Raw genomic sequence first — 72089 nt, 5'->3', positions numbered from 1 at the left:
TCACCTGTATTTGTATTTGAGCTGATAATGATTATAATGAACCACAAAATATTAATTTTATTATGAATATTATTATTTAAATTTACGAGTTTATTTAACGTGAATTAATGAAATTACGTGTTAAATCAAAACTACTTAATTATTTAATTAATTTTATCTGTTCCTAATTTTTATATTTTTTTATATTATTATTTTCTTAATTTTTATTTCCATTATTTTCATTTGTTGAATTATTTCTACAATCACAGCCAATTACTGCGAAAAAGCTGATCTAAGTTGGCCGCGCTAAAGTCCTTTTAAAATATCTGGTAGCCCAGTTTGTAGTTTCTTTTGTACGACGCCATTACTCGATAGTTTGGAATCGGTCACCATAAAGTCCATCATGCGTTCGACACAAACGTTAAAGATTATAACATAGTAATCTCTAGTATCGCTGATGATATATCATAAGAGTAAGTATTTTATTAAAAAACTGTTTGATTTTTTTAATGATTTTAATTCGATTTTTTTAATGTGTAGGAAGATAATATGTTTGATCAAAGTCTATTTTGACTCGTTGACTTTATGGAGTATTCATCTTCATTCTCTATGAATCAGAGATGGGCGAAACTCTGAGGGAGAGTGTAAAGAGTAAACGAATGCGTCCCTCTTTCCCTCTCCCTCTCGCAATACCAGAGGGGATTTTCCCCCTCTTTCGACGCTCTCCCCACTCTCCCTCTTTCGAAAGAGTGGCATTCTCGGAACTCTGAGTATTCCACTCTTATTGTTCTTCAGAAGAACAATAAGAACTTCTTCTGGCGCGCTAAAAAAGGCGCGAAATTTGAATTTCAATATTTTTCCAATCTTTAAAGGGCGGGAATTTTGAATTTCAATATTTTAATATATCTTTAATGAGCCGGGAAATTCCAATCTTCGCTTTATTCTTATTTTTAGAGTGCTTGAAATAGTTTAGTGATTTTAAATTCAATAATGAAATAGGTATAAAATGATAATGCCAAAGACCTAGCGCACTCATTACACTGACCACAGAAAATTAAATACGCTAAGCATTTCTGGAAATACGTTTTATCATAAGTAACCTATAACCATAAGTATGACACTGTTTCACATTTTTCAGCAAATTTTCTTACCGAACCTTCCAATTCAAATGAATTGTAAATAATAGGCCATTCTATAAAACATCGTAAAGGAAATCGCCAAGAAGTAATATTTCCGAAAGCCAGGAACTGCTAGAATAATGGAAACTTCTCACCTGTAAACAGAACGTCGTGTTTTTGATGTCAAAAAAGCTACCCTATTAAAAGGAAACCGTTGTTGCATACCGTACAGGTTTTCATTATTGCAAGCTAAATGGTACGTTAACGTCGAAATTTCGAATTCGCAAGGGTATAAGGCTGGTATCCCTTGTACTCCTACTTCTTCAATTAGTCAGCAGAACCTCTTTTGTGTCATGGAAGGATTGTAGAAGCTGATGGGTACAAGAACGTCCCTGACGGAATCCTAATTGCGAGGCAGGTATAACGGAATTAACAACTAGGATCGTATTAAAAGCTTCTTGGAAACTATGGATTCCGGTAACTTGCCAATGATAGACGTCGAAAGATCAATACGCTTTCCAGACCCTTTAGAGACTGGAATGATATTAGTAAGCTTCCAACTCGAGAAAACGAAGACGACGAGAGCGACAAGTTAAAAAGCTTCACAGGGGGTCAATAATAGCTGAAGCCATCATCTTGAGAAGTCGAGGAGTTATACCATCTAGTCCGCCGGCTGAACCGTTCTTTAATCGCTGTTAGGCCAAAGGTAGATCTGTTGCGTCAACTGAGGAAAACGAGAAACCATCCCCTGTAGCAATTTAAGGTCGGGCCGACGTCGACAAAGAAGGTCGATCAGTAAGGTCGGCCGACCTTCCTTTTTTCAGTCGAAATGTCCTAGCCGCATAAGGGGCGGCCGACTATCGACCGACAAATATTGTCCTAGTAGAAAAATGGTCGGCCGACCGTCGATCGCCAAGAAATTTTTTTTTAATATGGATATATAACAGACTCTTAAATGACTATTGGCCGAATCTGAAATGACTCTGAGCCGACTTCAAGTAGACAGATTAGCGACTCCCGAACGACGTTGGGCCGACGACCAATTTAACAGTATTTCCGACTCGGACTAAAAAAAATACCAATTTGATTTCCCTAAAGATATTTAGCTGTGTTTGTATTGGTAACATTTTTTTTATAAATTTGTAAACATGAATTAACGATTTATCGTAATTTCACCGAGTTAATCCAAACAGTTAAAGAGGCAGAAAATGACCTACTTGAGTTAAGAGATTTTTGAAAAAGCAAACATTTTCAGGCTGAATATATGATATTTTTCGAAAAAAATAGAGTATAGAAGATAAATTATTTAAAAAACTGTTTTAATTTGTTTTATTAAATCGCAAATTTTCACAGTTCTGCGCGATTAATTTAAAAATAAACTGTTGGATATAAGTCGACCATTAGTCGTGTTATAAATGTGCAATGGCTTTTTCAAGTCACGACAGCTATTACAATTTAAGGTCCGCGTTCGGACTCTAATTAATATATAGTTGCATTGATAACACTTATTGGGTCGGTAAGTGGTCCAATCTATTAGGTCACCATACCGACTTTAAAAGAAATAAAAACGTACTTACCTGCAATTATCGCAAAAACGTTTACGACTTTTAGCGTCGGCATTTGGACCAGGGAGGCTATTCTGTAACTTTTTTAGTTGTCGAACTCGATGTCGAAACGAACGCGATCTCGAACGACCCCGTATCGATCGAGAGAGATGTCGATTGACAACTCGGTTTCGAAGCTTACAGAATAGCCTCCCAGGACCGAAAAGCGACTTTACGACCAAAGCCCGAGCCTAAATCAACTCTCTGTAATTAAGGTGCGGCGTTACAGGGTTAGCAGACTTACCAAAGATTTTCAAAACACGTGGAATAAAAGCGAGTACTCATATTTTATTATACGTGTTGGTTGGGTTCGAGTAACAATCTTTTAAACATGGGCGGCTACTTTCCAAGATGGCGGACAATCCTACTAGAATTGATTCCGGTGTCTTGGTGTTTCGTATAAACCCTTTAGCCTCAGAATCGATACGAAATAGAAATACGCAATTTTAGGCAGTCGGCCCGACGAAGTTTTGGAGTCGGTTAACCATCACATTAATAGTCGTTATAGAGTCACGGTTTGAAATTGGGCCGACTGTGGCCCAACGACGTTTTGGAGTAAGAAACGGGTACATTTTTAGTCGGCACAGAGTCGACCTTTAAAGGCCGGCCGACCCTAACTCCCTATGGCATTTCGACTGAAAGACCAAAGGTCGGCCGACCGTCGGCCATCCTAGCCTGTTTCAAATTGATAACACTGAGTTATCAGCCATAGGGAGACTGAAAATATCTAATAAAGGATTAACAAACCATTTTCATTGAAATTTTGGAGATAATATAAATTATATTTATTCCTTATTGCACTTGTTGGCACTGGGTATGAAATATCAGCTGGCTTTTACAGGTCCAGTGCCTTCTCACTCTCTTTCAATTTAACTACCTTCACCTGTTGAATGATAGTTATTAGAATGATAGTTATTAATGTTAGTGATAAAATTTTATTATTTATATACTAATAAACTCACGTTTAAAACACTCACACCGCTATTGGAAAATAATTCGGGGTCTGGGAATTTCTCTGTAGGTCCATTTCCTCCACGAAAATGTGTAGAACACACATAGTTTGCATTTCTCATACTTCGTTTTGGGTTTAGGAAATGTTAAAAAGGAAACGTTCTTCATATAAGGTTCTTTGTAAAACTTACTGCTATTTTTACAACCCGTGTAACAACATTTTTTATTGTTTACCATTGTAGATAATTATTGTAAAAAAATTAAATAAATTAGGCCTTTGCGCCTCGTGAAGCTCAACACAAACACAAGGAAGAAATGTTTACAGCTGACTAGACTCCGCCTCGTGACGTATTGCGCGTCGAATAATGCGCATTAAGGACGGAGTGCCCTACCAAAAGGGGGTGAAATGGGGGAAGACACCAACATTTTAGGTACAGGCTTTCCTATTCTGGCCGCCGTTCCTTCTATACTTCTTCCATGGTCTTTCCAACCGTACGATCACGATGATATCGTGGGCGTTTTTCGCAATAGGGGCAATAGTGGTCGGGTGTTAGCGCTGTTGGACGGATTTTTCGCATAGAGTCATGTCCTGGATTAATCATCTTTTGGCCCATGATGATATTAAAGAACTTTTGAGTTAAAAACAGATGATATTGAATCGATGGTTCCGTTTACGCTCTTAATCCTGATAAAAATACATTTAATGCGAAAGGAAGGCGTTTAACATAAAGATTATCTTCGTACGAAATCATTACCTTTTATGGAACAAATTCTTAAGGACTCAAATTCAGGGGCGCCCGCAGAAAGTTTACAAAGGGGGGGAATCTGCATACCTAATCAATAGCTCATAAAATGGGGGGAAATTGCCCGTTGTCCCCCCCCCGCGGGCGCTCACGCTCAAATTAAATAATCCTGATAAACTGAAGTATAATTCCATCTCCAAAGAAAGAAATGAAAAGTATTTTTGACGATAAGAGAGCCCATCCACCATCCTTCAAATATTGAAGTTCCACTTGTGACGCAGACTTTTCTAAAACCGTGGCAAAATTCTCACTATGACTATTTTAATATTTTATCGTAATCTTATTCACCTATTATATCGTAATCTTATTCGCCTATTTTGACGTAATCTTATTCACCTATTATATCATAATCTTATTCCCCTATTTTGACGTAATTTTATTCACCTATTATATCATAATCTTATTAACCTATTTGGACGTTATCTTATTCACCTATTATATCATAATCTTATTCCCCTATTTTGACGTAATTTTATTCACCTATTATATCATAATCTTATTAACCTATTTGGACGTTATCTTATTCACCTATTATATCATAATCTTATTCACCTATTTGCAGTGGCGGACTGGCCATATAGTGAACCTGCCCGATGGCAGTTGGGCCCTACGGACCGTTCATGAAGTGGGCCCCTCAAACATGATAGCGTTATAGTTGTTAAAGCTGGGGCCCTTTGTCTTCTGGCAGCCCAAAATATTAGACCCAGTCCGCCACTGCCTATTTGGACGTTATCTTATTCACCTATTATATCATAATCTTATTCACCTATTTGGACGTTATCTTATTTACCTATTATATCGTTATCTTATTCAACTATTTTGCCGTAAATTTCAGACCTTGTTTAATATTTTATGGTCAGCGTAATGAGTGAGCGAAGAATAAATTTAACAGCTATTTAAATATTGAATCACTGTCTATTTCAAGCACTCTAAAAGTAAAACTAAATAGAAGATTACAATTTCCCGCCCCGTTAAAGGCCAACAAAAGAATTGAAATTTACAATCCCGCCCTTTAAGAAGAACATCGCGCCCTTACTTAGCGCGCCAGAATAATAGCCCAGGACAGATAGGCCAAAAAAGGGCTTGACCCAGAACATTTTCCCATAAAGATGAAAATTGGTACATAGGTAGTTTTGGACCCCAAAAAAATATACTAAAAGTCCCCACCTCTAGAACGTGAGCTTCCGACGCCATCTTGGAAAATGGCCGCCAAGCACGCCTGACGTCATAAATTAAATGAAAGTGTCCAAAAATGTTAAAAATTGGTACATTATACATTTAAGGCTTTCTGAATAGTATTGTAATTTTTTTTTAGTGTACAACCGTTATTTTGGCCGCCATCTTGGAAAATGGCAGCCAAAACGGTTTTCCACGTAACTTTCCACTATATGCTTCAATATGTTTGAAAATTGGTATATAGTTTTATTAAGGCCTTTGGAACATGGTTACAAAATCTTATGTATCTGCGACCGTTATTACGTCCGCCATCTTAGAAAATGGCGGACTGCAATGCCGAATTTCGCATTCAAAATTAAATGATATAGTCCGATTGTTTTCAAATTTGGTAAATTTTTTGATTGTGACGCTGAGAACACTATTACAAAATCTTAAAGGTATCTGACGGTTACTTCGTTCGCCATCTTGAAAAATGGCCGTCTGGAAAATATTCACCTTGTCGATAGAATTCTTATAACTATTTCGAATCACTTTAGGGTTAGATTATTAGCTTTTAAAATCTGGAAAATGAAAACCAGTGATACAAATGTATATGTATATATAAATAATATAACACATTTAATAATAATAATATAACACATTTAATTAGGAAATGCCCAAAACTATTTATACAGGGTCTTTTTTTTTGCTCGGAAAAGTGTTTTTTTTTCAAAAACTATTTATAGTACCGATTTCAAATTTGGAAGGTCAATTCTCTATACCGGGGGACATCAGTTTGAGAAATTTGAGCGTTTTCGGTAATGTTTTTCACCAATTTTGAAAAATAAATTTTTCGACCACTAGGTGCGAGATAAAAAATTTCTATTATAAAGTTGTAGGCCGTCATCGAAAACCCTTAAAAATTGTTCACTCGACGAAAAACAATTTATTTATCAGTGAAAATTCGAGCTTGAAAAATTTACAAGTTGGTGAAGCCAAATTACGATAATTGAAACCGAATTACCTAATCCAGTTGAAACTTTGGTTAAAAAAACGACCGGATTTAAAAAACACGAGGCTATAGATCAATCCTAAACATGCATTGGGTATTTAAAGGAAAACTTTGGGAGATTATTATCAGTGTTTGATAATATTTCGAACAATGCCTCGTTATTCAGTAGCTGAGCGTACCGAGATAGTTGCCATTTACTATGGAGAAGCAGCGCAAAACCTTAGAAGAGTGACTGAAATCTTCGCAGAAAGACATCCAAACGGAGCACCATCTGTAAATACAGTAAGACGAGCAATTCACCATTTCAATCAATTTGGTAACTTGCAACCTAGGTTTCGCGGATTGGGTCAACCGGATTTAGACTTCGAGAACAATGTACTCGCGTACTTTGTGGCATATCCTCGTCACAGTTGCGCTAACGCCGCTGCTGATTTGGGTTGTTCTGCAAATCGTGTGTGGAAAATTCTTCGTAAGAATCGCTATCACCCATACAGAGCTACGCTCCACCAAGGACTAATTGACGGAGACCATCAAAGACGTTATGAATTTAGCAACTGGTTACTAAATGCTGTCCAAGAAGATAGACAATTTTTGCGCCATGTTTTGTTCTCCGACGAAGCGTCATTTTCTAGAGATGGGCCCTTTAATCATCAAAACAGCCATCTTTGGTCTGACATCAACCCACATTGGGGTTTTGAATATCATCACCAGGTTCAATTTGAACGGGTCAATGTTTGGGTTGGACTTGTTGGAAACCGTTTGATTGGTCCCTTTTTCCTGCCGACGAACCTCAACGGCCAAAGGTATTTACATTTTCTACAGAACGAACTGAGTGACGCAATCGACGACCTTCCATTGGCTGAAAGACGTCAGTTGTGGTTTCAGCAAGATGGCGCCCCTCCGCATTTTTCCCGGCAAGTAACTGAGCACCTCAACAACGAGTTTCCTGAAAGGTGGATAGGGAGAAATGGTCCAGTGCATTGGCCAGCAAGGTCACCTGACCTAACACCGCTGGATTATTTTCTCTGGGGATTCGTTAAAGCAAAGGTATACGCCACGCCCATTGAAACTAGGGAGGAACTCATTAGACGAATAATCAGTGCTTGCCGAGACGTCACACCAGAAATGGTAGAGAAAGCGTTTGAGAACTTAATTGTCCGCGCACAAACCTGTGTTGCAGATAATGGTGATATTATTGAAAATGTTTTGTAAAAATTTATGTGAATAAAATATCTGCATTTAAAAACCAAACGTGTACATATTTTCAAGTGTGAAAACTCTACTACGTTTGTATTAGACTTGTTCCCTTTTCAATTATCGTTTCAAACAATCGTAATTTGGCTTCACCAACTTGTAAATTTTTCAAGCTCGAATTTTCACTGATAAATAAGTTGTTTTTCGTCGAGTGAACAATTTTTAAGGGTTTTCGATGACGGCCTACAACTTTATAATAGAAATTTTTTATCTCGCACCTAGTGGTCGAAAAATAATTTTTCAAAATTGGTGAAAAACATTACCGAAAACGCTCAAATTTCTCAAACTGATGTCCCCCGGTATAGAAAATTGACCTTCCAAATTTGAAATCGGTACTATAAATAGTTTTTGAAAAAAAACACTTTTCCGAGCAAAAAAAAAGACCCTGTATATTCTTAAAATATTCAATGAAATATTTATCAGTTGCTGCAGCTCGTACCAAGAAACATCCATCTTTCTTTGTCCAAATAATAATAAATGTCGTTGCCCATCTCTCTAGCAAGACATTTCGAAATTAAAACACACCGGTTTATATATGTAGATATTAAAATTTAAAATCTATTAGTCGTTACATGAATAATACTTTTCTAACTAACCATTCTGGAGCAAGTAACCGTTTTCTGATTTCACTAGTTCATAGAGAGTAAGGAAAGAGTTGCGAGTTCCTTCTTTACGGTTACAGAATGGAAACAAATGATATGGTTTCAAATATATCTCTAACGATTAATATCAATTTTTGTGAGCTTAAATTACTTTTAAATTACCCCTTTACGAATGAGCGTTTGCCTGTAAAACACGTACACACATATTCACACTCATTTCGTGTAACTGTAGAACGACTTGCCCTAAAAACTGCGATTGCAAAAGATCTGGTCTCGTTTGCTATGCAATGTTTGGTATGATCTGAAGTAACCTTTGGAAATATTGGATTGAAGAAGACGACGAGATTATAATTTGCGATTTGTAAATATTAGGAAGTAGCTGGGGAGCCCGTCCTTCGACCGGGTCCCACATAGTTGCATTGATCGTATAATTCATAAAGCCATAAATTTAATCACTGATATATTTAAGATTTTGTATCTCCATATATTTTCTCATGTATAAAACGACGATACTTATCGTACACCGAGGTAAAGGATTGCACCAAAATTGCTACACAATATCGCGCAGTTTCCTAACAACGATCCAGTGGCGCACCCAGGTTTCTTTTCTGGAGGGGGCCCGTGAAGATCAAAACTCTTTCGACTGCTTTAGTTGTAATAATTAGAAAAAAACCGAGTTTTCTTTTTGTTCTTGGAGGGGGCCCGGCCCTTCTGCCCCCACCCACGTGCGCCACTGCAACGATTTGAAAGATCAAAATGGCAGGATTGAATAAATATGATTTTTTTCTGGTTTAAATTTAATCACTGATATATTAAAGATTTTGTACCTCCAAAAATAACCGTGTACCACTATAAGAAACACATTTGATCGTTTAGAACTGGTTTATTAGATTGTATAACGCCTTTACTCTAAAATTTCGAAGTATACTCCTATAGACTCCTCTAAGAAACCTTTTAGACTGCTTTAGAACTCGTACTCATATCAGTAACCTAGCTGACCCCTTTAACGTCGTGTACGGTGTTCCTCTATAAATATCAGTGTACTCCTATAAGGAGCCCCATGAACCTCTTTAAACTACCGCCAGAGCCGTGCTATTTTTCTTTTGGGCCCGGGGCAAATGTTTTAGACCCCGGGCTCCACTAACGTTTTCAAAATGTTATTGACTTTCTCCCCCTCATTGACCTAGGGGCCCCAATCAGTACCTCATGGGCCATATACTGCCAGGACCCGGGGATATAGACCGTTTGAAAACAATCGGACTATATCATTCAATTTTGAATGCGAAATTCGGCATTGCAGTCCGCCATTTTCTAAGATGGCGGACGAAATAACGGTCGCAGATACATAAGATTTTGTAACCATGTTCCAAAGGCCGTAATAAAACTATATACCAATTTTCAAACATATTGAAACATATAGTGGAAAGTTACGTGGAAAACCTTTTTGGCTGCCATTTTCCAAGATGGCGGCCAAAATAACGGTTGTACACCAAAACAAAATTACAATACTATTCAGAAAGCCTTAAATGTATAATGTACCAATTTTTAACATTTTTGGACACTTTCATTTAATTTATGACGTCAGGCGTGCTTGGCGGCCATTTTCCAAGATGGCGTCGGAAGCTCACGTTCTAGAGGTGGGGACTTTTAGTATATTTTTTTTGGGGTCCAAAACTACCTATGTACCAATTTTCATCTTTATGGGAAAATGTTCTGGGTCAAACCGTATCTGTCCTGGGCTATAACCAAAAGAGAGAATTATCAGCGTCCCGAGAGTGACACGCTTCCGAAAGGGGGAGGACATCGAAAAAGGGGGAACCAGTTTTACCAAGAGTGAATTAATGTTAACTGAGAACATGCAGGCGCAACGGTAGTCCCCGCTTTTATGTTGTAACAGCGATATTCTTAGTGTCAAGTTTTCTTATATTTTTTTTTCAAAATTAGCTGAGGGGTATGGTTTTTTTTTAAATGCGGCTATGCATCAAATTCCAGTTCCACCCTCCTACGCATTGTAACCCGGCCACCTGATTAAAAATTATTAAAAGTCGCTGCTGACTTGGGTATTAGAATAGCTGATTATTATTATGATCATAAATTTCATTGTCATTTTATACCTATTTTGTAGGGCTGTGCGATTAGTGGTTTTAGGCAATCGAGTCGATTATCGAGTATTCTACTCGAGTAATATTGAAGTCGAGTCGACTAATCGCGTACTTGATTAAGGGGAAACTTTCTCTTGTTCGAGTCGAGTCACTAAAAAAATCCTCTAGTAATATTTTTAACACGTCGGTTTATCGATAACTTGATTAGTAGCTGGTTTTATTCAAGTAATTATGAAATTAAATTTCAAAGGAGTATAAAGTAATTTTCAATGCTGAAAAATATTCCTTTAATTTAAACGAACCCCAGTTTCCACAACTTTGTAGGTACCATTTATTGCTTCGGCTAAAGCTCCGGCTCCAATACGGCTCCGGCCCAGACTTAAACCCTATCGGCCCCAGTCAGCTCCGGTGAAGACCGGACTCGGATCTGGAGCCGCGGACAAGGCTTAAAGACTTGGAGACCGGATTCAATCTAATCTCTGGGGACTATCGCCCACACCGTTTATGAAGGGCAAGATATACTACCTACTTCTTAAGGATGAATACTCTGACTTGAGGGTCACATATTTTCTGGCGAAGAAATTTGATGTGGTCGACCGTTTTAGAGACTTTATTGCTCTTTTTAAAACCCACGGGTACACTGTTCTAGAGTTGGTAACCGACAACGGTACTGAGAACGTACACGACGAGTTTCACCAGATGAGTCAATACCATACACCCCAGATCGGAACGGGGTAGCCAAGCTAGCTAACCAAACGATTATGGAGTCCGTCCGAGCGATGTTAGTGTACATGTTAATTCAGATCTCCCACCCAAGCTGTGGGCCCTAGGCGGTTAATACCACTACGTATGTATTAAACTGAACGGCTCCGACGCGTATTGCCGTGAAGACACCGTATGAGCTATCGACGAACAATCGCACTCTAGAGGGAGATTGCTACGATTGAGAGTGTTTACAATTTCGCCCATCTCTGCACTGAATGGTGGACTTATAGCTCAAATGTGTTCCGTGAATAGTTTAGTGAATTTATATTTCCAAAAGTAAAATTTGCATTGAATTCTCTGAAAGTTAGGGAAGGTTCGCTGTTTTTAAAGTTCATTTTGGACCTGTACATGTTTCAATTTAACTTTTTAAGTTTATTATTCATTACTCTCACTGAACGGCTCGCCTAAAGCTTTATTTCATACTGTTATATTTTATATATTGAATTTGGAATTCCAAAAGTAAGATTTGCGTTGAATTCTCCGAAAGTTAGGGAAGGTTCGTTGTTTTTAAAGTTCATTTTGGACCTGTACATGTTTCAATTTAACGTTTTAAGTTTATTATTCATTACTCTCACTGAACGGTTCGCCTAAAGCTTTATTTCATACTGTTATATTTTATATATTTAATTTGGAATTCCAAAAGTAAGATTTGCAGTGTATTCTCCGAAAGTTAAGGAAGGTTCGCTGTTTTTAAAGCTCATTTTGGACCTGTACATGTTTCAATTTAACGTTTTAAGTTTATTATTCATTACTCTCACTGAACGGTTCGCCTAAAGCTTTATTTCATACTGTTATATTTTATATATTGAATTTGGAATTCCAAAAGTAAGATTTGCGTTGAATTCTCCGAAAGTTAGGGAAGGTTCGTTGTTTTTAAAGTTCATTTTGGACCTGTACATGTTTCAATTTAACGTTTTAAGTTTATTATTCATTACTCTCACTGAACGGTTCGCCTAAAGCTTTATTTCATACTGTTATATTTTATATATTTAATTTGGAATTCCAAAAGTAAGATTTGCAGTGTATTCTCCGAAAGTTAAGGAAGGTTCGCTGTTTTTAAAGCTCATGTTGGACCTGTACATGTTTCAATTTAACGTTTTAAGTTTATTATTCATTACTCTCACTGAACGGTTCGCCTAAAGCTTTATTTCATACTGTTATATTTTATATATTGAATTTGGAATTCCAAAAGTAAGATTTGCGTTGAATTCTCCGAAAGTTAGGGAAGGTTCGTTGTTTTTAAAGTTCATTTTGGACCTGTACATGTTTCAATTTAACGTTTTAAGTTTATTATTCATTACTCTCACTGAACGGTTCGCCTAAAGCTTTATTTCATACTGTTATATTTTATATATTTAATTTGGAATTCCAAAAGTAAGATTTGCAGTGTATTCTCCGAAAGTTAAGGAAGGTTCGCTGTTTTTAAAGCTCATTTTGGACCTGTACATGTTTCAATTTAACGTTTTAAGTTTATTATTCATTACTCTCACTGAACGGTTCGCCTAAAGCTTTATTTCATACTGTGATATTTTATATAGTTAAATTGTAATTCCAAAAGTAAGATTTGTATAGATATTGAAATTAAGCTTCGAGAAACAGCAATTTCTAGAGTACATTTTTCATCCCATAGTCTTAATTTTTTTTAAAGAATAGTATTTAATGGCTTAGTTTTATTTTGCTTCTGATTTGGGTGGAGTCTGCCTCATAATACCAATTTTGTAGCTTGGGTTTAATAGCTTCTGGTTTTTTTCCTCAAGTTCACTAGTCATTCGTACTTAGTAAGCGCGCAACGGAAATACACCCATTCGCTTAGTTTCAATTTTTGGCGGGTCCACGTAATGTGAGAGCTGTACCCTCATTTCTTGCATATCAAGATTAGAATGCTAATTTATATTTAAAGATGTTCATTGTAATAAAAAACTTGAAATCGCTGCAGCAAGACCAGAAATAGCTTGTCACTTTCTTAATCAAAACATCTATTCATATTAATTTTTACTTTGAACAAACTTCAACTTTTATTAACCACACTTGATTATAACTGCAAATGACCATTATCATTCTACAGATGAAGGAATGAACTGTCTATTTTCAGCCGAAAATTCTCAGTCTCAATTTGCTTTTACATATTATAATCGATAGACATATGAAACAGGATAGACCGACGGTGGTGGCTTGGGTGAAGGTGACAGCTAGCAGACTACAGTATTTTGCCCAAGTGTGGTGACCAAAGTGACCGCTATAAGTGGCCCTAAATTTGGTATTTCCCAAAAATCACGCGGTCAATAAGATTGAAAAAGGTGAGAAGTTGCACAATTACTAATTGCAATTACTAGTTGCAAAAATAAATCATGTCAAAAGTAGGACAAAACCAAATCCGCATAGTTAGATATAAACGTATGCTGGTTTTAAAACAGTAAATTTCCCCAGATTTCCGCTTTCTAATCCTGAGATACTAAATAAATGGCTACTTTCTATAAATCGTGTTAACGGGGTCCCTCTAAAAGTATCTTTATTGGTAGTGACCCCTTTGGAGAAAGTCAAAAACAAGTTACAAAGTGCAAACCGTGTCTTATGAACACAGCAATTCCTACCGAGGTTTTTTAGAATATAAAAAAAATGGAATTAATGTTGTTCTTAAGTAACTTAGCTTTATTTTACCTCGCTAAAGAAATTCCCACAATTTTAAACCCCAGTAAAAACCAATTTCATATTGCAGCCAAATTTTGATCACATATACTTGTTAGTAAGTTTCAGCCATAGACATATGTCTATGGTTTCAGCATGGTGTTGTTAATTAATACTAAGGAATGGAATCTCCTTTTTTTGTATCTACAGGTCTATGATTGTATCATAGCTATTTTCCATGGGGAATGAAAAATTCCACTCACTATAACTGCCAAATATTTAAATTTAATCATTTTATTTGTTGCAGAAATAATATGCTAAAAATTATTCTGAAGGGCGATCAAATTAGGCTTTCAACAGAAGCGCTTGGCTCTGAGTAGTTGGCTACGAAATTGAAGCTTTTTACGCGAAGAACGTGAAAGTACATCACGTAAATATGAATTTTATATTCATTAATCATCTTCGACAATTTTTCAAGAAAATGTAGTTTTTTACAATGATGGCTTCATTTTTTCACATCTATGCCAAATTATAAACTGTGAAATTTGCCTACCAACGCTAGAAGCAAAAACAAATAACATAATTACTTCTTCAAAAGACTTTCAAGACCATTAGATAGACCATCTGAAATTGTTCAGTAATTATGCCGCTTGACTGAGTCATGCATCCGGAAAAATGTAACGGTGACCATGCGATTCCAAAATATATTTTTGGCCTTTGAACTTGCCGTTCTGAGAGAAATAGTTGGAAATTATCTCGACGAACCAATGATTGATGCCGAATTATGAATTGAACGTCATCGTATAACTTTGACCAAGAAAATAATTATATTATATTGCAAAGTAAGATTGCACAAACTAGCCAAATCCAAGAATCTGGAAATGAAGGGCCCAGTCATCAGGCACAAGTAGTCAGAGCTTATTTTATTTCAAGGTCAAAATATTTTAATATTTTCTTTTAAAAATAAATTTTACCAAAAATTACACGGATTCGAATTTTACTAAATTTCTACAATTTATCCAATTTTAACCAAATTCACATAAAATTAGAAATTTTTCACAAAACTCTATTGACTCTTAAACGCCCTTCCTCAATCGACCGGCATTACATTACAATCTACGGGGAGCGTTATGAAATTTCTGCGGTAAAGCGCTTGCTCGTTGGTTGTCTGTACGATAATGGCGGCGCCCAGTAAACGTTACTAAAAAGATTGTATACATTTTCCCAAAATTTCACGAATTTATATAACTTTCTCAAAAATTTGCTAAATTAAAAATACTCAGCCATTTTTTTAATTCTACCCAAATTTAGACATTTAATATAAATTTACCCAAATTTAAATAATCCAAGTAAATTTTGCCTGATTTTATCAGGAATATAGGCAATTCACATTCATTTTCTTAACTTCTTAAAATTTTCACTTGCAGTTACTTAAATTTACCCATTTTACTTAAATTTACCAAATTTAAGTATAAACACCCAAATTTAACCATATTTTGATTTAAAAAAATCTTTGAAATATTTCTTTGATTTTCCCATGTTAATTTTTTGCAATTTTTTTCCTATAGGGTTTTTTAAATTACGTTAAGGTCTACTTTTCTCCCGAGTTTAAACCAAATCGGTGAGTTACATCTCGGGTAGTCTCGTTATAATTACTCCACGTTCAGATGGTGGACCTAGATGTCTTCCATCTTATTGCTTATTTCTTCCCAAATCGCGAGGCGTTGGTAAACTAGGCTTTCCAGTCTTAATATATCCCACTAACGACGTAAGTGCTCCGAAGAGAAGGATGAACTTTTCGGGCCAGCGTCCAGGCCTTTTAGAGCGGCGGGTTCTTGACGGGTTTTTATACTTTCCGGTTTTTTCGCCATTCAAGGCCCTGGAGTTTCGATGTCCCTTCTGCTGTCGTGTCAGTCGTTTGCTGCGGCATTGGGTTGTCCGTCAGTGGATGCGACAATAGGCTCAGAATAATGTTTTTTATAATTTCTGGTTGCGTAAACACCTTTACCTGGTCGCATTCTCTCAAAAAGCGATTAATGTTTCAACGTAGCATTATTTACTATATTTAAACTAGAGTGAATATATTGCTAAACTTAATAACTGGAAACTATTACATATTTGATAGTGAAATTATAATAAATTATAATTTTAATTTCATATAGCGCTATAATTATAATTTTCAAATAAAATTGTTTATTTCAGCAAACAAAAACGTAAATTTAGAATTGTTAGTTAAGATTTTGAAAGGTCTACGCGTATTAAAAGATATTAATTAAAATAAACAATAATCAGATCCGAGTTGAAGGTTCAAATCACTGTCAATGTATATTATAATTCCCGTACAATCTTCGCTCGTCAACTAAATGGCCTTTTGCCTTATCTTATCAGACATTCATTGCAGGCCTCTTAACTGTACATGTATATATCCATTTCGGTTCTTCATTATTCAACTTTGAAAATGCTATTGCTATCTATGTTTTCTTTGAGTAATAGAATTTCTACATTGTAGTATCATAAGAGAAAGACGGGCTTCGGTCACGTAAAAGTGCCAGAGCTTTTCAATTTTGCAAAAATTATGTATCATTTATTAGGTCAATATCTACCACGCGCACTCCCTTACGTTTTTACGGGATTTGTTCTTTTCGTAGCTGTTAAATTGGTAAAATTCTATCAAAATGTGTTACACCAACGAGAATCACTGGAAAAGGTTCCAGGTTTTAGAATTCGCCCGATTTTTGGAAATATGCCGCTCAGTTTACGAAGTGGCCTCTACGCGGATAAGCTCGAAATTCCTTTTAATGTAGGTAAGGAATTAAACTATCAATTATCAGTCATTAATAACTAAATAAGGATACTTAACTATAAGAAAATTAAATAACTAACTAAACACAAAAATTTTCAACCAAATGTTGAATAAAATTAATTTTATTTAATCAAACTTAGATTTTTAAATAGAGGTTCCAACAGTAGAATGGTTTCGTTCTTTTTGGGGTTTATCATTATAGTGGTTAGGAATTTTGTTCTGCTCGAATTTTTGGCGATAACAAAACCTAACAATTTATATAATGGTAGTTTGGTTTTCGTTCATTAATTTTTATTTAAAATATTAAAATAAACTTGATGATTATTAGAAATGAATTTCTGTCACCCCCAGTGGGTTCAGTTTTCTTTACTTCATTCCATTTTGAAGCTAATAAAATAAGTTTTCAACTTTTAAGTAATTTTTCATTTTGAATTTTTGTACTTTTGGGTGGTTCTTCATTTTTGTCGTTTTAGAAATGACTAATTTTGGGAGTATTCTGAATTTTAACTTGTGGTGGTTGGCTTTGGAGGAGATAAATTGTCAATAGTCTCAGTCGTGAGGATTCTGAATTTTGGAATCGTTTTATGTGTGAATGACCCTATGGAGGATTCTGAATTTTGGATCGTTTTATGTGTGAATGACCCTATGGAGGATTCTGAATTTTGGATCGTTTTATGTGTGAATGACCCTATGGAGGATTCTGAATTTTGGATCGTTTTATGTGTAAATGGGCTTTGGGAGGATTCTGAATTTCGGATATTTTTAGATTTTTATTATTGTTTGGGGAATTAAGAATTTAGAATATTTAGTTGGTTTGACAGTTAAATACCTTGATTTTTTAAGCTACGGACCTCATGATGAATGGCCTCACAGTAGTTTTTAAAGAAAACGGCATCATGAGGAACTGGACATTCTTTAAGCCATACGTTCAGTTATTCAGAGCTTCGACAATAGAAGTAAGTTACATTTTAATTTTATTTTTATAACAACATGAATTTGAAGTGGTTGATCTTATTCTCTTTTTTATAGCCTCTGCTGAGCAGTCACACACAAATCGACAAATCTCATGAATATCACCTCATGAAACCGTGGCTCGGAACCGGATTACTCACCAGGTTATTATTATTTTCAAAATTATTGATAGAATAATGACATTGAGATCTTTATTAAACTCTTGACGCGTCAACGTTGTTCGAAATCTTAGTTTTGCCATCCGGATTTGCTTTTAAAATAAAGATCGTGCAAGATATATCGGTGAGAAGTCGAACGTTACGTGGTTAGTGCGCTCTCATTTCTAACTGTATCTGCTTCCCATACTCGTGTTTTATTCAAGTAACTGAGTAGCGAAAACCCATTCACACCCCTTTACTATTATGAGATCAGTTTGAATATCTGCATTTCTAAATTGCTCTCCTTTTAAATTAAAAAAAATTGGTTTACCTCTACAGGTTTTAGAACAATATCATGTTGCAGTATTAGTAAACACTAAAACATTACCAAAGGCAAATTAAACGTACCATTTACTTTCTAATCGGAAATCAAGGATTAAAAAACTTTTAGTTGAATTTGTTTAAAAAATTAGGTTGATCTGATATCGATATGCTGGAAAACATCTTGAAGTTATTAACAAAATAACAGGAAAACTAGCGTGGTAGCATGGATTAAATAACCTTGTCAGGTTATTTAATCCATGGTGGTAGGAAGAACTAGGCATGATATAAAATTTAATCCGTATTTAATTTGATTCCCGTTTTCATTTTTTTCCTTAATATGTGTTGGAGGCTTGTTTCTTCTTTATTAATAATAAAAATTATTAAATAGATAACTTAATATTATTAAAAAAGTGCAGGGGCAAGATGGCGGAAGCAGCGGAAGATGTTGACGCCCAGTTTCCATTTCCGGATTCTGGATCAGTTCCAACCAGTAATCGAGAAACACTCCAGAACACTCGTCCAGAATATAGCCGACACTTTGAAAGAAGACCACGTCTCAATTGTCCCATTGATAACATACTGCACTCTTGATATTATATTTGGTAAGCATCCTAAATGTTTGCCTCGCAGCAAGAGGAGCCGCGTTCGATCCCATCTTGGGGCACTGGGTGGAAACTCAGAAAACCCCTGCGTTGAGTTTGCAAGTTATATCCTCACTGAATAAAAAGCTTTCCCCCAAGTTCTTCTGTTTCGCCTTTATATAAAAAAATGTTGAGGTTAACGGTAATCTAAAGGGTATCTTCCCATTGAGCCGAATTCCCATTAGACCGAATTCCGCCAATGTATTTGATGAAATTAGCCCAAAGGCGGGGTTTGTATTTTTCTAATCGACCGATGCAATATTCACAATTGAGCGACCGCAAAAAAAATTTTCTTTCTACTCCTTTTGATTTTTTATGGAAGCGTTTTAATATATTTTTAAAATTGTTGGAAACGATTTTTTGGTCTTCTTTTAATTAAATGTTTTTATTAATACTATAAAATTTGAAGTATTTTTTGTTAAAACGTATTACCAAGAATGTATTTATTTATACTCAGGAAGAATGAATATGTCTTGATTATTTTTAGCGTTTCTCCAATTCCACCCGTTGGGCCCCCCGGTATGCTCCTCCGCTTTAAAATCAAATAATACTGCAATCTCATTGGTTCTTAAAAATTACGTTTTTCGACGCGATTAACGCTGCTGCGAGGACCCAAAAAATAAGACCGCCTGCATTTTCCCTCCCCCCCCCCTTAGCGTGACGGGGTTAGGGCTTCAACGTGTCCGTCGATAGTCTCGACATATTTATTCTCCCTGAATATAAATAAATACATTCTTGGTAATACCTTTATCTATCTAATAAAATTTAATAAAATAGCATAGAATAAAAAATGGGTGTCTAAAAAATAACATTTTTTAGTTTTCGTCTGCTTTAAAAAATTAAGTTGAAATAGTTCGGCTTAGGAAAGGAAAGGAAATTGTGGTGGTAGTGGGCAAATGAGTGTTAGGTTAGGTGAGATAAGGTTAAGTTAGGTTAGGTAACACTGCATGCTGTTCTGACAGATGCTGAAACGGATAAGTTCGGGTTTTTCGGTCGAATGGAACAATCCCATTAGACCGAATCCTAAATCCGCCAAAGTGCCGCTTTTTCGGTCGAATGGGATTCGGCGCAATGGAACAGATTCATATAAAGTGTAGGGAGCTGTTGAAGGGCTTGCCAACACCCTCCTACGCATTATAAACCGGCCACCTGAATGAATGACATTAAAAGAAGTGATGTGAATTTACCGGTAAAAATAAAAACGGTAAATTTACTGGTAAAATTACCGGTAAATTAACCTTAACTATTTTATTTAATCAAAATAATGGTTTGATGTCACAATAATTATTAAAGTAGTATTTAAATTTTACCATAGCCTTAGGTTACATTAAACTTAAAGAAACCTCCTAGATAACCCCTTAGAAATACATTTAAATGTATGGAACGTAAAATCACAGTGCCGGGAATTCGGAGTCTTTAAGGGGGAAGACTACTGTGGCCATTGTCTACTTTCGCGCTATTTCAAGTGGAACTCTTTTAATTTTGTATTGTTACTTATAAAATTAATATTTGAGTGTAGAACAGCCTTAAATATTTTTTACAATTTTAAATTTTAAAGCAAATAAGTTATTACGTTTCAAGTCAGACCCCCGGAGCTAAACAAGTTGGGCAAGTGCCCAAACTATCCTTTAGATAGAACCTTATATCTCGTTAACTATTTATATTAGAATTATCAAAATTATTTTAACCAGTAGAGGAAAGTTCAGCCTAATAAGGAAAATATAATTCAATTATGTAATTGTTAAAACAGAAACTTTCAGCTTAAACGAAAAAGAAGCTTTTATTGTATTCTTCCCCATTAACAGGAAAATGATTTGGTTTTCTGGTCCAACGTAAAATGTAATTGTTTCTTCTTTATTTGAAGTTTAACAAAATATTTTTGGGGGTTTTTTGCTTTATAAATTTACCGGTAAAATCACTCGGTAAATTTACCGTAATTTTAACAGCTCACATAAAAGTCGATAGATGACTTGGGCTAAGATGGTGTCTTAGGTATTAGACTAGCTGATTATTGAAAAAAATATTAACGCTTTAAGAGAGCTAACTTTCACTATTAAGCAACCTAAATGAAAAACTTTCCGAGGTTGCATTCACGAATCATTCACCATTTAGTGGTTATTATATTGCTATTTATGTTTGTCTTACTATTTTCATTGTAACGGTACCGCTAATCGTGGCTGGGAATGTTGGGAACGCTAGTGATCCCAGGCGTCTGGAAACTTAAAATAATGTGGGCTTATTGTGGACGACGATCTTTCCGTCAAACGGGTTGTTGTTGTACTTCCGCCGAGGTATCATTAATAGCGATTTCCACTGGGAAGCTCCGAGAGCGCCCCGAAATCGATTTCGACGTCACAGCTCGTGTCGAGATTTCCAAGGATCGCGATCGAGCGAGTCTCCCAGTGAAATACAACCTCGTTTTAAGAGCAACTCTCGGGGCGAGCATTTTCCAGTGAAATACGCGGAAAGTAATGGCGGACAGTAATATTGTATTCGATAAACTTTATTAATCATCCATGGTTAAGCCTAGGCGTAAAGGAGAACTTACTTCATTTTCGGAGTACGAATATACCTCATCCTCTATATATCTTATTATTTTAGGCCTTTATACAATTTCCGGCGTTTGCCTTGAAAGAATTGCCTCTTTTTTTCGTCGGAACTATCCGAAGACGATTCTATAAACAAATAAGCAGCCGGAATATTTATTGTCCTATCTAGTTCCGCCATTTTTAAAAATCATGAAAACCGCTCGAGATCTGTCGATCCGTCGAAATTATCGGATCAAAATTTTCGCTCTCAGAGCGCTCGCTGTGGGAGCGAGATTGCCAGTGGAAGACACGGATCTCGTCACGAGCTGCTCTCGATTTCCCAGTGGAGGGCGAAATCTCATCACGAGCAAGTTGTAGTGGTATCTCCGCCTTTTTCGAGGAAATGGTCCGTGAACTAGAGAAATTTTGAAAACTGGCTCTGTGGACCAGGATGTTTTATAATTTCTAGTTAGTGGGTATCCAGAAAATTCTTCCGAGCAATATCGATCGGCCAGCTATCCAATACGGCAGCTGGCGCCTTCTGTTAAACTCTTGTAACTTCTTATTTCGATAAAACTTTATTCAATAGTTGAAAATAATTATTCAGTGCAATCAAATATTTTCAGTAACCCAACGGTTCCTCAGAAATTTTAAAATACATATTAAAACCGGTAATCAATTTAATTTCAATATTATATCCTAAATTTAGTAAATTCCAAATTGATTTTGATCGAAAATTACAGTCCAAAATCTGTTATAATTGATCCAACGTCCTATTTGATTGAAATCATTTGATACAAACAGAATTGCATTCAAACTAGCTTTTTCATGATTAAAGTTTGATCCAAATTTGGGCATTGGATCAAATCATTTTCGTAAGGGAATTAATCACTATTTACGCAACGCCATCTTATTAAAATTCAGTTCAAATATGTTTTTGTGTACTTTTTATTCTTATGACCACCAGTTGCCATGTTCAGCTACAAGATTTAAAAACCAACTGCGCTTAAGATATAATAGCCGTAAGTCGTTTAGAAACTGAGGAATATTTAGCTTTTCAGCGAAATTGTTACTACTATTTTGTTATTTCTTTAAATGCATAATATAAATTTTTATACCATCATTCATAATCTTGGCAAACGAAATAATTAACTTACTCGAAAGTAGCTTTCTTTATTGAGATTTGCTATATAACAATCATACTTAAAGAAATACGACAGTCGCCATATTGGATAACTGGGTGAATAAGCGTGCTATCAGGTGTTTCCAGAAAACAAAAATGATCCGCTAAATTGTTATATTCCCTGATTTGTTACTCAATTACATTTTTGCTATCCGGCATAACGATTTCTTATATTTTATTGAAAAGTTTTTATCCATGACATCTTTTGGTAGCTGACTAAATTTTTAATATTACATACCATGGACTTACTAGGTTTTAAAATTAATGATAATATATATTTTTTAATTTTCAAGAAACGGCACTCGGAATTACAATATCAGCGCAAATGAATAGAGAGTCTCCCTTTATGTTGGCACTGAATGAGTAAGATCAGTTTACTCAAAACCATGTTACCAATATTCTCATTTTGTTTTTATCTTAGCGTGACCAGAATACTCATTCATAGATTTTTTCGGCCATGGCTTTGGAACGATTTTATCTTTTTCATGACGGCTTCTGGGCGGCTTTTCAGGAAAGCTCTAAAGGAAATACATTTACTTTCTGAAATGGTATGATTTACACAAGGCAGCAATAAGCAGGGGGGGGGTCAAACGGGGCAAATGCCCCCTTTTATGAGCTATTAATTCACTAATAAAGGCTCATTCCACCTTTTGAACATGTATGAAGATTGCCCCGCCCCCTTTGAGAACTTTCTGCGGGCGCCCCTGGGGCCTGAGCACGGCTAGGCTGCTTCTTATTTGAGTTACACAAGGGGGCTTCAAAATTTAAAAGTCTCCCAATTCAAAATTGAGGAACCATGAACAAACTAAACTCAAAATAGTTTATATTTTATTTAAGTTTAAAGCTTTATAGGGTATTTCGTTTACAAACTTTTCCTGGTGTCATTTCCTGTTTTCATTTTAAAGTGTACTAGAGTACACGACGGTGTAATACGCTGTTTGGACAGAACTACAGCTAGACTTAACTATTGTCCACGAACGCATTTCGCCGTCTTGTAAATAAGGGCCAATGACCTAATCGCCTTTATCAAAAAAATATGTCGCAGTCACAGGAGATACAATTAGAATCGGAACAATAGCACCAATAAATTAATTTTTAATATTAAATATCTGTAGGTGATTCGTAAGCGAAAAGACGAAATGTTAAAGTCCAGACACTTGGATCAACAGGACGTACACGGAGATAAAAAGTATAAGGCGTTCCTAGATCTCCTGTTGGAAGAACATTTCAAAGACGATTCATTCACTGAGTTACACATCAGAGACGAAGTGGACACTTTTGCTTTTGCAGTTAATATAATGAATATTTAAAGTTATATTTGTAATAGTTGTAACTTTGGTTTAGAGTGACAAAACACGTGAATAGTCCATAATGAAAAGGTCCAAAAATGCTAAATCATAAAATATTTGAAGAAACTAAAAAACTTACAATTTTTTTGGGTTTAGAGTTTTGGTACCTTTTCATTATGGACTATTCTACCTATTCGCGTGTTTTATCACTCTTTTCAATGCAGTTCAGGTGGTTCCTATTAACTTAACATTTCGTAACTTTGGTTTCGTTGCTTGGTCACTTTAAGTCGCAAGTGTCATATTGTAATGAATATTTGGTACCTGGCTCTCCCGTAGCAGATAATGACTTTTAAGAACTGTCTTGGAAACTCTTAAAACATTTTCGAAGATTGGGGTTGTCTTTTCGAGACTTGAAAATAACGTCGTTGTTGACTAGATTTCATCACACGCTGGTGCTCATTCTTTGACCTTACCTCGTTAACACGATTTTGGTTGTTGTTGTTATTTAGCATAAAATCGCTCTTGTTACTTAAACAATGGTTTGTGCCGCCATTAATCATTCTTTTTCCCAATCGGGTTTAGCCATTGTAGCATTCTAATTTGAATAACTAAATTCAGTTACTTTTTATTCAAATAGGGTCACGATACGACCACGACCGCAGTAAGTTGGTGTCTCTACTTGTTGGGTTTGCATCCAGAGGCTCAGGAAACGATTCATTTGGAACTCCAAGAGATACTTGGTTCTAATCCGAAGACTGAGATTAAGCCCGAGCATCTGAAGGCCATGAAATATTTGGAATGTGTTATGAAAGTAAGATTTTACTATAATTTCATGTAAGTTCTTTCAACGCATTTGAAGGAAAGTTTTAAGTTGAAACCCTGCGAATGGTTAGTAGTGATTCGATCAGTTAGATAAACTCACTCGGTTCTGGTGGGGGAAAGCAGGGGGAACACTACGATCCTCTCATCGGTTCCAATAACGAAATCTAGCCTTTTTCTGCGCGCCATCTACATACTTAGTTGAATCTAAGATTTACTTAGTAGAAATTATGTTTAATTCAGAGAAAACGGCATGGTATTAGAAGATAAAACTTATTTTATACAAGACGTTTCGAGCCGAGGCTCTTCTTCAGTCGTTCGTTAGTTTTAATTAAAACTAACGAACGACTGTATAAAATAAGTTTTATCTTCTAATACCATGCCGTTTTCTCTGAATTAAACATAATTTCTACTAATATTCACCATGGTAAATAATAAGTTTAATATATAAGATATACTTCTTCTAAAAAAATAAAAAGTGTAATAGGTTATATTATTGATAGCAAATTAATTGTGCTGTTAGGAAGCTAAAATTAAAATTTATATTTAAATTAGGGTTTTTAATGTTTATTAATTTAGAAAATCAAGTTACTTGATAGTGTAGACTTAGAACTACGAGGGGTATTCGACCTTTGTCAATGCTCAATGTTCATTTTATACGAGGGAAGCCTCGAATATAATAGGGACTGGGCTGTGTTTTTCGTCAATGTAGCTGGCCGCAATTTGATCGCACTATTTGTTAATCGATATGTTTGGCCTGATTACTAGTTTGGTCGATGTTTATCTTGGGCGCCTTAACGGCTACCCGAACAGCGATAGATTGTATCCCCCTTCAAATTTCAATTGGTATCGAATACCATTTACCAGCTGTATCACTGTCGGAGTTTCATCAATAGTACTGGTTGCAATTTTAATTATTCTCGAAAACTTTCTTCGGGGCGATTTGGAATATCTCGTTTTAAGGCCGAAACAGATGGACAACTAGAAGCGTGGTAACTACTTGCAACTCACGTCCCCTCGCTAAGTCTACTAATAATGGGCTTAGATAAGATTGTCCCTGTTTTATTCTTGCCCCCTTTTCAAATTATGCAAATGTTTTGTACAACTTTTTACTACGTGGTTGGTGCATTTGACCTTGGCAATTTGGTCCTCATAGACACCACTTGGTTTTTAAGTTCGCAAGTGACGGACGAATCACGATCCCCGATAAAGTCTCGGCAATTAAATTTACGCATTTCCATACTGGAATGAAAACCTTCAATGATGAATTTTGCTACCATCAGGCTTGACGAGCCACCACAATTGCATCAGCAATTATTTTCAACTGGTTCCAACCATTGCTTTGCGCTGAAGGAATACTTGGCACCATATTTGATTTGAACGCCTATATATAGTAATTTCCCGGTACTCTCGCCGATGACAAGGATAACCCTGAAGGAGCGTTATAACCATGCCCATAATTGCTTCAGCTAGCTACCGTCGACAACTACAGTAACGAAGGACGTTCCTTGGTATATATCTCGCAAAAAGATATGCCTCCATGAACAATAAGAGAGTCAAATTGTAAATGTTAGGAGAGGTACAGGAATAAAAATGATGATTTATAGACCCTTTTCGGTTAAAAATATGACCTTAGACATCGGTCCCAGAAATATGGTATTTATCATTTGGAAGACTGAATGTATGGTTGACTACTTTACTAAATAAACTTTACTAAATAAATGAAGATTAAAAGTAATATTTGCACCTTGAAGGCTTTAACTGGTAAGAGCTCTAACAGTTTTTCAGTTCGAAGAACTGTTTTTGTTATAATTTTTAAAGCCCCAAACTGTCGCAGAATGATTTATCATCAAAATAACATGGGTTCAATGAGAAATGGAATACTTCCCCCGAAGAAGTTTATTTTATTATTATTATACTATAATTAAATCGCGAAAGGAATTCCGAAAACGGAATAAACAAGATATCTCAAGGCAAATATACACGGAGCTAAGAAAAAGCGCCAGTTTGATCGTTAAGAATAATTCAAGAGAAATGGTCAATTTTATTTTTCAAATATTATAAGACCGCTTAGATTATAATTCCCCTTCGCTTCTGTCACGGACTGTAAATTTACAGTCCGTGCTTCTGTCGCCAAAGCAAGCCGGGCAGCGCGTAAGACGATGACTCATGATCACTTGAGTTACATGACTTTGGCCGATCACAATTTTTTTAAATAAAATGAGATTGGTGAATGATGAATTTATGATACGAAATATTCGCCATAATTTATGAATAGTTAGGTAAATTTTTCACTAGTCAAATTGATATGTGAGCCCCCAGATTTCGGTTAATTTTAGTAGTCAGAGCATTTATTTTAGTAGTCAAATGCCGTAACTTATATCCAACCCTGGTTACGCTATGTCATAGCGTGGCTCTTTACAAGTTTTAATATTTTATTATAAATAAGTATGCTTTTACAGCGGCCGTATAGCCATCTCGTGGCAAATCGGTCAAACAAATCGAGAAAACTCTTACTACTTTTTACTCTTTAAATCTTAGGTAACAAGACTTTTTAGTTTTACAGTCTGTAAATTAAAATAAAATGGGTTTTTGCGAACGTATTCTCATGTTCCCGATTTTATTAAAATTAACTAAAGAGATTATCGGAAAAATTTAGAAAACAGAAGTCAAAGATGGTTATCAGACTTTAAGTAAGTAAAAAACAAACAGTGAAATCTTTGTTCAAACGTCGTAACTTCATTTTAACTTTGACGAACATGACCGTTTTCACAGGGTTTCACTTTAAAATTTTACAAATATTCGTTTCTTATAGTTATTCGAAGATATCAGTATCGATTATATATTATTTGCATTTCAGGAAAGTCAACGATTATATCCATCGGTTCCAATAATATTAAGAGAGTTAAAGGAAGACATGAAAATTGGTGTGTATCGAAAAATATTGCTTTAGTCTGTATACGCATATACGAGCCATTTGGCACTGTTATGTTCACGTGTGATTATAAGTAAGACTCTCAGTAGGTGTCGACAGGTATGACTTTAGCTATCTAATCCGAGAGAGCTCAAGCTGACACTCACTGTTAACCCGAACTCCTTAGGCACCAGTCACGTATTCATTCTATTGTATTTAATGTTCATGATTTTAATCTTTAGCCTCATTTATACAAATAAGTAAACACAACAGGCACTAACAACTTAATTTTATTTTCGTTGTAGGTGAATATAATGTGCCTAGCGGTACTACTTGTATAGTTAACGTCGCGGCACTACACAGAGATGCAGCAGTGTTTCCAGAATCCGAAAAATTCATCCCTGAAAGATTCGAAATTGAGCAATCGACAGGAAGACATCCTTTCGCTTACATCCCATTTTCTGCAGGACCACGTAATTGCATAGGTATGTACATTTTTTTTGTAGAAACGCCCAAATTTCGAAAGCTTAGTTAAAAAGGTGTTTTTTCTTATTTATCAGGTCAAAGATTTGCCATGAACGAAGTTAAGACGCTCATTGCCAATATTGTGAGAAACTTCACTTTTAAATCGCTGCAGCAGCGGGACAAAGTTTTGGTCAGTTCCCAGATAGTTAGCCGACCGTTCCCTGGGCACCATCTGAAATTTTACAAAAGGCTCATGTAATTTAATTTGTGTTAAAAAGCACATATTTTGCGAGCTTGTCAACAGAACTACCTCCATTTTAAAACCTTTTAACAAATAAAACAATTTTGATGGTAGTCCAATGGTTTTTAAACAAGTCAAAACATTTTAATTTAAAAATATAAACGCATCATGCCAGAAAGATTTATTCGCAGTTGCATTATCTGTAAAGATATTTGCACAATGTGTGTTTCCATTTTTTTTCAATATAACTGCTAAATTCGTTTTTAAACTTTAAATTTAATATTTTACACAACATGCCATGCCACTGTATCATAATAAGACTCTTATATTTATTATCTATTTATAGTAGGCCAACAAAGGCTAACTTGCCCCAAGTTTTCGGGTGGTCCACCTTTTCAGCGACGATTATCTTGATTTTCCGACTGCATCACCGATAAACACCCAATGTTATGAAGCATTGCAGTTGGAAAATAATTAACCGTTGCGCACCCTGGATATTAATGCACGTGAAAATTATGTTCAGACTTTGCTATTTAATTATACTCAGATAATAAAGTTTAATATAGTTAAAGCAAAAATATTTTTAGTAATCAGCCACCTATTCCTCTAATATAAAATGTAAGTTAACTACTCTCTTACTCATTAGCATATACGGTGTATTGGCGATTCAATGGAATATGCTGTCACATCTGCATTAAGTTCCAGTTCAAGTCTGTAGATGACTTGTAATTGCTTCAAAAGCTTTCGATAAAACTTTGACAGAGTGGTCGTTCGATTGGTCTCTCTATTTTACAAAATCAATGCCTTATGAAATAATAGAATCAGCTGCAAATAAAACTGGACCTTTTTTTATTCAAAGAAGAAAGGGCTGATTTGAGTCTGAGAAGACCGCGAGCCCGGTGAAGACAACATCTGATTAATCAGGGCGAGATATGTGTAACGGCCACGCCAACGGGGGGATACGTGGGGACGCCCGTTGGGGGATTGGTGGTCGTCCTCACACGGCCATCCACAAACTCTGCCTCAAGGACGCCTGGGATTACAGGAGTGAGCCACTACTCCCGGCAAACTGGCCCTTAACACCAATTTAATAAAATAATTTACAAATTTTGTTATTTAAAGCATTACACAAGAATAAGCTTAATTAAAGAAAATGATAATTGCGTCATGAGATATCATTTTGACCTCGGAAAGTTCTTTTATGACGCGCCGCAACTAAACCTAAAAAAAGTTAACGAATGTTATTTTCTGGCGCAATTATAAATAATATATTTAACTAAAAAAGTTTACTTTGCTTTTAAATAACAGAAATCTCTCATTTATCGATGAATTAGTGACTCGGAGAGCAACTAAGTAATTAGACATGTTTAAAAGATAATGCTGTTTTCCAACTAATCGAAAAAGATCTTTCGTCCGTTCCAAATAGAAATGGTCCATTTTAAAAACTCGTAAGTAATAATTACTAATCATTTTCTAGCTAAGGTTTAAACAAATACTCAAAACCCACGAAAAGGTTGAATGATTGTGGCTAGTGTTATCCCCGTCAAAACATGTGATAATAAAAAATTATAAAAGTGATTTTTTCCAGGTAAATGGTTTCCGTAATTAGCAAAAGGTAAACCCAAAATAGAACGACATGGAAATAGTCCCGGGTATGTTTGGAGATTTTATTGAATGGACTGAATTAGATACGAGTCTTCGAACCCAATTGACTATTGATTATGTGTTTAACATTTCTTGAAGAGAAGCTGGAGGCAATTGATAAACTTTATTCAGACATAAAAGGCTGGACACCAGAATTAAAAAAATACGATGTACGTTTTGGGTGTTAACATTTTTCTATTCTGCTTAGTGTCGTCGGAGACCAGAAAATTGGCCAATGTGTGCTCGGTTGGCCTACAGCTGAACGCTACAGATATGCTTAACCAGAACTGGTAAATGAAATAACAGAATCGGGCGTATTTGAGATATTACATTTCATTTTATAGTGGCATTAAAATGAAAGTTTAACAATATACATGTAGCTGTAAGCCTTAGAAATTTTAACAGTTCTAGTGTGGATAGCCAGTTCTGAACGATGGCTCAAATGAGGATCTGAATCTTGGCTTTATTATCGATAAGATAAGGTATTGTCAAAAACATATTTTTACGATTTTCCGCTGAAAAATCTCGTAAAGGGTTAATATAAATGGGACTGATGTAATCCCATAGCTATAAGACGAGATAAACCAGTGAATCATGAGAAAATTACCAACATTTTGCCAAAGCAAAGGAAGTTTGACTTCATATCACCGGAAAAAAACATTTCAGATTTGACGTTTGCCCTGTATAGCGTATTTTAAAAATTAACTAAATTAATTTTAAATTAACTACAATGTTTGTAAGGTTTCAGCAATGCATTATCTGACACACCGGTGCATGAACTTTCGATATTTTTAATCAATTGATAATAATTTCCATTTGCAAGGGCTTGTAAGTGAGAGTTGATGGGTTCTTGGGGTTTACTTGCATCATTTGGCTAATAACATGTCATTGGTTCACAGTTTCAAGGTAGAAAAAATAGAATATATACCAAGTTATAAAAATAATACGTAGTAGAATCGTTTAACATATTCTAACCGTAATCATAGAACGCCCGCAATTTAAATACGGTTCAATCTTTCAATTTCACGTTGCTCTCATCAGACGGTGATTTAATTTCTCCTGAGGCTGAAATGTCAGATACAACTATATAGCCACAAAAATCATCGCCAAAGAAATAGCGTCTGGTATTAAGGATAAGACACCGTAGAACTATTTAACTTAATAATTACCCAAAAACATATCCATTAACGAGGATTGGTCGTGAATCAATGTTAAATAAAGATATGTTCAAGAATAAAGTTTCCCACAAAGACAAATATATATTTTATAGATTAAAAAAATAATAATATATTTAATTGAAATTTTTAGATATAAAAAATTAAATGTTAAATTTAAATTAATATAACTTTCATAGTATATATAAAGAAGTACTTCAAAATTCTTAATTTGGCACGAACGAACGGCATCGGTGAGAAGAGCGAAGGGTATTGACAGTTTTTTCCAACTCAATGAGGTACGACTTGAAAATATTAATATCTTAAGTAGTTGAGAAAAATATTGTAATCTCTATTTCTAAAAATATAGAACTAATAGACACTTGTGTTTTAAATTATAAACGAATTTTAACATATCCTGTAAGCAGATAAGAAATGAAATTTAGAGGTACACGGCTGTGAGCCCTGCTCAGTGGCGTAACTACTGCAGTGTTTGCCAGACACTTTTCCTGGGGGCTCATACATTTACGGGGCTCCAAAATGAAAAATCTAGGAATGATTGAAATCTTTATTCTATAAATTAAATTTAGAATTTCCCGCCAAATGACGTTACAAATCATACATAATATTTTATATATAATATATACATAATGCATAAAAATGACGCAAGTATACATTTTATTTAGTGTTATCCAGAATTTCTCCGTTATTAGTGTTTCCTGCTGTTCCTCGAATAATATACAAAGTAACATGATATTTCGTCATTCATGCTGAAACTGATTATACGAAGACAATAACGTCGAAAACAACTTCGTCCTTAGGATGTCGAAGCACGACACATTTTTCTTGGTTTTCGAAGTTCCTGTTGCTGACTAACTTCTTCAGAGAAAATTCCATGAAGTGCATACAAATTGTTCAAGATAACTATAAACTGAATGTGTTTAATATTTTTAATTCAATTATTTAAACATTGCAACCAGAATCTATGTCAATTGATAAAAACTGTGCCAAAACGAACGAATTGGGAGAGCGTTCTACTGTTCCGTTACTAATTCTAGCCGACTGAATAAACTAAAATCTAATTAAATGGTAGCTAGGCTTAATCGTCGATTTGGGGGATCTTTAAGTTAATTTTGAGCGTGAAAATACGTCGCCATGTTAGGGTATAAAAGCAAATAAATAACCCTGCTATACCTCACTATGTAAAGGAACTGTCACGAAATGGTTTTCGAAGTAGTTCGTTATTTTATACTTGACAGTCAACCCTTCTGTTTGTGAAAGTTCATAGTCTTAGAGAGAGACCGGTGTTGGTGCTTTTGGGGTGTGAGGGGGTTGGAAGTGGATTCAAAAAATGCAATTCGTACGCCGTTCGTTTTATTTACAGAGAGCGCCGCGTAAACATTTGGCGCTGTCTGTATCGCCAATTTTGTCAGGCACATAATTCCTTAAAAACGTGTAACTCCGCTCTCATTTTCTTTGGTTTTCTCCATGAGTTCGGCGTTTAGTATTTCGCGGTTTTACGATTACCCTGATTATAATATAAAGTAATGGAGTCTGATTTAACTGAAAGTAAGAAAAGTAAACCTCGTAAGTTTGATTCAACAAGAATAAGTATTTTAGACGTCTTCAAAACTACCAAGATGTTAAATCAAATTAGATTGAAAACTGCGTAACCGAATGTGCATATAAGCCTCGGCCCTCAGTTGGCTTTGATTATTATTCAATTTTTTTTTTAAAAACTCGAAGACTCTCTTCCAATTATCCTAAGTTTAAAAAGAACTCTCTCACTAGTTCGCGAAATTTTCTTGAAAATTAATTGTTTTGTAATCATCTTTTACACGTTCATGCTAAGTATTGTTCATTTTGTTATGGCCTTTCGGATACTACCATAAACCAAAATTTAGACCAGCGTAAGGAAGTTACTGTTCAATGCAACTAACGAGGAGACGACCCGAGGTGGTTCTCACCGATTTGGTTCAAAGTTGTAGGATTGTTAGACCTAGATGTAACATGAAACCCGTTTTGCCATGGCAGCCAAAAATGTTTTTGACAACATAAAATGAGAAAAAGTCTACGTAAAATAACATGCGAAAATTACAAATTCTGAGGGTCCCCCCTTTGCAAAACTCCAATAATTAAAAAAAAATATTTAAAAAAAAATTGTAAATTTTACATTTTTGGATTACTTTGGACAAATAGGGGGGAATAAAAACCATTTAGGGTGAGCTCGAGCTAATTTGAATAAATAGGTCGAAATTTTAGATATAATACAAAATATTTGTAAAACTTATGCCGTGATAACTGCCATATATTTTCACCGATAAATCTTAAAATTTCTTAATTACATTATCTGAACGATGTAAACAGATTTTTAGATTTCGATAGAAAAACGACGCCATTTAATAAAATGGCGGATACAAATATAAATCAAGGTGCAATAAGTTAGGTAATTTATATCCGATTAACTTAAGATTTTACGTTACATTATCTGCCCGAATGAATTTGTACTATAGATTTTTATAGTAATCCGACACCATTTTGGAAAATGGCGGATATCAATAAAACTCATCGTGCGATAAGTTCCGTAAATATTCGTCGATTAATCAGAAATTTTCTACGTTTCATTATCTGCCCGAGTTAATTAGACCTATGGGTTTTCCAATAATAATCCGACGCCATTTTGAAATATGGTGGATATAAATATACCTTATGATGCGATAACTGCCGAAATTATTTGTCGACTTACGTGAAATTTTCTGCATTACATTATCTGACCGAATAAATAAGCCCCTTACATTGTGATAGAAATCTGACGCCATTTTAAAAAAATGGCAGATATCAATATCTCATAATGCGATAACTGCCGAAATTATTTGTCCAATTACTTGAAATTTTCTACTTTACATTACCTATTAAAGATAATCCTATTAATTTTAATAAAATTCGAGGCCATTTTGGAAAATGGCGGATGTCATATAAGTTCCGTAATTATTTGACGATAAATCAGAATTTTTCTGTTTCATTAAATGATCGAATAAGAAAGTCCTTTCTATTTTGAAAGAATTCCGAAGCCATTTTGCAAAATGGCGCATGTCTGAGAAGTTCCGTAATTATTCGTCAACTATTCTGAAATTTTCTATTTCTGACCGAGTAAATTAGTCCTATTTCTTTTGAGAGAAATAGTCCGTTTTTCAAAATAACGCACATCAATGTAACCCTTGGTGCGATAAATTCTGTATTGTTATTGTTAAAAAAATTATAGGAAACTTCATATAAAATGGGTAAATTTTAATACATTTCGGCAAAATCCAATAATATTGGGTAAGTTCTTATATAATCGGATTAATAGAAAATAATTATGGTTAAATATATCATTTAGGCATAATTTGGGTAAATTGAAATATTATTAAATTAGTTCAATTGGCATTGTAGAATTATTGTTAATTCGGGAAATTATTGGTAAAGCAGAAAATGGTTGTAATTCCGGAAATTTTGGGTAATTTGGAAAATTATTAATAATTTGGGAAATAATTTGTAATTTGGAAAATTATTAGTTATTTCGGAAATAATTGGTAATTTGGGAAATATTTTGTTATTCTGGATATTATTGGTAATTCTTGAAACTAATAGTAATTCTTGAAACTAATGGTAATTCTGGAAATTATTGGTAACTCGGGAAATTATTGTTAACTCGGGAAATTATTGGTAACTCCGGAAATTATTATCGCATTATGAGACATTGATATCTGCCATTTTGTAAAATGGCGTCATATTTCTATCACAGTGTAAGGGGCTTATTTATTCGATCAGATAATGTAATGTAGAAAATTTCACGTAAATCGACTAATAATTTCGGCAGTTATCGCATCACAAGGTATATTAAAATCCACCATATTTCAAAATGGCTTCGGATTATTATTGGAAAACCCATAGGTCTAATTAACTCGGGCAGATAATGAAACGTAGAAAAGTTCTGATTAATCGACGAATATTTACGGAACTTATCGCACGATGAGTTTTATTGATATCCGCCATTTTCCAAAATGGTGTCGGATTTCTATAAAAATCTATAGTACTAATTCATTCGGGCAGATAATATAACGTAGAAAATCTTAGGTTAATTGAATACAAATTACCTAACTTATTGCACCATGATTTATATTTGTATCCGCAATTTTATAAAATGGCGTCGTTTTTCTATCGAAATCTAAAAATCTGTATACATCGTTCAGATAATGTAATGTAGCAATTTTAAGATTTATCGGCGAAAATATATGGCAGTTATCACGGCATAAGTTTTACAAATATTTTGTATTATACCTAAAATTTCGACCTATTTATTCAAATTAGCTCGAGCAAATGGTTTTTATTCCCCCCTATTTGTCCAAAGTAATCCAAAAATGTAAAATTTACAATTTTTTTTTAAATATTTTTTTTTTAATTATTGGAGTTTTGCAAAGGGGGGACCCTCAGAATTTGTAATTTTCGCATGTTATTTTACATAGACTTTTTCTCATTTTATGTTGTCAAAAACATTTTTGGTTGCCATGGCAAAACGGAAGCCCAGCGTAACTTTTCCCTTTAACGGGTTTCATGTTACATCTAGGTCTAACAATCCCCCAACTTTGAACCAAATCGGTGAGAACCACCTCGGGTCGTCTCCTCGTTAGTTCGATCTAGTCAAAATGAAGGTATTGGTATTCAATGTGAAAATATTGAACACGAACTGCAAAATGAAATTAGTTCAGATATACCTGTTGAAATAAATCCAATAAGCGAACACAATACCCCAATTCAATTCGATTTTTCTAAAACAAGCACACCAAAAACAAACATTACCTCGTACAGACCCGAAATGAGCAAATTTCGAGCAAAATTATCATATTGATTGCTTTTATTTTTTATTTCTAGGAACAGAGTATCTGAACGTGAAGCATTCACATGATATCTGGCATGCTGCAAAAAATGAGAAAAAGACTAACTAAAGTAATAACTCTTAACCATTCCCTTAAATTTATATTCTATGGTTTAATTTTTGACTTATCCTAAGGCAAGTAAAGAAAAAGGTGGAAAACCCATAACTGAAAGGATAGATGATCTCATAAACCATTTTTGGTGGTCTGCTGAAAACTGCGAGCAAGATCAGGATTACATGAGAGTAAGAATTCAAATAGTAGTAACCTAAACGAATAAAAATTAATATATCAATTGTGAAGCAATTGTGGGACTTGTGCCTAACATCTCTTCATAACATAACTGACGAGCATGATTGGGGAATGGGAGCCTGTTATCTTGATGATATAGAAAACCAAGATAAAACTAACATTGAATATGACAGTGTTGCTTACCACAAAATAGTCTATAATTTGTGATAAAGATTTTTTTTAAAAATTTCCTTTATTATAAAAATTTTCGGTAAGAGTAGATGTTTATATGCGCTTCAATAAAATTTAATCAAAAGTCATATAACAGTTTGTGATCGTGTGATTTGTACAAATGAAATGGTTTATTTTTCGATCAAAGAATGTATGTTGGGAGGGATAGTCGGTTGAATTGTTTTATTGAAGCGCATATAGTCATTGAAAATGTTACGTACAATTTTACTCCCTTATACTTTCGTATGTTTGAAAAAATTAGAGGTCGGGGATGGTTAACTTTTATTCAATAGATAAAGCTCTCAAAATTATTCGTAAAACGTTTTGATCAAGTAATTTATATTTCTGTAATATCCGATTAATTTTTTGATAAATTTGTAAAATTAATCGGAAAAACGACGTTTTTTTCGATAAAAAACATATTTTTTAATCATTTTCCGAAATATTAACCGGTAAATTTCTTTGTTTACATTTTTTCCCCAAAAAATCAATTTAATCATGGATAATGATTAACCGTTACCGACCTCTATAAAAATTTGCCATTTAGGTATGAGTATTTAGTTACCACGTTTGTTGAATATAAACTAATAAATGTCTTTTATAAAGGAATAAATCTTATATGATTAAAAATATATTAGCTGCCATTGATTTCAATGGAAATGTATATTGACCAACTGCGATTGACAAAACTTAATCTGAAAGGCTTGTTTATTAATAGTACATTTTAAATACACTATATTGAAATTAACAATTTATATTTTACTGTTTACATCTATTTTCCAGGTATAAACGATAATACTTCAAAGCCACTACGAAGTATTCTGTTGTACCCGTGAAAATTCCAAAGTCAACTCATCAGTTACAAGAGTTAGTGGATCTCACTCTAGCTAAAGAAGTGGTGAGAAAAAGCAATGGCATGCTTCCAATGGACCTTCAAAAAATATCACTCCTAAAGAATAAACCACAAAGAAGAATTAATAATGTTGCGTAGGGTTAAATATAGATTTACCAAACAGATTTATTTATATAAAAATCTTATTAGACCTTTTGACTCATAATATGCATTACACCTTCGTAATAAACCTTTTATTACAGCCTTCTATGTAGCAGACAACGCTGAATGTCTGAGCTGATTCTCTTACAGATTAAAACAAAATTTACGAGATTTGAGTGTTTGCTGCTAGGTGTAAACTGAAAAGGCTAGTCTTCTTTGGATTTGTAATACTAATTACATATTGCCCCTACCACCTCTAACTCTACCTCTTTGTACACCTTCACCTACACCGTTACAAACAAGTTCAACTTCTCTGAATCCTTGATACCATCCGTTTTGACTAGGGTATTCTCTGCGTTTTCGCATTACTGCACATGATGGAATAACTCTCCTAATATGCCTTCCAAGAGGACCAAGTTGCCAAGTAGTGAATTGCTTGTAAGCTGCATACCTAAAGTATAGATTGTCATTTATGTTTCGGTAGTTACCTACTTGCCTTCTAGCTGGCATTTGAATTTGTAGTACAACACTATCTAGAATAATTTCTCCAAATCTCTCATCTCTCTTCTGAAAAAAAATTATTATTCCAGATTTTGTCAATCTATGCCAACGTTCTAAAAATCTGTGCACTGTTGATAACTTAAACTAAACGAAATATATACCTTCTACTCGCACAGCATTTATTTTAAATTGGTGTATACATCATTGTGCAGTTCAAACAATAACACCACGAAGGAACACCATCGGGCAGTGGAGTTGGAGAATTTGGTGTTTTGTTATCGGAGGGGGGTGAAGTTGGATAATTTGGTGTTTTAGCATCGGAGGGTGGTGAAGTCATTCGGATTGGCATTTTGAAGAAGGGGGCAGAAGTTTCAGATGACTGCACTTGTGGTTTTAATTGTGGATACTTATCAAAAATTTTGTTGAGAACCGCATCCTCTTAAATAAAGATCCAGGTCGTCCCTATACCTAGGCCAATTAGTTGATCTAGGATTGCGAATTAAGGTTTGACCAAAAAAGAAAAACGTTTTAGCCTATGATCCGAAAGCGATCGTTCATTAGACGCATGGCATTGTGTCACAGAGGGTAAAAAATATAAATTATATTTTATTCTATATATATATATATATATATATATATATATATATATATATATATATATATATATATATATATATATATAACCTCATTCCGGTTACTTGTAACAAAAGTTGGTATATTGTGCTTATTGAGAATATCTAGTTTAGTACTAACCAAATATTTCATTAAATCATCACCACGTTGGTTGCAGTCACTGCTGGCCCATGCACCATGGTAAGCATGGGCATCTTACCCAATGAAAATTTACTTCCCCGTCTTTTACAGTGGTTCGCCAGACTTGCAAACTCCTGTGATGGAGAGGACAAGGCATCATATCGAAAATAGCCTGAATAAAGCATTAATTTATCTTCTACTTTTCCATCAGCTGACGAGGAGAAGATTTTTATGGTGCAGTGTCCCTAGATTGGTGTAATGAAGGAGGAAGAACGGGAATACCCCTTCGTATCTCTTAACATGCCCTACGTTTAGCAGACTTGTAGTCATAGTATACAGTACCTGCATTTTTGAAAACCAGGATTCTTCCATTATTGATCCCCTCCACAGCAAACCTTCGACAGAGGACTGCGGAGGTGGACTTACAGTGAAGCAGATTAATCTGAATTACCTTCATACCCAACCACAGTTGTCGGTATTTGTGCGGGGTTACTCGCCGGCTAAAGGGGTAGGTACAGGATTATTTACACCCCCCCCCTTCCTCACCAACCAGACCACTCGCACTTTCACCTGAAGCCGCTGTGCGGTGGGCTGACTGTTCTTTACCGACGAAGGTTTACTCCACCACCGTTATGTTGGAAATATCCGACAAGGAGCTATAGGTGATGTCAACCAGATTTTCGGTGGTAAATAGCCTCTATCTATTAACCACCGAAACTCGGGGGTAAATAGCGCCACCGAGCGGCCATTGCTATTTGCCACCGAAAATCGGGGGTAAATAGTCTCGATCGCGCGGCCACGACTATTTGCCACCGAAAGTCAGGTCTCGGTAATTTCGGTGGCATATAGCAACCACCGCGCGATCCAGTCTATTTGCCACCAAAAATCGGGGGTGTTTGATTTTCGGTGGCAAATAGCGTAGCCGCGCGGCCAAAGCTATATCTCACCGACACGAACCGAGCCCCGACTTTCGGTGGCAAAAAATACATTTTATTGCTAAATACAGAAATCCGCTTTCATAATACGATTATTATTAATTTCAGTTTATTATATATGTATGGTTTTTCAATTTCTGACCACTAGTAGCAAAGAGTATCAAAACTACGTAACTTAGAGATATATTGACGGTCGAAGGCAGTAAAGGAAGTTGTAGCAACGGGGGGGGGGGGGGGGAAGGCACTCAGTTAATTTGCTCTTCAAATTTCGGTACCGCAGCGCCACTACGGCAGTTTTAAGCGGCAATCGTAAATTCCTAAGCGCCTCATATAAATTGGAAAAACGCGTCTCCATTCTTCAACCCAAAAATAGTTTCACGAATAATGATTTTAGATCATAATTATTGTAAGCATACTCACCCAAAAAGAAAGAAGCCAAAAGAAGGCAAATAATTTATATTAAATGGTGTAAACTAAACTATAAATATGTAATCTAATGGGCTAATACTATAACTAAGATAGAACTACTTAATGGGGTTTACAATGAAAACACGCTATTGAGAGAATTAAATGAAAGATTTTTTCTATAGGAAAAAGCAAAGAAGTTGTTCAATGCTACGATGAAATAAGGTTGAAAGAAATCACTTATCTAACGCCAACCGGTTTGGAATTCTTGGGTGTTTTTTGCGACAAAAATTATAATTTCGATATTGATGGATTTATTTTGAAGAAAGAGTTGTTGCTGGGAGATGCATATTTTATAAATGAAGTGCAGATATCATTTCAACACATTTTAACATTTAATAAACTCAACGTAAGGAACCGAAAGACTCATCTTTTCATTCTTAATTCGATTTTTCAACGAACTGCAATGTAAATTTTTAAATTCATGCCCAAACCAAGAAGCTGACAATTCGACAGAAGAGCCTGAAAATTTTGAATATGGCCAATTACACCATGTATGTGGAAATATTATAAACAAAATTATAGCTCTTTACGATTGCAAAGATTTCCAGAAAAATGTGCTCCAACCAAAACCTAAAGATTCAATATTGGCCAGCATTCATGGTCATTAAAACAAGATAGGGGTGTATTACTAAACTAAAAGGCTTTAGCTTTTTCAAAATGGCAGTCCAAATTATTAAACCTTTTTTCAAAATCAATGATCAGAAAATACTGGAAGAGAATGAAAATCTGAATCGCTTTATTTTAGAAGCCCTCGATAATTGTGAAGAATTAAAAGCAGCTTGGTTTGAGCTTTGGGGAGATAAGTCTGATGACGCAGTAAAGGCGCAAAAGTTGATTTATCGTTGCCTAATCCATCTAGAATGAATTTATCTTCAAGGGCAGCAGCTATTTCTTCCTCCCACTCAGACAAATACTTCAGAAACCTTTCGTTCAGCCACAGGAATATTTGAATTTCGTTATCAAAAATTTCCCATCAACATTAAAGGTAGACGCAATTGAGCTGGTGAAATGTGTGTAAAGTCAGTAAAGTGCGAAATTTACGGTTGACTCTGCCCGCCTCTGCCAAGGACGAATGAGGGGTTGGGGGGGATGAAAAGCACGTTGCTTTTTCTTTTTTTGACAGCTCACTTGCGTTGCCCTTTAAACAAGGAACTAGAACACTTACTTTGAAACGCCAATCATCTACACTCCTAAAGGGATCTAAAGTGGGTTTTTTGCATTTTTTTCCTCAGTTAAGTTCGAAACATTGAAGATATCAAAGAACTTATCAAATATCCTCAAAAACTGGACAGTTTGCGAGGCTTGGTCTGTAAGAAGTTCTTCCATTGCGTTTGCAAAAGTCGAAGATAACACTTGTGTCGCCAATTTAACTCGCATAGCACCGAAAGGTTTTTTTTACATGTTCAGCATTTACCCGGGGAGCTTTTCTTAAAAGTTGACGCTTATCAATTTGAAAAGTATCATATACATCTTTCCACAGCATTAATTTGTTATTTTTTTAAACAATCTAATGTATCTCTCCTTTTTGTTCTTTAAAAAAGTTTTTTGCCACTATTAGCCCAATTGTTTCGCACCGTATTAATGAGGTGGCAGACATCGGAAATAAACAAAATTGGTTCACAATCATTAAAGTAATTGACACTGCGGTATCCAACTTTATCTCTGTTTTTATTTTTAAATAAATGTTTTGAAAGTGGGAAATCTCCATTTTCTTATGTAGTTAAGTTAGGGTACTTTTTAACAATTTAATATTCGATGTTGGTAGTATCCGTTATCCATAAGAAAGGGTTTAATCTAAATCTGACCAACTGATAATCCAAAATTTAACCGATCAAATCTTGATTAAAATTCGATGAGCTTTGGTTAATATTATAAACTTTTTATCACGGTTTGGTTCGTCGATTTAAAAAAACACGCACATTTTGCGTACGAGTATTTATCTAGAAATGAAGGGGTTGTTCATATAGAACGAAATGTTACTATTATTATTTTTAATCAATTATCAATTAATTAACGTTATTCATTTTAGCTTATTCAAGTGTATCTTGAACTATCAGATTTGGGCGCTTAACTCGGTGATCAATTAGGGATCGTCTATAAAGATTTCTTACTTTGTACTTGTATTCGAATTATTATATTTCCGAGCTTACGTAAGCGTTTATTTTTCTTTGTTCGGATTGCCGTCTTATTTAACGATACACACAGGGGTTTTGCGTAAAAACGGAAAAGGTAAAATGGAACTATTTTAACAATATTTTCTTTATTTGTCTGCCTGTTGGTCAATTTAGATAATCCAGTAACAAAATCTATAATATATTTTTCAGTTTGTACGGTATGTTTGTATGTATGTATATATGTATGTATGGATGTATGTATGTATGTCTGTCCCTTTAATAACTTTTAAACGCTGCTAGGTAGCATGCTGAAATTTTCACCACGTTCTCGACTTTCTTTTGCTAACTTAACGCCCCTCTTATGACCTTGCTGTAACCTTCTGTGCCCCAAGTGACTTCCTTGCGACTAAAGTATTGTTTAGGTTAGGTGAGGTGATAGGTGTGTACGGTGATTGGTAAAAGGTAATAGATAAGGCAAAGAATATAAAGCAACAGGAATGGAAGGTGTAGCTCCATCTAGTGGAACTTTTGCGCCTCTCGTTTTTAAAGAGAGACCGGGTTGCGTTAACCGTTTCCGGTTACTCTGATTTGCTTTGCCGGAAGTTTCTATCTCGGCCAAAACACGCGGCCAACAATATCAATCCTTCCATTCCTGGGGCTTTATATTCTTTGGATGAGGTGTATGAGAAGCGGCCCTCCTCTAGCTTTTGGAGAGGCGTCTAATTTTAAAATTTGTTCATTCAGGGATTATCAATAGCAAATAACGTTTCATTGGATGTTTATAGCAAGATAGATAGAGCCAAAAATGATATAGAACTACTTTCTTATTTTAAATTTTCATTTTGAAACCGGTTTTACTGCAGTGTTGCCAATTTTTGCAATTTAAATTTCCCTCTCTCGGTTTTAGAAATTCCCGCCTGAGTTAAAAAATTCCCGCAATTATGTTTTTGGTGGAAATCAGGCCTGTAGCCTGGATTTTTCAGTTGAGGGGACCCGATCAATTCCTAAAGGGGCACGCTCAGTGGCGTACCGAGGGTTTGTGGCGCTAGATTCAACCTTTTTTCATAGCACCCTCCAATGTTTGTAGTAAACGGAGAGCGGGTTTTATTAAAGCGTTTATTCAATCTCTTAAGAATACAAAATTTATTCATCATTTTTTATACATATTAACGTTATGTAACTTTAAGCGGCTCCTAGCTTCGAAGCTTCGAAGCTTTAAACTCCTGGTTTTTATTACACAAATTGAATTTAAACATTCATTTGATAATTTATTTATTTTCTTAGTTTTAATGTCCGTCACTTTTGAAAAAGTTATCTCTGCTTCAGCGTTGGAAATTGGTAGCGAAATAAATAATTTCGCTAAGCGGCTTAAATTTTTAAATTTAAAATTATCTTCAAAATCTTTAATTAGCGAAATTTTGTGCCACATGTCGTCTAATTCTAAACTAGTTAATTCTTTTTTTTTCTACTTCACTGAAAGAAAATGGCAAACTTCTCCATTCTATTGCCAAACTATTCAAATCGAATTCTTCAAAAATATTAGCCAGTTGACTTAGGTCACCTATCTCTTCTCTTCCTTTACCTAGAAGTGCCATGTTTGGCGATAAACATGAAGCTTTTGTAAAGGCTCTTGCTTAAAGAGAGTCTGCTTTGCATTTCTGGTAGCGCTTTAATGTAGAACTCCAGACATTTCTCCCTTATATTTTCTTGTTCTAGTTTCGTTTCCTTGGGTAGAGTAAGCAAAAACGCTTCAGCTTCTGGACCCAGATACACTTTTTCAAGAGGTACTTGATTTCTTGGATTTTCAGCTACCAAGGTCTTGATATTAGTTTGCTTCAGTAACACCTCACTTTTCAAAACAATTTGCCCTATTTCTCTAACTAGTTTCTCGGAACTGTCGGACAACTTATGAATTAATATTTTTCGCGATTGAAATAGGGCGTTAAAAGAGTTAAAATAATTTAAAGAATACTTCAAAAAATAGAAATATACTTTTGAATAATGGTTTAAAATTGTTTCTGCGCTCTTTAGGCCATCTTCCACTACGGTCAATTAAAAATATTGCTTAAGAGCATTCTAATTGTCTAAAATTCGGACCAAGCATGAATGTAGGCATAGCCACCGTGTATTTGCTAGTTTTAAAATCTTTTTTGAGTCTTCACTGAAATACTCTTGAAACTCATGAAGTACGGCGCATCTTTTAGCGTTTCCCGAAGTGTAGGTAGACACACTCCATAGGTAACTTCGCGCAAGCTTTGCTTTCAACTAGAGCCGAAGAATGGCAGATACATTTTAATAAAATGACTTTCGGTAATTCTATTTTCAACCTACTCATGAAAGAGTAGCACCATGGTAGCACAACCATTGGAGGCTACAGCTATAACATTATTGACGGATATTTGGTATTTTTCTAAACATTCCTTAAACGCATCGTACAATTTCTCTCCTGAACAATCTCTGTGGTCCAATTTAATTAACTCTAGCAGCTCTGGTTTCGCTTTACCATTAATTTCGTCGACATATCTAACCAATAAACATAAGTTTTTGTGCTCGGAAATGTTGGCCCTCAAGGGGTCGGAGTGTGCAATAACTGGTGGCTTTACCGGGGAGTCGGGGTCCGGCTCTTGTAACCCATAAGGGCGGTGGCGCACTGGGAGATGTTAGCTCCGTCCAAAGGGTCCTATCTCCGACCTCCGACTTCGGTCAGGTGTGGCTCAGGCTAATGGAGAGGGGCCAGGCAAATTGGCCACCTCGGCGGATTGGGTTGCCTGCTGTGGGGTGGCGGGCTCCCTGCCTCTGTAGGTGGGGTGTCGGCTGCAGTTGCTAGAGCATCCGTTCTCTATCCCACTGCTGTGTGCGAAGTGGCGGGCTGGTCGTCCCATTGTTGCACCTTCTGCTGGGTTGAGCGGCTTGCGTCGAGGGTGCGACCATCAGTAGTAGGGTTCTGCTACCCATGCCGGTTTTGTCACCTGTCCGGGCTTGTGGACGCTGGCGTAGGGCATTCTGATGATAGGCCTCCGGTGGTGTGGTTTTTTGTTACCGGTACACCAGGCTATAAATTCTGACAACATGCTCGGAAATATCAGTACTCTCGTCTAATAAAATAGAAAACTTATTGTTCTGAATAGTCTTAACCGTCTTTTCAGTTTGAACTTTAGCTAAAACATTTTTCACCAAAGCAGTGCATTTAGTGCGACCTAACGAAAATTATTTTGCTATTTTCGAATCATGGAAACATTCTTTTAAAACAGGAGTTAAATGATCAATTGTGTGAAGTGCTACATTATGTTCAAAAAATAATGCTGCTAATCTAATTTCTGCCACTTTCAAGGCTTTGTTGTTTGCAACGCTTTTAACGTTTTGAACGTGTTTTGCACCCTTCGCGTGCACATTGTTTTTAAATCGACTTTTGGGGTCAAAATTAAATATCAACAAATAAAATGAAAAAATTACACATTAATTAAATGCAGAATTCGAAAATATACTTTATATTTCGGTAATTACCACCAGGGGGTCAAACGTCCCCCGTTAGGAATTTCAGAGGATTTCTTGCTGCAATGCACGTGTCAGGTAATGCTTGACGTAAAATTTTATTTCTTTAAGGCTAGCAGAAATTTAACTTCTGTAAAATGCATTTAAAGCTCCAATGATGTCCAAAATAACACTTTTTCTAATGTTGTTTTTGCGAAAGGGTGCAGGTGGTTGCGGATCATTTCTATTCTATGCCGTAGAGAAATTTTCGGAGATTCGGAGAACACGCTGAAAAAAACCCGAAAAGTAACCGACTTTGACTTTTCAAGATACACGGGGTTTTATTACCTTCAAATGAACATCCATTAAGCGCAATTTTCCTGTTGTCATAGGCCACCTTGTTTTAAATTTCCCTACCAAAACAATACTAAGCCGAAAAAATCCTACTATGTTTAACAATTAGTTAATTTTTAGCGTACCGACTGCATATACATTGCAAATCATTACGAGTCTACTCAATTCATGTGAGATCGAAAAGACAGTTGCCAACTTGTCACGGATTTGGCCTTTTTGTGCGTTTATGTCGTGTAAATTCTTGTATTCTTTCAATACCTGACGATTGAAATTAATGGCATTTTTAGGTCCGTACTATAATATTTAATAACTAATTATTTGTCAACGATATGATCCTATTATTTCATTGGAAATGTGAATATCTTTGGCTGATTATAAGCTAGAACGTTAAATCTTTGCTTCCTAGAAAGTATCTTTTATGATGAGTGCGTGACTAGTAGAATAAATTACATTACTTGTTATTACTTAATTGTCATTTTTAACTTTAAAAGTTTATGAGATGTTGGAAAACAATATATTTAACTTTAATGAGGTATAGTTGTACTAGTGATGTCGAAATATAATAATAAATAGACTATACTAAATCTTTTAACATTTCTAATTTTATTTAATCTTAGCTTTCTTATAGCTACAAAATGAAAATTGTATTTTTTAAGTTATGAAATAAACATAAATATCATAGAAGATAAGTATAAATATATATTTAATATCACAATGGGTTTAAAGTTATGCTCTACATATATTTCAAAAATTTTGTTCATTCTCCAGAATGAGCTCCTGTAAATCCACGGGAAATTCAACAGAATCGTCCGAATCGCTTTCGGCGCTTTGAGATGACGTTAGTAGATCAGTGTGTTCCGCTTCATTTAGCAAATGAATAACACTTAAAGGCAGAAGTTGTCTTCTTATTTTTTTTCTTTTAAATAGAGAATGATCGGAAATAATCGGATCAGAGGAATCTAAAGACCGATTAAAAATGTCCAGAAGATTGTCTCTCCGAGTAGTTTTACGCGCGTAAAATTATCTGTATTGACGATACAACTTGCTTCTAGATTCTGCAGCCTGTTCACTCAACATTCCTAATGGCAGGGTAGCCGTTTTAACTATATCTTTTCCGTGGCCCAGAATCTTATGGACAGTCACAGGCATATAGTACCAGCCGTACTTGTCAACATATTTGTTAAGTAAACTTTTGCAAGAATCCCCAAATTTGTCATCGTCTATCGGCAAACCACACGAGATCGCAACGAGAATTACGTGCGATTGCTCCACTAGCCAGAGCTCTAACCCTAGAATATTGGCAAAAACTACACGATTGCTTTCGTGAAAAGCTCTTCGGGCTGTATTTCCATCAATCGAAGACCCACACCCACCAGGTTTTGGAAAGTCAACTCTCAGAGCTAATTGGGACTTCGAGTTTACGCTTTGCAAAGATTTTCTTTTTATCGGCCCCGTCTACCCGCCAGCGTCTTAGGCCGTCACAATTTCTGTATCCAAGATGAAGACAAAACTCCAGACAACGTATCCACGGGTGAAGGGGACTAATTCCGTATTTGAGATTTTTAGACTTTGGGATGAAGTTATTTGTTTCAATCTTATTAAATAGCGATGGTGTTGCTCCACAAATTGGACAAGATTGTTGCGATCTAGTCGCTGTTACGACATTTTATACCTTTCCATCAATGAGTGTAAATGATAGGTCATATTTAAATCAAATATTTTTATTCGTAATGACGAAATGATCAAATGGTAAGAAAGCTTTTATTTCTTCGTCAACCTTTTTCTTTTCGTCTTTAATTAACTGCGCGGTTTCCTTACAGAAGACAAGTCTCAAAGGCCGGCAATATCTTTCAGATTGTGGGGTTGGATTATTCCACAAAACGTGGCCATTTTCCGATTTTAACTGAAGTGGAATAATAGTTGTGGCAAATAAACTATTATCTTCGTCCCTCGAGTTTTCGTTTCTTGAAAACTGTTGTTTATATTGCGATTGCCCTGAACTACCGTCAAATCCCCATGCCAAAAATAGAGTAAATCGCGGCTCGTTTATATTTAATATGTCATAATACTGTTTAAGAACTTCAGTTTGTAGGTCCATGATACGGGAAGCTGTATGGTTTAGAAGGCTTTGCAGAGAAATAACGACTGATGTATCGGTAACCACTACTGGATCAACTGGTCTAGACTTGGCTTTAATTTGGAGAACTTCAGAATACGGTGGGTTAAAATCAACACCATGGGATTTTGCCCCTTCTCTCAGGCGATTATACGTTTTAACTGTTAAGTCTTCATCTATAATTCGCGCCAAAGCCTCTTGTGGCGAATATCTACGAAGAGTATTTTCGTCTTTAAATTTTTACATTATTTTTTCTGGCCTTGTCGGACTCTGAAGTGCCTCTTTTAACAGATTCGACAATTCCCTCTGTTCATCACGCGTAGCTGACAACTGGACAGCCTTCAAAACCTTCGGGAATGGTTGCTCAGACAAACTATCTGATAACACTGCACAATTTGTCTTTTTTGTGATCGAAGAGACATCAGTGGCCAAACTTTAGTTGGACTCCCAACGTCACTCGCGCTAGGCGTGGAATGAAGATATTCGATAACTGGCGTAGTTTCGCATTTCAGATAGCTGAAAGGTTTATTTAACCAATTCACATTCTTCTCCAGATATCGGGCTTTCACGCGCGAGCAACTCGCGTATTTCTTTAAAAACACCTTTTTCGTGTTCTTTATTCTTTGCACTAGCAACTATTGTTCGGTTTCTTTTAGATTGGACAGTAAGCGAGAATTGGTGATTCCAAAACAAATGTTTAACTCCTTTGTAGAATCGTATCTCTTCAGAAACACCTCGATGATATCTCTATTCCTAACAACTTGTGACTCGCTGAAAGGTTGGCAAGCATCATCATTTAATGGCTCTGTCATATCCCGGCTATAACTTCCGCTCTCCAAATCATGAGGAATTTCTTCTATTGAGCACGAGGCCTTATCCTCCTATACTAACAATGAAATCCGAATCTCTACAATTTAACACTTCAAGAGTTTGTAGCTAATTGAAATAAAATAAACAAACTATTAATAACAACGAATTGTTTTGAAGATATTTGCCACGGATATGCGATTGGTTTCATATGTGGAAAACCGTATTTTACTAATAAGGTATCTATTATTGATTGTAAGAAATGTCGAAATTTTAAAACATTATTCGTTTTCATTCACTGATTATAATATAAAACGTTAATAACCGTTCTAATAGCAGATAATTTCAGGTTGAACCTAAAACATTTACTTTATTTATAAGACATTTGTTATTCTTCAAATTAATCAATATTCTACTTAATGACGTATTTAATTAGCTGTCTGAGATATGCTAATTACATTCTCAACTGAACATTGAAAATATTTAACATTTAGTACAGTCTATTTATTAATATATTTTAACATCACTAGTACAACTATACCTCATTAAAGTTAAATATAATGTTTTCCAACATCTCATAAACTTTTAAAGTTAAAAATGACAATTTAGTAATAACAAGTAATGCAATTTATTCTACTAGTCAGACTCATCATAAAAGATACTTTCTAGGAAGCAAAGATTTATTTCAATCGTCATATTCAGGTATTGAAAGAATACAAGAATTTACACGACATAAACGCACAAAAAGGCCAAATCCGTGACAAGTTGGCAACTGTCTTTTCGATCTCACCTGAATTGAGTAGACTCGTAATGATTTGTAATGTATCTGCAGTCGGTACGCTAAAAAGTAACTAATTGTTAAACATAGTAGGATTTTTTCGGCTTAGTATTGTTTTGGTAGGGAAATTTAAAACAAAGTGGCCTATGACATTGCGCTTAATGGATGTTCATTTGACGGTAATAAAACCCCGTGTATCTTGAAAAGTCAAAGTCGGTTACTTTTCGGGTTTTTTTCAGCGTGTTCTCCGAATCTCCGAAAATTTCTCTACAACATAGAATAGAAATGTTCCGCAACCACCTGCACCCTTTCGCAAAAACAACATTAGAAAAAGTGTTATTTTCGACAAAATTGGAGCTTTAAATGCATTTTACAGAAGTTAAATTTGTGCTGGCCTTATCGAAATAAAATCTTACGTCAAGCATTACCTGACACGTGCATTACCTGACACGTGCATTGCAGTAAGAAATCCTCTGAAATTCCTAACGGGGGACGTTTGACCCCCTGGTGGTAGTTACCGAAATATAAAGTATATTTTCGAATTCTGCATTTAATTTTGAATAATAATGTGTAATTTTTTCTTTGTATTTGTTGATATTTAATTTTGAGACCAAAACGTCGATTTTAAAACACTGTGCAAGTGCATATAAATAGATCAGATATATTTACATATGGATACTGTGATATCAATAAATATTTTTGTGCAATTTCAGCAAAATTAATTTAAGTTGCTGGTGCCCAGAATTAACCTGTTAGAAATATTCAAATTTAATTAAAAAAAATATACGAATATATTTTTGTTATGGAAAATAGTCCCAAAACAATTTAGTTGTGTTTATAATAAATACAGATTATGAGGTAAAATTATATTTGATTATTGCGAAAATAGTTTATACACGTTCGAATTAAGGAAAAGCCGTTTGTTTTCTGGAATGTAAACAAAAATATAGGTTTTAGAGTAAAGCCTTTAGTTATGGTTACAAAGCATCTCAAACATGGGCAAACAGTTCAAAAACACAATTTTTTCCATTTTTACGGACAACTTTAAAAAAACCCAGTATAAAATAGAAGACTGTGGTTTGGATAAATAGATATCAGACCAGGTTTCGGAAAATTTAATTTTTCATTTTTGAATTATTTAATATTAGCACTGGTGAATTTGGTAAACATGGGTGTAAAGCTTTCAGCCATACTAAAGGCAACCATGTCTTATTTGAAACGCTGTTACCATCTTGTGTTTTTATTTGGTACACTTCTTTCATAGAGCTCCCCCTATACTCCAATTTTGGGTAAAACATTTTTAGCTTTACACTGTATTGACTGATACTGTACTCGCAAAATGTTTTGCAACCGGAAGTTAAATATTAATTTTCAACTCCAAACCATTTCGGCTGTAAGGAATAAAACTAGCAATGGTTGCCTTTAGTAGAACTGAAAGCTTAACACCCAATGCAAAAGGAAGATTTCGAGCGATTCTAGTATGTGAAACGTTAACCAAATTCCACAGTGTTAATATTAATTAAAAAGAATATAACCTCAAGTCGTTTTTTATGTTTTTTATGTTCTTTTATGTAAGCAATTTTGGCGGGAAGTCACTAAACAGCGCCCAAAATATCTAAAGTCATAGGAGGGAGCGGGAAATGGTCGAAGTTTGGTGTTCCACACTTAAAACCTGAGGTTATATTCCCTTTAATTTAAAAAAAAGTGTAAATGAAAAATCTAAGTACTCGACAAATTGTGTTTTTCGTGACAGAGACCCCTAAAATTGTCAAAATTTCATTTATTTCCTTGGACTGTGGAATACAAATAGTATATTAACAGAAGTATAGTTAGCATAGTATAAACAGAAGTATATAGTAAGTATATAGTATAAACAAAATTATAAAGTAAATATATAGTATAAAGTAAGTATATAGTATAAACATAAGTTTATAGTATAAACAGAAGTTTATAGTATAAACATAAGTTTATAGTATAAACTGAAGTTTAAAGTATAAACAGAAGTATAAAGTAAGTATACCCAGGTAGCAAATTTACGTTTTAAACACGTGTTTTCTGTTAATTGGAAACCTCGTGTTAACACACGTGTTTGTTTGGTCGCCCCCTGTCACAGTTTTTTACGTATTTAGACACGTTGAATTCACGTTTTTACTACGTGTCCCAGGTAGCAAATTTACGTTTTAAACACTTGTTTATGTTAATTGGAAACAAGTGTTTGTTTGGTCCCCCCCCTCACACTTTTTTACGTATTTAGACACGTTGAATTCAGTATTTACTACGTGTGCAGTTCTACAACTATCCTATATACCGCGCATTGATTTTTACTTGTAACTAAATACTTTCAGCCAATAATTAATCCACTGGCATAGATAAATAAGTACTTCACTGTACTGTAGTTAGGATCAGTTTTTGGTGTCAACAATAAATGTACACATTTTCAAAGTTAAACATTTTATTATTAGAAGGTGTAAACAATTTACATTTTGGTTTAATTTTAAAACGTTTATCGTATCCCCTGTTCATTAACATTATTTCACATCCATTTGAAGTTGTTCCTTCAATTTCAATAAAGGACTTTTTAATGTTATTTTCTTTCCTCATTTGGTTTTTTCAGCCTTCCAGCCGCTTGCTTCAGCCACTCCTTAATATGATTTTCAACAGGAGACTCTTCTATTTTTTTAAAGCTGCTATTAGATCTTACAGCACCTTTCAATTAAAGAAAAATGTCTTAGAATATTAAAGAAAATAATTTTAATAGCTCTTACTTATAATAACATCTTTGGCAGTTACATCTTTGAAGGCATTTTTATCCTTTCCTTTCCGATTGAATTGTACGGCCAAAGTGTCAGCCATAAGCTTTCCTTATATCTTTGCCACCTAAACCTCCCAGATATGAAATCTAGAAAATAGACCAACAATAAATAGATAGGGTTTCTTAATCCGAGACAAAAAGGGTAAATTAGGCTAAACAATTATCAGTACAATCAGTTGTCCTATCGAAACGGCTTGGTGAATTAAAACGCTTCGCAGCAGCGTAGCCACAGCTTTGGACACCCCCACCCCCCGCCACTGGTTACTTGAAATTAAGAGGCTCCTAAACCTCAAAGCACCCGCCCACTCCCTCCACCGTCGTGAGGTCTGCTATACCATCGCTACGCCCCTGCCGCTCCGTAATTTTCGTCTTTACACCTTGGTTTATCACCGCTAAATTTAAGAACTTGAAACGGAGAGCATTGATAACGTTTACACCTATAAATCATTGTTCAATTAAACTTTAATGTTTTACCAATTTCAGCTGATTATCTTTATCACTTATGAATGTTTCCAAATTTTTGAAGGACTCTTAAGAATCGCAAGGCAAATTAAGATGAGAAACCTCTTATTTTGAACTTTTAGGTTCTTTTTCAGCCAGAAGCTTGTTAATCAATCTTCCATTGCTATTAACTTGAGATTTTATCAACTCCATTTCTCTTAATACTTTGCCCATAAATTTTTCAAAAATATTCACTGAAATAATTAAAAATATTAAGCTGTGTATGCTTTTACAAGAAGCAAGATGGTTTTATAATGTGAGGTCGTTCCTGGAAACAATTACGGTAGCACTTTAAACTAAATTTATTCATCTCTAGAAATTTAATCAAAGGACATGGTACACTTTCTATGGGATTTGTCTTTCTACGGATTTCCGTGAAATTGAAATATATTGTTAAGCTTAGTTAAAGGAGCAAAATTGTCCACGGGCACTTTTCCCTAGCGCCAACGGATTTTCCAGTATCAACGATTAAAGTTTGGTCACTTGTAGTTGGTTCTGGGATTTGCCATACCATTGTTTATAATCTTGAAACTAATCAACCTTTAGCACGCTTAAAGTTGCGCAGTTGGTAATCGCGTTATCGATGTACCTACAGAGTCCCGGGTTCGAATCTCCGAAAACCTTTTGAGACTGTTTTGGCGGGTGCTTAACAATTCGTTAAGCTGTGCGTAGGTTTAGCAAATAATAAAAATTCTTCGAATCTCTGATTTTTTTTGAATGCTTAAAACGGTAGTTGCTTACGTAAAGATTATAAAAATAATAATATCTAATAGAAACTTGCGTATCATAAAGTCAGGTTTTTGAATGCAAATGGAGAATATAGTATATTCACTAGTGATACATGTAGTTTATTTTTGCCAGAAAGGGGTGGGAGTATAAACCGGCGTCGGTCAGAACGGAGGAGGTTAGTATAAAGCCTGATGCAACTGAGTTAGGAAAGATCACCGCATCGTACGTTGTTTCCTGGCTCAGTTAAAAAGTATATCCCTATTGCCTCTTTAACCCCTTTCTAGACTAAGTTGCACCATTTTGGATGCCTGCTTAAGCGCGTCACTAGGCATTCGTTATTACTTATTAGCGACAATAGAGGCAATCATTACTTTTATTGAAGTTAAAATAATTTTGGTGGATTTAGTAATATAAATATTGGAGAAAGGCATATATCGGTTGAATAGTTGGGATATATCAAATACCTAAATGGTAAACTGTTTTGTCTGTAATGTTCGAAATGCAAACTGGCGGGTCAATGGGGTCAGCCCCGAGAGAAACGTTGTCAAACGGCGAATAGAACTAGCTAGAGAGCACAGGGAAAACGTCAAAAATAATGTGCAATGTGATGAAGATCGTATTTGTGTCAATTGCGATCGAAAAATTAATGGCGTTATAGCAGATGAAAATGACCCTTCCGCCATAATTCTTAATGTTTTACTTCAGCGTTCTACAAGATTATGCTTTGTTTGCCAAGAGGTTTGCGGTACTAGATGCACTCTTAGTATGCGCGCTGACTTTTTCATTAAGACGGAGATTTGTATACCAACTGGTACTCGCTGTTATCTCGGGCATCTAACTAGTCGTGGGTTTTTACAGTTAGGTTTTGTTGAAAAATATAACTTCATAAAACGCGGGTTAAAACTTGAGGGGAGGGAGGTTCTGAATGGTTTGGGGCTCTTAGGGATGCTTGAATACGAGCCAAAAACAATAGGTATGACGACGAAGATAACTTTAACGATGACGATTCAAAGCGCTAACATCTCTAACAAAAGAACAATTTAACGTAGTTTATAGCCTATCCGGACCCGTCGTGTGAAAACTCGAAATACAATAAAGAAGGAATTCATAACTTTCTTTCTCAAACTGTGCCAAGGACTTTCTGACGAACTCATAAAAGCCGAATGCAATTATTCTTCCCGCCAAGCCGTTAGTCTGACCATCACGGTAATCCGTAAAAGCTTGATGGAAACTTTTGTACCCGAAAATCTTGGAAGAAACTCAGCAGAAGCTCGAGACAGGAACGCTTTCATTCGAAATCACGTGACAGACTTTGCAAATCGTTTGTACAATAGGAACCCCGAAGAAAGAGTTGCCATTTTATTTCCAGATTGCACTTACCTGAAAGCACCTAAGAGCTTGCATTTCTGAGTTGCTAGGCAATCTTATTCCACGCATAAGAAATATACCTTACTGAAAGCTGGACTTATAACCGCTCCGGACGGTTATATCTTGGATGTGCATGGACCGTATTTTTCAGACTCCAGGAATAACGATGCAGCCATAATTACGCATGATATGAATGAAAATATCGCTGGAGACAGAGGGAACATTAGAGATTGGCTTCGAGAAAACGATATTTTCGTCGTGGACCGGGGCTACAGAGACGCTATAGAATTCCTTGACGGACTAGGGTTTAACCACGAAATGTCACCATTTTTGCGGGCCGGGCAGCGACAATTCACAACCCTTAAGGCGAACCTCGCTCGAATTATTACCAAAAATCGATGGATTGTGAAGAGTCGGAATGGTCACCTGAAAAGCATTTTTAAGCTTTTCAGGGATATGATTTCCATTCAACATAGCGAGCATGTTGGGGAGTTTTTGAGAATTGCCGGCGCCATAATTAATAGATTTCATGCTAATGCTAGAGTTAGCTCAGATTCAGAATGAGTTGCAAGCACGAGTTGAAAACGAAAGGCTTCATTTGCGTCAAGGTAATGCACGATGGATGCCTATGGACGTAGCTCAGCTTGCTGGGTTTACTAATTCTTCCTTTGGCTTATCTTCGGGACATTACATTTGGAACATATCAGGTAAAATTGGCACCAGCTTATGTTCAAGATCGAACACAACACGATCCCGCAAATATTCTTCGATATACGCAAGCTGTGAGGCCCAATATTTATATCTCGTTTATTGAAAACGTTTAACCTCACCTTTGAGAAGATGTACTTCAAGGACCGCAACTAGAGCCGATACTGGGTACCTATTGCACTTGCAAAGCTGGTGCTTGAACCCTTGGGGTATGTGCACACGTTGCAATGGTTTTATGGTACCTAGGGTATGCTCGTCACCAAGTTGCCGTTCATTACCCACCGGACAACCTTTTAAGGTCAGTACTCGAACAGGCAAACCGAGACGATCACGGAGCAGTGGTCGTACCCTAAAATTCCGCTTAATACCTCGTACTAAAACGTTTTAATAATAACAATTAAAGAAGAATATTGTCTGGTAAATATGTATGTTTGCGTTTTATGGTTAAACTAATAAATATCTCTCTTCAGCTAATACTATTATTATTATTTTTAGTAGTATTTTGTGGTTTGGTAAAACCTACGCCCAGACGTCGTAATATGTATTTATAGTATTATTAGTTTTTTGGTTAAACCTACGTACACGTTTCGTATTATTTTGTTATTATTGTTATATTTTGGTTAAACCTACACGCAAAGATGTTTTATTAATATTGTTATTATTATTATGATTTTGGTCATACCTACGCACAGATTTTGTATTATTTTGTAATTATGTTTTAGTTAAACCTACAAGAACAGTTGTATTATTATTATTATTATTATTATTAGGATTTTGGTTAATACTACGCAAGGATGTCGTATTTCAATTATTAACATTGCATAAACCTACGCACAGAAGCCACATAGGTATTATTTAATTGTTTTTATAAAAAAAAAACTCAAAAGGTTTTCGGAGATTCGTACCCGGGTCTCTGTAGGTACGTCGATAACGCGTTTACCAACTGCGCAACTTCAAGCGTGCTAAAGGTTGATACTATAAACAATGGTATGGCAAATCCCAGACCCAACTACAAGTGACCAAATATTAATCGTTGATACTGGAAAATCCGTTGGTGCCAGGGAAAAGTGCCCGTGGACAATTTTGCTCCTTTAACTAAGCTTAACAATATATTTCAATTTCACGAAAATCCGTAGAAAGACAAATCCCATAGAAAGTGTGCCATGTCCTATATATACCTGTCAAAACGTTTTAAGCTGCTACTTTAATATTAATTTAGTACATTTACCCCTTTAGCTGGATAACTATAAGAACTGGACAAGAATAAACAGGGTACTACATTCATTGATTCTTGGTAACCCATTCCCACTAACGTAATTTGTGAAGTCCCTTTACAGAAAACATTTTTTTACCAAGATTAGAATTTGGTGAATTTTCTTCGTTTCTGTCCGAGGATGAGCGATTTTCAGTGATAGATATAGGTCTATTATATCTGAAGTGTGATGTTGCTGGAGTTGAAGCGGCAGAAAGGTGACAGTTTTCCGATAAGAAGTCATTACTACCTTCTGGACCGAAAGGGGACAATGTAGACTGAAAATAATCATAGATTTCCTCCCGCTGTAACAGTAAGATATAGATTAATTTCGGCAGAAAACAAGTTTAAAACTGTAATTGTTTTTGAAGTTTACCTGTTTTTGATGGGAATATTGGTACTTTCGGCAAAGTGAAACTTTTATCGACTCTGTTTCGCAGTCCAACGCAGACTGAAGTTTCCCAAACAAGCTATCTAATAAGCCCATATGATAATAATGTCCATTTAACAGCTAACTGACTTTTTAAATTGAGAATTGTCCTAGAATCAATGGGGAGAGTAGCGTGAAACGGTTTTAAAATTTTCAATAAACCATTCAATGCTGCGTCACTAACAAATTCTAAAACCCAAGCTTTTAAATCGTCTTGTAAACTATCATCATTTTCATGACAGCCATTCGAACTAGAGCTCCACATATCACTTTGGTCAGACTCGAAACCATGATAATTGTCATCTCCTAATTCCCTATTATAACTCGTTTCAGAGTTGGTAGATGATGTGTCAGAGACAGGATCCAAAAATGAGCTAAATTATCGACACGTACGATAATTATTACGTCTGGCAACGCTGGGGCCCAGCAAAATTTCCCAAAAAAGAAAGTATATCGCTTAGCTAGGACTCCAGCGCCATTTGGCCTTGGGCGGGAACCCGGCGGTTTCGTAAAATGCCGGATTTTAGTTTGAGCGGAAAATGGACTGATTTTTCACATGCTTTGGGCGAGATCCTTAAAGGTTTTCTGGAAACTCTGTCCTCTCCGGATATTGAGGGCTTTTCCCGCGAGGAGAGCACTCCTTTCGATGGAGTAATGACCGAGACAATAAGAGCGCCTGCGTCGTTTAACTTCAAATAAATGTACGTTGTACGGTTTTAAAAACTAAGCTATATATTATAACGTCGCAAAATTTTCGCTAATTTCCATCAAGTGGAGTCGAACCCTTGTAATCCAAAATTTTTAACTTTTAGGTGTGTCAATAAAAATTAATATTATAATTAAAGACTATCATCGGTAGCTTTTTTAAGATTTCGGTGAATATATATATATATATCGTTTACCCGATAGGCTTAATATTAGCTGTTGAAAAAATTCTTAAAGCCACGTGAAAAATATCGTTTAAATTGAAAAATATTATTCGAGAGGGCGGGGAACTACATTAATTTCTTTAAGTGATACTGTGGACATAATCACAATAATTTGAGTATTAGATACCTTTTTCTTTCTTGGGTGTAATTTCTGGAGATTTGTTCACTTTGCAGTCTTTAACAAATTATTATACTAAAAAGGCCCGATCAGCGTGACAATGAAACTGTTTTTTAGTCTTACACGAGCCTAGTATAGGCAAGAGTAAGACTCCTGTGACCGGCACAGTATTATCGTCCATGGGGGGGGGGGGGGGCGCTTCTTTTTCAGGGTTCCGCCTCTCGGCGCCGGGATGTTCAGTTAGTGTATTATCGTACGTTGTGTACGTTGTAAAACGTATTCCCAGAAACGATGTAAAATGTATTATCGTACGATAGCGATGTTTGCCGTTGCTGGGCTCGTTAGAACTGGGGGCGCGCTACGGGCACACGTCGATGATGTGAAGAGCGATAGCTTTATTATGAGCTCCGAGATCATTTGCTTTGTTGAAACATGGTCAAAGCAGAGTGATGGCATCTCTTTGCCTGGATTTACTGATATTGGTAGAATATATTTGCCGGAAGGTGTTGCTCAGAGGGTGGCTAGTAGTATAAGAGTGCCGGTTTAAGCACAGGGGCACAAGTGGGCGCAAGAGGGGGCGCAAGGGGATCATACCAGTTTAAGCACGGGGTGCTCGGTGTTTCGAAAACCGGACGGGAGGATGGATTTTACCCCTCCGCTTTCCCAATCGCCAGAATTTTGTTATCTGCTTCTTCACCCCTCCCCTCCCCTCCCCTCCCCAATTGCCAGAATTTGTTATCGCTAGCCAATCTCTCTATATTTTTCTTGTGAGGGTTACCCATCCCCAAACTCCATAAATTTATCGCTATATCTCCCCCCAGCTCTCTTTGTTTACCCCGTTAACCATTATTTATAATATCTAGGCAATAAAGAACAAGTTATTTAAATTTAATTTAATTTAGGCCTAATTTTCTGATTAATACGTTAAAATACATTTCCAATAAATAAAAGAACGCCGTTTTTTCATAGCTTACCTACTGTTGTGTCCAGTGTTGGAAATAAGGCGGTGGCGTCGGTCAAAGACCAGTTTATTTTGGACTATGACCACTTTGACCAGTAAATTAAAGGAAATCTAGGGGTTCACTAGTCATAATGACCAGTTTATTTTTAATTAAAAGTATAATTCTATACCGGAAAGATAAAATGATAAAAGCGTTGCTCTCTCAGTTTCCCACAGCCAATGAAATTGCGGATTTTGACTTATTTCTACTCCTAAATCGAACGTATTTCCCGGCATCTAGCAGTAATGAAATTTAACGTTATTATGCTACAATCAGTCAGATTCGTCGCGCTAAATGCGGACTATCTAGATCAATCATTAAGAATATGTTTAAGAAGCATAAGCATATAAGACATTGATGTCTATCCTGCAATTTCTTTATGGCTTTTAGAAACAAAAAGAAGGTCAGAAAGGAGTAAAACTGTTTTTATTCAAAGGCAAGAAGATGATGTAAAACTGTAAATACGGATAAGTTTTTATTCGAAGAACAAGAATATGATGAAATATTTTAGGTTTTAGAAATTGTTGGTACCGTATGATGCGCGATGTGGCGATGAGTCAAATTACTTTAGACGTAGCTAAAAGATACATAATATTAAATGGTTATAAATAATATGTATGTATGGATAGCCTTTCCGGGGCCCCCAAACTGGCTGGAGGCCCTGGGCTGTAGCCCACTTAGCCCATGCCTTAAGACGGCCCTGCTGGTAGTTGTTAAAATGTAAAAGATTTCAGCAATTAACTCGTCCACTCTGTCCCCGGGTGCCCCAATCATGGGTTCCATAAACGAGATAATAGCGTTTATGAGCCTATCTAAAATAAAATAAATAAATAAAAAATTGTAATATTTATTTGGATGACTTATAGCGAATATGTAAACATACGTTATGGCATTGGCATTCATATTATTTATTTTTAGTTCATTTGGAACTAGTGGGATGGGATGCTGGACGGGTCTAAGAGCGATGTACCCGGGGCGTATGGTAGAGTTTCTGCATCTAAACTACACACATTTAAATAACCATTACATACGGATGAAAATAATAAAACAGGGTGATTATGAAATTAGTTTTACTTACTCCTATTGATAGTCGGATGGTGGATCATTTTCGATATCCCGACTGAAATCGTCGGAACTCTCGGAATCGGAATGAAGACGTTTGACCATTTCTGAAGATTTTACAGATACCGGTGCTGAGATCGATTATTAAACTTTGAATTATCAATGTAAATGAGTCTGGTTTTTATAACACTGTCGGAACTTTGAATCGCGATTACGCATTGCTAACTTTACCAATCATTGAAATAAACATTGAATTCAAATAAATAAAAATTCATCTGACGTCTTGACTAGATTTTATAAATTTCCCTATATTTCGATATCTATTTTGTTCATATATAAATTAATAACGTATCAATGTACCAACGTTTATCGGAAATTTTAGGCTATTTTTCCGAGCTAAGCCCTGTTCATTTATTAAGACGTCGTTAGATATCAGTGTCTGTAGGAAAAGTGTCATTATTAAATAGCATGAACAAACTCCAATATTAAAAACCCTTGTTTATAGTTCATCATCAATTTTTGAAAAATTCCCAGTATACCATCGATTAAACTAAGACATTTTTCAAAAAAAATTTAAGATTTGAATTTTGTAAGCAAATGGTTACTGTTTGTATTTCTAACAAAAAGTTACCCCAACTGGACCTATTAGCTTTATTGTAATGTTAAACTCCCATAGAGATTCCCCTAAAAAGAAAACACTTGCGGTCCAATTTTGGGTACGTAATGTATTTCGGAGAGGTAACCCTCACAAGAAAAATATAGAGAGATTGGCTAGCGATAACAAATTCTGGCAATTGGGGAGGGGAGGGGAGGGGTGAATAAGCAGATAAGAAAATTCTGGCGATTGGGGAAAGCGGAGGGGTAAAATCCATCCTAACGTCCGGTTTTCGAAACACCGAGCACCCCGTGCTTAAACCGGTATGATCCCCTTGCACCCCCTCTTGCGCCCCTTTGCGCCCCTTGCCCCCTTTTGTGCACCTGTGCTTAAACCGTCACTCTTATACTACTGTGGCTTTTGGTTCCTCTGTTTATATAAAAGCGTCTGTCTCACATGTACCTCCCGAATTATTTGGCCGCTTCTTCCTACGGGAGCAATCTCGTCAATTGCCCACGTCGAACGTGTTGGGGTGGAATGCGAATTTCAAGGAACCGAAATAGCGCTGGTATTTCTTTACAAGTCCCCTCCCAGCAAACACAAATAGGTTTGATATTCAGTGGACATCCATTACATGTCCAGATGTCATAGCAACGGAGATCCAGTAGATGTCGAAACACAGAATAGTCAATATCCTGGGTTTTGTAAACTACTGGACCTCCATTGCTATGACATCTGGATATGTAATGGATATCTACTGAATATCAAAACTATTTGTGTTTGCTGGGCTGCTGCTAGTTTGCGAATATTTTTTGACGATTTAGAACCTTTATTATTGGCGAAATATGTTTCCCGTATACCTACGGTTGTTATCGGGGATTTCAATATTAATTTCTTGGTCGCAAAGACGGCACTTACACGCTTTTTTCCCCGTTTTGAGACGGAACTTATGCCGCAGCTTAAAGACAGAATTTCCACAGAACATGGGACTCAGCTTGATTTAGCTTTTGCGAATGCTGTCTTTCGGGAGAAGTCCACCGCAGACTACCGAGAGGCGTGTTACTCTTTTCATCAAGCTGTTTGTTTTTCCGAATATTGATGTCACTTCTCCCACGAATAGGTTTGATAAAATAAACATATTTTGGAGTTTTATACCTCCGCATACATGTCTGTTGTGTGTGTTATAACTTGTAAATTGTCAAATATTTGTTATATCAACTCGTGTGAGACTACTATTTGGGACTGCCGGGCCCACTTGTTCTCTCTCTGTCAGGCGAGGAATCGACGACACGAGGTCAACGGGTAAAATGGCGAAGGTCGGTGGATCATGTGATAGACGGCCTTGAGTGAGGGTGGAAAAATACGCTTACAGCCAGGGTTGCCAAATGAGAGGCTTATATTTCATTTTGTCAATTTTCGGTGGTCGTTTTTCGGGGAACGTTTATAGGAAAATATTTTAAACAGCTTTTAAAATAAACAAATATTCAAAAACCCTAAAGCCTGTCACGTACACGTAATAACAACGTGAATTCAACGTGTCTAACTACGTTAAAATTTGCTACCTGGGTATAGTATGAACATAAGTATAAAGTAAGTATATAGTATACACAGAAGTATAAAGTAAGTATATAGTAAGTATATAGTAAGTATATAGTAAGTATAAAGTAAGTATATAGTAAGTATATAGTATGAACAGAAGTATAAAGTAAGTATATAGTAAGTATATAGTATAAACAGAAGTATAAAGTAAGTATATATTATAAACAGAAGTATAAAGTAAGTATATAGTATAAACAGAAGTATAACGTAAGTATATAGTATAAACAGAAGTATAAAGTAAGTATATAGTATAAACAGAAGTATAAAGTAAGTATAGTAAATATATAGTAAGTAAATAGTATAGTATATAGTAAGTAAATAGTATAGTATATAGTAAGTAAATAGTATAGTATATAGTAAGTAAATAGTATAGTATATAGTAAGTAAATAGTATAGTATATAGTAAGAAAATAGTATAGTATATAGTAAGTATATAGTATAAACAGAAGTATAAAGTAAGTATATATTATAAACAGAAGTATAAAGTAAGTATATAGTATAAACAGAAGTATAACGTAAGTATATAGTATAAACAGAAGTATAAAGTAAGTATATAGTATAAACAGAAGTATAAAGTAAGTATAGTAAATATATAGTAAGTAAATAGTATAGTATATAGTAAGTAAATAGTATAGTATATAGTAAGTAAATAGTATAGTATATAGTAAGTAAATAGTATAGTATATAGTAAGTAAATAGTATAGTATATAGTAAGAAAATAGTATAGTATATAGTAAGTATATAGTTAGTAAATATTATAATATATAGTAAGTATAGTTTATTAACAGTAGTATAGTACATATAATATTAACAGAAGTATAGTAAATATACAATTAACAGAAGTATAGTAAATATACAATTAACAGAAGTATAGTAAATATAAAATTAACAGTAGTATAGTATATATAATATTAACAGAAGTATAGTAAATATAAAATTAACAGAAGTATAGTATATATAAAATTAACCGAAGTATAGTAAATATAATATTAACAGAAGTATAGTAAATATAATATTAACAGAAGTATAGTAAGTAATATTAACAGAAGTATAGTAAGTAATATTAACAGAAGTATAGTAAGAAATATTAACAGAAGTATAGTAAGAAATATTAACAGAAGTATAGTATGTAATATTAACAGAAGTATAGTATGTAATATTAACAGAAGTATAGTATATAATATTAACAGAAGTATAGTATGTAATATTAAAACAGCGAAGTATATAATATTAACAGAAGAAAAAGATTGCGATAATCACGCTAAAATCCTAATTGTACTATAGTTTACTAATTAAATCGTATTTTAATTTTTAAATAAAAAGTTTATTTCTAGAAGTCACATTTAACCATTTATTCATAGTAAAACACGTCTATTTGTATGACGTTTACGTAGTAAACATGCTGTTTGATGTTTCTCTACTGAAAGAAAATTTATCAGAGGGAGGAGTTAAAAATGACGTAAATATCAAGTCGTATAATACTAGGGTTTTATTTTCAATTTTTAAGGCCAACAAAACAGTGAGGCAAATTACTTTTACTTTCAAGGGTATTCTACCTCTCTCAAACGCGCGTGCGGCGGGCCCGGGCGGCGAGGTTACCTCCGGTTCTGAAACCTTGGAGGAGAGAAGTATTCTGGAGTGGAAAAGTCGGGCGCCACCTGCGGCTTTGTAAAATTCCCATCATGCTCTTTTTGGTCGGACGTCATCAAGCCAGAATGATGGCAGATAAAGCTGACGTCCAACCAAAAACCGGTTTAACCGGGGTAGTCTGGGTAATTCTAACAGCAATAGGCGGGAAAGGACGTTCTTATTACCGCTATGGGATTTTCCACTCCAGAATACTTCACTTCTCCAAGCTGAAACACATGGTTGGAACACGTGACACTTTGGCCTTGGACCGTTCTTATTTTCGAGGAGTTTTCGGGGGTTCCCTTTTTGATGCAGACTTAGTTTCAGTCTGAGTCACAGCGCTATAGAGGCTAGAATTACATTCCGCGCTTTCGCTGCTTTAGACTTCAGTGCGGGCTTTTGTTCATCCAGTGCTGGCTTTGTAAGTTTCGGGATTCCGTTAGATTATAAATATGGCGGAACAATTACCTAATATTAACAGTTCTCAAGTAAGGGATATTCTAAATGCATTAGCCTATCCCCGGGTGTTGAATGCTTTAATTAACATCGCTGCTAAGCCGTCCAATATCACCGGCACTTTCACGCCGATTGCAGCTACCGTCAGTCCGTTACTCATAGTCCGACAAGTGTTATATACGACCCTTTCATTGCCGGATCGTCGCAGTTTTGGAACTGTTGATGAAGAAATGCGCTATCGGTTTCGATCAAGGCACAACATTCAAACGAATCGAGAATGGACAGATAACTATCCAAAAAAAGAAAAAAATTGAGAGGTACGTTCCTTTATTGAACAAAACGCTACCTGAGAACAAACGTCACATGTTTATGGAAAGAAACTAAGATTCTACACCCTTAATTCTCTAATCATTTTAACTTTTACCTTTTTATAGCGGAATATTTTGAGATATAGTGCGTCATGCTAAATTAATTCTTAAACAATTCTAGAGGTGTTTGACTTTTGTTCTAAAGTAAGTAGTTAGGTTGATTTTAATAGTATTATTTATTAAGTGAAATTTACTAACTTGCAGCTCTACTGTTGAGTGTTATCCAACCTTTAGGATGACAGTAGTTTTGTTGTATAATAACAAAATCTCGGAAGTCCCTAGAGGACCAATTAAAAAGAAGTTGATAGTCAATGGTTTGATAATACATGCAGTCACATTTCGTAAATTATGGAATGAAGCGCTTGTCCGAAAACATATTTTTGAACTATTTCCCAACAAATTATCTGGACCTTTAGAGTAAGATTTTTTCTATAAATTAAAATTTATGGTAAATAAAATAATTTTTTATTTTGTAAAACTTTTAGATTTGACTTTCTAAAAGCCAATAATACGTTTTTGCATACGATTGAATTATCTCGTGGAGAGGAATTTGATGGAGAAACGATTCATAAAAGCTGGCCAAAAACTCATTTATACATACGCCCACATAAGGATATCAAACTTAGGAAATCAGCCAATAAAATAAATCTAGAGGAGCTCATGTCAAGTTCAGATGAATCCGATGAACTACCAGAAATGGAGTTGGAAAAAAAGGATGGTAAATGAAGAAATAAGATGATACATTATAACATATAACAAGTGGCTATCTAACTTCCTTTTGTTAATTTTAGATGGCGATTCCTACCAATCACCTACAACAGAAAAACTTGCCTCATCAACAGTTAGTGTGATAAATTCACCTTTCCACACAACATTGGCTAACGTGGAAACCAATGGAAACTACACTCCTGGATATAGCACCACCGATTTAACAATTGAAGACTACACCAATACAAGTGGCGACCCCACCGTCCGTCGTGCAAGTGGTGACCAGACGATTCAAAGTGGAAATGGCGACCAGACGATCCAAAGTGGAAATGGCGACCAGACGAACCAAAGTGGAAATGGCGACCAGACGATCCAAAGTGGAAATGGTGACCAGACGACCCAAAGTGGAAGTGGCGGTCAGACGACCTATATTACAACTAGTGATTATCTTAGTGATAGTGAACCACAATCTCTAACAGACGTTATTTGTAATTTAAAAAAGAAAATCAATTTCGAAGCGGTTACCTATTTTTTTATACCAGGGAATAGAGTATTTGATGCTGCAAAACTAAGTTTACAGAGAGAAATTTTTTATCCTTCCGCGTTAGTTAATGTTGTTTTCACTGACGATTTTAATACGCATAAGGGCGCAGTAGAAATGGTTGGCCCCAAACGTGAATTTTTCAGATTACTTGTAGTTGAAGTGGTAGCTGGTAAGGCATTTGAAGGCCCACCCAGGTAGCACCATCACGTATATATTACGTGTTTTATCGAGGTTTCTAAAACGTATACGAAACACGTTTGGTAAACGATTATCATGTCACCAGTTAGCACGTGTTTCCCCACGTAGTTTTAAAGTGTTAAATTACGCGTACATTTAGATCACAAAAGAGCCTATTAAGTTCAAATAGCATTACGTTTGAAAACAATAACCGTGTTTTTTACTCAAATTATACCGTATTAATCAGCGATTTTGCGTGTAATAAGTAGTTACTTTTTGTGTGTATTTAGCGTTTATATTCTGTTATTCAGGTATTATTTCGCGTACATTAATGCAAATTTTGGTGTGTCAATCGGTTTTTTTCGTTGGTCAATCGGTTATTTTGCCTGCATTGATTGTTTATTTTATGCACATTAATTGGTTATGTAGCAAGCATACATTAGTTATTTTGCGTGCATTATTTAGTTGGTTTTGGGCAAAAGTTATTTTGGGTGCATTAATTGGCTATTTTTCGTGTATTTATTGGTTACATGTATTTTGCGTGCATTAATTGTTTACTTTTTTTAATTATGTGATGAAAAGTTACACATTACACGATGAATTTTCGTCTAATATTAGATAGAATAAAGTTTTTGAGATACAATTCAATTATTGATTATGTGTTATAGAGATAAATTATTTTTTCAATAGTGCATGTTTTCACCGCCATTCTCTTTAGGACAAGAATGTATAAGACGGTAAAAGATAGCTTAGTTAATATCAAAAACAATTGACTAAGAAACAACTCCTATACCTCTTCAATGCAATATTTCTTCAATAAGTCTCGATTATCTATAATTGTGCCCAATTATCTTACAAAATGTATGTGAAGGACATACGCCACGGAATTGTAAATTCAAATTAAAGATATACTTATAGTTAATTTCATTATAAATTAATGAGTAGACCTCAGAAAAGAAGTTTTCAAAAATATATTTTGAAATCGCTTTTGAAATCTTGAAATGGAGACCTTTTCTGCGTTTGAAAGTCAAACAATCCTTCGGAAAACAGTAGGTCATAAATAAAAAACCGCTTTATACACGAAAAAAAGCTTAATACATGCAAAATAATAGATAAATTTATTCTAAATAATCTCTTCGTGCACGCAAAATAAGTGCTTATGTACTCGAAAAATGTCCTCTTATTGTTTGCCAAATATCTGCTTAATACACTAAAACTAACAACATAATTTACGCCAAATAACCTATATATACACGGAAAATATCGCTTAATACAAGGAAAATAACCAATAAATATCCCCAAAATAACGAATTAATGCTCGACAGTAAAGCACGGCAAATATCCCTAACTACGTGAAAAATAACCAATAAGTGCACGAAAAAGAAGCGTTTGACATGAAAAATAATAATTTAATGTACTCTAAATAATCTCATGAATAATAATGCATGAAATTTAACCACTAAATACAAAAAACTCATTACTATACACGCCAAATACCAGCTTAACACCGTATGATTTAATGTAATTAAAGCCCAGTTCACACTATACAATTACTTGGGCGTGAACTGGGCTTTAAACTTAAAAAGCGCATTGTATAATCGGTAAGCACGCATAATTTAACACTTAAAAATACCCGGTGGAAGTAAATAGGGGTAAGTAAGGTGATAAAATTTTTGCGTGGTCAAAGATACTCCCAAAGGAGGGTATTTAAAAGGAACCATTCACTACGCCACTGGTTATTTGTCCACTTTTTGAAACATCAATTACCAAACTACTGATGTATTTTGAAAATATATCCGGTGTAGCAGGAGCACGTGTAAATTAGGCATACATCTACGTAAGCACAACGTAAAGCTTAACACTTTTCCAACTTAGTTACTTATCTACTATTTATATACGAAAAAACTACCTGTCTGCCAATATAGTGATATATTCACCATATCTATACGTAGGAAACACGTGTACTGAAACAACACATGACTGAATAAGTGTCTTATATACTACCTTAACACGTTGAAATAACGTATATATTTTACTCAACACCGAATATAAACGATGAATACTAAATATCACCCTTAAATACACGTGCTCGTGCTACCTGGGCAGAAAACTCCAGATCAATTAGTACAAACGGCTCGGCAAGAGGTGAAAATTTGTACTATTTAGCTGGCCTTATATTTGCCATGTCCATTGTTCACGGGGCTCCAGGCCCACAATGCTTGAGTCAAGTACTTTTCCAATGTCTTAAGCGAAATCCAAGTGAAGTCAAAGTGTAACTTGCAGATATCCCTGATACTGACTTTCGCGCTAGATTAGAGGAAGTATCACAATCAGAGAGCTTAGAACAGTTACGTGAAAAAGTAGACAAGATATCTGACCTAACTTTGATATCTGGCAATTTTATTGATATTGAGTACAAAGAGGAGTTGTGTGCAAGAGTAGCTCATTTTTTGGTGATAGGGCGTTGCCTCCAAAATATCGATGATATTAAAAGAGGTTTAAATATTTTTGGCGTTTTGGGAGCAATTTCATCTAATCCGGAACAATTTCGGTCTATTTTGGTTGACAATGGTCAAAAGAAATTGACCAGAGATGATATTTGTAGTATTTTCAGCGTTAAATACTCCGAAAAAGGAAATATTAAGTACGAAATTGAGCAAGTTGCTTTTAGCTTCTATCTAAATTATCTATTTGATATTAAACTTGGATTTAGTGATATTACATTTGAAAAGTTGCTAATTTTCGCAACCGGCGCGGATAGGGAGCCCCCGACGGGTTTCGCACCCAAACCCTATATTCAGTTTATGCATGGAAATTTCAATAATAGTTCGACTCCAAGCAGATTCCCGATGGCGAACACTTGCGCGTTGATATTAAATTTGCCGGTTATACATAGTAATTTTCAAAATCGCGATGGATTTCGCGATAATAGGGAGTCCTGATTTTAGACAGTCTTAAAAGTATCTCTTTTCCCCAACCGCTCTCAAGTATTGTAGCCCTTTTTCAAGTCTTAAATATATTATGTTATCTTCAAATACAGTACGTAAAAACTACTGTTAAAATTTATTTTGTTGCCTAAAAAGATGTAAAACTACTGAAATATATTTGTGCCTTAAAAGTTTTAAAGCTACAGTAAGATACGTCCTTTGTTGTGCCTTAAAAGAATTAAAAATATTTTTAAACGAAATTTTTCAAATCAATTTTTTTTATCTAAGCAGAAGTAAATGAACCGCAGTTATCAGATCACTACTTCCCACGTTGCAGGCGTTTTTCTTATGGAGTTACTTCCTCGTATTTTCAGTTTTCCACGATCCAATATCGACCAAAAGTCAACAAACCTTAAACCTAGGAGAAATGAGAAAGGTAGTATTAACAAGGTCGTACCACGTATGACCACAAGTAACAAATAAGTTTCACACTTATTGGAGCAGAACGCCTAGCTTTCGTATGACCAGAAGTTATAAATAAGTGTGACACTTATCGGAGAAGTACACGTCGCTTTCAACGTATGACCAGAAGTAGTAAATAAGTGTGACATTTATCGAAGCTGTATTTTACGGTATACGCGTTGATAGTTCAAACAAACTTAACACATAAAGAGGATAGTGTGTATTTGACCGTCGTACGTCTTGTTGCTTACATTGTTTGATTTGTTTGATTAATTTATAATTATGATATAAACTTAACTTTTATTTTTTAATTAAGCTGGTTTAAATACTTTACTTTCCCTGCTTTTCAAGCTAAAACAACTAAAAAGGTAGGATATTTTAGTATGTTATTATATGAATGAATTTGATAATTAAATATTCAATTTGAATAAATTTGAAAGTTTTATATGGAATATGGATATGATAAGCATTATATTAGAATGAACAATATAAAATAAGTTTTAAAGAAAAAAACATTTTTGTACAGTTTGAACAATTGTTTAAAAGTGTGTTTTTTTTCTTTAAAGCTTAGGTTTATGTGCAAGACTTGGCCAGTTTTCCATAGTCAATATAAAATAATTATCGGTTTACCATTATTATACACAGCGACGGTAGTCGCTGTTTATATATAGGTAGTGTCGATTTTAACATTATAACTGTGCTTTCCCCCACGCTTAACGCTATGGAAAAGTTAGCCCGTTTGGCATTCAAAACCTATGGTAATTTAGCATGGGCTTCACGCTATGGGAAAACCAATATGCCCTATGGTAATTTTTGCTGATTTTTAACTTAAGAACTGTTTAGTTGATTGTTTTAAAATTTTTAAGGGGATCTTCGTTTAAGTGTAGTGTAATTTCTTTGGTATAATTGATAAAATAAATTGCAAAATAAGTGTTTGAAAATTAACTTTTTAAAACACATTGATTTACAAATTACCGTCAGATGGCGATACATCTACCGGTCCAGAAACTTTTACCTTGAGGGTGTGGCCTTCATTGGTTATGTCTCTGGTCAATAATCCGAATAATGCGAAAAGTAAAATGGCGGATTGCAGCCATGCTCTAGCTCGTCTTTTATCTAAGCCTTGGCTAACACATTGAGTGTTATCCATTTCATTTTTTCGAATATCATGGTCGAGTGTGGTCGTATGGTTAAAGATGAAAGATCTACGCTGCTTGCTGCTGGAGGCAGCACGAGTTCGAGTCCCATCAATAAGCATAATAAAACGAAATTGATTTTAATTATTTTTGTGAATAATTAATTAATTTTTATTATTAATTAATTATTAAACTATATGTAGTGTTATTTTAACATTTTAATATAATTTTTTTATTAATAATTATACATATATATAATATATATATTATATGTATGTATAATTTTTATAATTATATATATAATAAATATAGTATTATATATATTACATTTATATATATATATATATTATATATATTATATATATTATTTGTCCCGTATGAGTGGAAAAAATATATCTGTTAGTTTGCTAGTTAATCAAATGGAAAGCAACGATAAGGAGTTGGAAGCTAGTTTGACAGCTTACATGCAAAATATGCCAGGTACTCAAGAATATTGGTATAAGCGATGCGGTGAAGTCAAATTAATGTGTTTTTATTATGGTCCACCTACGTGGTTTGTAACTCTAAATCCGGCAGAATACGATTGGATTGAACTACATGATCATTTGCGATCTTTTTACCCATCAAATGATAAAAGTTCCTGTTGACGAACTTTGCAATAACGACCCATTTGCAGTAACACGACATTTCCACAATAGGTTTCAAGCAGTTTGGGGGGAAGTTGAACATTTTTTGGAGGGTAGAATATAAGTCGAGGTGTTCCTTACAGTCATTTTATTTTATCGATAAAAAACGCACCGAAAATTGGCGAAGCGTCTGATAAGGACG

At 35.2% G+C, this 72089-nt stretch overlaps 1 protein-coding gene across 2 annotated transcripts; it reads left to right on the top strand.

The window, feature by feature from the left end:
• The first annotated feature begins 16501 nt into the window (after nt 1-16501).
• On the top strand, nt 16502-28385 carry LOC149940267 (cytochrome P450 4c3-like). Of its 2 annotated transcripts, none has more exons than XM_090177512.1 (11): nt 16502-16770; nt 17617-17729; nt 17803-17888; nt 18618-18808; nt 22852-22921; nt 22980-23106; nt 23674-23847; nt 24485-24658; nt 27527-27593; nt 27886-28065; nt 28141-28385. In XM_090177512.1, the coding sequence occupies exons 2-11, from the start codon at nt 17628-17630 to the stop codon at nt 28302-28304; spliced, it is 1335 nt and encodes a 444-aa protein (XP_090033638.1). In that variant the 5' UTR covers nt 16502-16770; nt 17617-17627; the 3' UTR covers nt 28305-28385. The 2 variants fall into 2 exon arrangements, with proteins under 2 accessions (XP_090033638.1, XP_090033636.1); XM_090177510.1 differs by having other exon boundaries at nt 16502-16774.
• The last annotated feature ends 43704 nt before the right edge of the window (nt 28386-72089 follow it).

Source organism: Leiobunum rupestre, chromosome 6 (genome assembly GCF_980474605.1).
Source record: "Leiobunum rupestre chromosome 6, qqLeiRupe1.1.hap1, whole genome shotgun sequence".
Lineage (NCBI taxonomy): Eukaryota > Metazoa > Arthropoda > Arachnida > Opiliones > Sclerosomatidae > Leiobunum > Leiobunum rupestre.
Note: the sequence above shows the minus strand (reverse complement) of the source record. Positions and strands in the feature narration are given on the sequence as shown.

Coding starts and splice junctions, on each gene's coding strand:
- LOC149940267 (XM_090177510.1), top strand. CDS start 16,546: ATGTATCATTTATTAGGTCAATATCTACCACGCGCACTCCCTTACGTT. Junction 17,730..17,802: donor TCAGAGCTTCGACAATAGAA/GTAAGTTACATT, acceptor TCTTTTTTATAG/CCTCTGCTGAGCAGTCACAC. Junction 24,659..27,526: donor ATTTGGAATGTGTTATGAAA/GTAAGATTTTAC, acceptor TTTGCATTTCAG/GAAAGTCAACGATTATATCC.